General features: G+C 42.9%; 2 protein-coding genes across 5 annotated transcripts in view; both read right to left on the bottom strand.

Moving 5' to 3' along the window:
• MAML2 (mastermind like transcriptional coactivator 2) overlaps positions 1-13,949 on the bottom strand; it is a 252,317-nt gene extending 238,368 nt beyond the window's left edge. Inside the window, exons 1-2 of the mRNA XM_077484935.1 lie at positions 13,754-13,949; positions 1,049-1,607 (exon numbers count right to left, since the gene is read on the bottom strand). Of these exons, the coding sequence (XP_077341061.1) occupies positions 1,049-1,474 (426 nt within the window). The 5' untranslated portion in view covers positions 1,475-1,607; positions 13,754-13,949. The remainder of the gene's footprint in view (positions 1-1,048; positions 1,608-13,753) is intronic.
• Positions 13,950-24,082: 10,133 nt separating this feature from the next.
• CCDC82 (coiled-coil domain containing 82) lies at positions 24,083-71,027 on the bottom strand. Of its 4 annotated transcripts, XR_013276542.1 has the most exons (10): positions 70,907-71,027; positions 67,877-68,414; positions 59,456-59,627; positions 52,252-52,344; positions 44,565-44,689; positions 33,564-33,734; positions 32,222-32,401; positions 30,447-30,534; positions 27,861-27,911; positions 24,083-24,582 (listed from the first exon to the last, which is right to left on the bottom strand). XR_013276542.1 is itself a non-coding variant. In XM_077484932.1 (9 exons), the coding sequence occupies exons 2-8, from the start codon at positions 68,387-68,389 to the stop codon at positions 30,457-30,459; spliced, it is 1,332 nt and encodes a 443-aa protein (XP_077341058.1). In that variant the 5' UTR covers positions 68,390-68,414; positions 70,907-71,027; the 3' UTR covers positions 26,844-27,911; positions 30,447-30,456. The 4 variants fall into 4 exon arrangements, 2 of the variants coding, with proteins under 2 accessions (XP_077341058.1, XP_077341057.1); XR_013276541.1 differs by having other exon boundaries at positions 27,861-30,534; XM_077484932.1 differs by lacking the exon at positions 24,083-24,582 and having other exon boundaries at positions 26,844-27,911.
• Positions 71,028-72,089: the final 1,062 nt, after the last annotated feature.

Raw genomic sequence — 72,089 nt, 5'->3', positions numbered from 1 at the left:
CGATACCGACGGCTCCGGTGAGTGGCGGAGACCACCGGGAGGTACCTCTCCCTCTGCCGATAAAAGTTCCCCCGTGGCAAATCCGCCGCAGAGACCACTTTTATCTGAAAGAGGACCAGCCGCTGTTTAAAAAGATACCGGGGTTGTGGCAGCTCTCTTTACCTTTATCATGGTACAGGTTTGCTGTTTGGGCCTTATTTCCCTTTTACCTTTATTGCTTTTTTCCCCCATAGTTCCTAACTTTCTTTCAAGGTAAATCATCTCTTCATCAGAGCCCCTTGAAACGTGTTAGCCACATTGGACCTGGGTGGCTTCTTCCCATGCTGTCGATTAAGTGCTGTAGGTTTGGCCATCATGGCTTTAATATTACTCATATGCTGGTTAACCTAATCTGTATGATAATGCGAGTATAATATTTACTTATTTAATAAATGGTATATAAAGTTAATGTGCTAGGCTTGTGTGCCCTCTTTTTGTTGTTTTTGTGCAATGCATGACCTCTGTCTGTAGTCTGAGAACTGACACTTCCTGGGAAGAAATTAGATATCCCTGGGTCTCTCAGTCTAGTGTTGGTGCAAGCGAGAGCTAAATAGTAACTAGATCTGACACATACACAAGCAGGCAGAACAATTAACCGAGAACTCACCCTACTGAAAGAGATGTGTTTTCATCACTTATTAGCACTCCCACATTTGTGATGCAACACAGAGGAAATGAGAAGGTATGGACTGGACACTGTGTGACCTGGAACAACAAGTTGTCTGTCCTTTTTGGTGAATAGGGACAAGCTAGGTGAATGAATACATGGACATAGAGGGATTGATCGGCCATGACACTACAAACTGCAGTCACAACATGCAAAACCATCATTACAAGGCACAAAGGGCAAAGGAAATATAACCAAAATATAAGCACACTAATATCTAGTTATAGCAACAAAAACATTTGAAAGTCTAAAATACCTTTAAAAAAAATAAAATGGTAATTATTTAATCAATCTGGAATAAAAAAAAAAAAAAAAAAAGAGAGAGAACACGGCTCTACTTACAGCCACCAGCGCCGGGTTTCTTTGTCCCAGATTATTAGACGTTTGGTGGTGCCGGTCTCCGTTGATATGACCGCTATCATCAGCGAGCAGTTGTTGTTGTTGCTGGTGTTGGCGGTAGTCTGGTGGAGCGGCACAGGTGGTCTTGTTGTGCTTACTGTTCTTCCTGGTACCTTGGCCATGTTGCACCAAGGTCAGCAGTTGCAGCGTATTCTCCCTCTCTCTGTCCGAGCTCTCTGCCCTGCTGCGCTCATAGCGGCCCTCGCAGTTGAGGTGATGCTGGCGACACACTGCGATTCGCGCCCGTAAACGCTCCACTATGGCACTGTGAAGACGAGGGGCAGCTGATCCACCACCGAGCAGGCCGACGCCAGAGACACCAATGCCAAGGCTTCCAGCCGGGGCTTGTGGGGGAGCCGTTTCCCCCATATTTCCCACACAGTATGGAGGCACTTTTCCCGTTAGTTGATGAATTATATATCCTAGTGCCACATTAATGGAGGCTTAAAGATGATCCAGGAAACGTCAAACAAAACTGATCTATGCAGCAGAGGATCCTGTCCTGGAAGAAAAAGAATGTTAGTGCCTTGTGTTCATCAAGTATTTCATACACAGCACAGAGGGAAGGAACCTGCAGCTGGAGCACTACAAGCCCCAGAATGTACTATTGAAGGAATGGGCAGATTAGAGTACCCCTGGCATGACAAAATATCCCATGACAATATCTGTTATTTGGTGGTTATGCTGACCCCTTAGAGCAGCATCTCTCAACCAGGGGTCCTCCAGAGCTTGCAGGTCGTTCCTTGACTAATCAGTTATTTAACCGATGTAATGGACACTGAGCATACATGTAAAGGGGAAAGGAAGTTCTCTCCACTGACCACCAATGTAAAATGTTATTGTATATTTCTTCTCTAACTGTCTACCAAGAGAGAGAAGTCCTTTGAATGTAAGAAGTGCTTTTCTATTGATGTCCAATGTAAGGTAGACCCTTCTCCAATGACTTTTAATGTGCAAGGGCAATCCTCCACTGACCACCAACGTAAGGGGGTACTTTTATACTGATCACCAATGTGAGGGACCCTTCTCTACTGACCTCCAACGTAAGGGACACCTCTCCACTGACCTCCAACATAAGGGACACCTCTCCACTGACCTCCAACATAAGGGACACCTCTCCACTGACCTCCAACATAAGGGACACCTCTCCACTGACCACCAACATAAGGGACACCTCTCCACTGACCTCCAACATAAGGGACACCTCTCCACTGACCACCAACATAAGGGACACCTCTCCACTGACCACCAACATAAGGGACACCTCTCCACTGACCACCAACATAAGGGACACCTCTCCACTGACCACCAACATAAGGGACACCTCTCCACTGACCACCAACATAAGGGACACCTCTCCACTGACCACCAACATAAGGGACACCTCTCCACTGACCACCAACATAAGGGACACATCTCCACTGACCACCAACATAAGGGACACATCTCCACTGACCACCAACATAAGGGACACATCTCCACTGACCACCAACATAAGGGACACCTCTCCAATGACCACCAACATAAGGTATACTTCTCCACTGATCCCCTATGTAAGAAGGAATGTCTCCATTGACCACCATCGTAAGGAGGCATTTCTCCACTGACCACTAACGCCAGGAGGAATTTCTCCACTTACAACCAACATAAAGAGAAATTTCTCCACTGACCACCAACAAAAGCAGTAATTACTTCACTGACCACCAACGAAAGGAGGAATTTCTCCACTGACCACCAACATAAGGGACACCTCTCCACTGACCACCAACATACCCTCTCCACTGACCACCAACATAAGGGACACCTCTCCACTGACTACCAACATAAGGGACACATCTCCACTGACCACCAACATAAGGGACACCTCTCCACTGACCACCAACATAAGGGACACCTCTCCAATGACCACCAACATAAGGTATACTTCTCCACTGATCCCCTATGTAAGAAGGAATGTCTCCATTGACCACCATCGTAAGGAGGCATTTGTCCACTGACCACTAACGTCAGGAGGAATTTCTCCACTTACAACCAACATAAAGAGAAATTTCTCCACTGACCACCAACAAAAGCAGTAATTACTTCACTGACCACCAACGAAAGGAGGAATTTCTCCACTGACCACCAACGAAAGGAGGAATTTCTCCACTGACCAACGATGAAAGGAGCAATTTCTCCACTGACCACCAAAGAAAGGAGAAATTTCTCCAATGACCACCAACATAAGGTATACTTCTCCACTGATCCCCTATGTAAGAAGGAATGTCTCCATTGACCACCATCGTAAGGAGGCATTTCTCCACTGACCACTAACGCCAGGAGGAATTTCTCCACTTACAACCAACATAAAGAGAAATTTCTCCACTGACCACCAACAAAAGCAGTAATTACTTCACTGACCACCAACGAAAGGAGGAATTTCTCCACTGACCACCAACATAAGGGACACCTCTCCACTGACCACCAACATACCCTCTCCACTGACCACCAACATAAGGGACACCTCTCCACTGACCACCAACATAAGGGACACATCTCCACTGACCACCAACATAAGGGACACCTCTCCACTGACCACCAACATAAGGGACACCTCTGCAATGACCACCAACATAAGGTATACTTCTCCACTGATCCCCTATGTAAGAAGGAATGTCTCCATTGACCACCATCGTAAGGAGGCATTTGTCCACTGACCACTAACGTCAGGAGGAATTTCTCCACTTACAACCAACATAAAGAGAAATTTCTCCACTGACCACCAACAAAAGCAGTAATTACTTCACTGACCACCAACGAAAGGAGGAATTTCTCCACTGACCACCAACGAAAGGAGGAATTTCTCCACTGACCAACGATGAAAGGAGCAATTTCTCCACTGACCACCAAAGAAAGGAGAAATTTCTCCACTGACCACCAACGTAAAGAGAAATTTCTCCACTGACCACCAACGAAAGCAGTAATTACTTCACTGACCACCAATGAAAGCAGGATTTCTCCACTGACCACCAACGTAAAGAGAAATTTCTCCACTGACCACAAACGAAAGCAGTAATTACTTCACTGACCACCAACGAAAGCAGGATTTCTCCCCTGACCACCAACAAAAAGAGTAATTTCTCCACTGACCACAAGTGTAAGAGAACATAACAATTTTCACATTTTTTTTCTTCTGGTCAGTATTACATGTTTTTCTCATTATTGCGTAGAGAACCAATGTTATAATTAGATCTACAACTTACTGATGATGCTAATGTACTGTAAGAGATATATATATATATATATATAGGCAGGGGTTCCTGGACACCTTACATTTTTTTTCAAGGGTTTCACAAGTGCTGCCCTAGAGTGTTCAATGTTTTTCTTTCTTACTGACCCAGTGCTATTTACATCCTATGCTGCTTGAGGGTGCTCATAATTAAATGAAGCTTTTCTCAACCTTTTTATCCTAGACAGAAGGAAACTTTGAAATAATCTTCAGGCCTTGTGGAAACCCTGCCAAAAGCAATTAATCGGGAGTCAGTGGGAAAAATACTCCTTTCATTGGTGGTCCATTAGAAGAATTCCCTCCCTTACAGTGGTGATCGGAACGCCACCCTCACAGAGAGCTAAAAAGATCCTTGGTGTCATGTCTCTGACTCTTCCAAGTGGCATTTGCTCTGAGCCTTAGGCAGGCACCATTTGGGTCAATCAGCCACAGCTCAAGGAACCCTAGCAACCCCTTGGGGAACTCTGGTTGGAGATGGTGTATGATACTTAGCACCATCTAGTGGTCAAATGCAGCATTTTCCATTTTAAATCCATGAAAAACATTAGCACAGAAATAAGCTATACAAAAAATGGTGCGCTGTACCTTTATGAGTGAGCAGAGGAAGAAATAACGTGACAGGTATAAAAGGTGCATAAAATATATTAATATTAATATATGGATTAGTATTAATATTTATATACATATTAAGCATAAACTGCACAAAGGAGACCATAAAAAATGCTGTGTATTTTATGGTTATTGACATATTTTATGCACGATTATACTTGTTGCACTTTATTATTTATTTTTTTAATGTGTTATTCACTCCTAAAAAAGGGACAGTGCACCATGCATTTTATTATTTATATCCATTGCCCTCTAGAAGATTTACCCCCCCCCCCCATTCCTGACCAGGCCATTTTTTGCGACACGGCACTATGTTACTTTAACTGACAATTGCGCGGTCGTGTGACACTGTACCCCAAATAAAATTTTCCTTTCCATTTTTTCCCCCACAAATAGATCTTTTTTTTCTTGATATTTAATCACTGCTGTGTTTTTTTATTTTTTTGCAATATAAACAAAAAATTCAAAATAAAAAAAAAGACTGACACTTTTGAAAAAAAATATATATATATTTTTTACTTTCTGCTATAAAATGTATACAATAAAAAAAAAATTGTTAAAAAATGAATTTCTTTATTAATTTAGGGCAATATGTATTCTGCTACATATTTTTGGTAAAAACAAATCCCAATAAGTGTATATTGATTGGTTTGCACAAAGTTATAGCATCTACAAACTATGAGATATTTTTATTTATTTATTTTCTACTAATAATGGCAGCAATCAGTGATATTGCAACAGACAATCATACACTGACACTTGTTTGGAAACCAGTGACGCTAATACAGTGATCAGTGCTAAAAATATGCACTGTCACTGTACTAATGACACTGGCTGGGAAGGGGTTAAACATCAGGGGCAATCAAAGGGTTAAATGTGTGTATAGTCTGTGTGTTCTTACTGTGGGGGAGGTGCTTGTACTAGGGGATGACATGGATTCATGCTCCCGCTTTGCAGGATCACAGGATCCATGTCTTCCCTCCTGACAGAACAGCAATCTGCCTTTTTTTACATAGGCAGACAGCCATTCTGTCTGTGTACCGAGTGATCGGCGGGTGCTAGTGGACATAAAGTCCATGGGGGATGCCCATCGGCTCCCCCTGTGAAATCACAGCAGGAGTGAGCCAGCAGTAGCGAGCACTCGCGCCCGCTACCCGGAAGTGCAGGATCGCATATATACGTGATCCTGCACACAACTGTCGCCCTAAAGCAGTAAAACTGCTATAGGACGGTCGCTAATTGTTTAATATAATACAGGATTTATATAGCGTCAACAGTTTGTGCAGCACTTTACAATATAAAAACACAGTACAGTTACAATAAAATACAAGAGGGTTAAAAGGGCCCTGCTCATAAGAGCTTACAATTTAATAGGGTGGGGCAAGTGATATAAAGGTAATAATTGTAAAGCCGCGTACACGCGGGCGGACTGTATGGCCTACTTAGTCCGCCGAAACACATTTCAGCGGACAGTCCGCTCGTTTGTGGGCTTCAGCAGACTTTTTCAGCGTGCAGTCTGGCGTACTAAGTATTTCGGAAATTCCGTAATACTGTCCGTCATACTTTGGTTTCAGCGGACAATCCGCTCGTGAGTAGGCTAGTTCGACGGACTAAGAATGGCGCATGCTCAGAAAGGATTTACACGGCGAAAGGTTGCATTGCTGTGTATTGGACTTCCTATTTCTAGTCCCGTCGTACGTGCTGTACACGTCATCGCGCAAGCTTTCAACGGACTGTTTGTGCATCCGTGTGTGGTCAAGTCCGTTCATTCGAAAGTATGACGGACTGTCCGTCGGATTGTCTGACGGACTAAGTAGGCCATACAATCCGCCCGTGTGTACGCGGCTTAAGGCTTATGAGCTGATGGAAGAATTAAAAGTTCAGTTGTTAGGTGGAGGTGTAATAGGCTTCTGTGAAGGGATGAGTTTTCAGGGCTCACCTAAAAGGTAGCCAGAGTAGGAGATAGCTAGACAGATTGAGGTAGAGAGTTCCAGAGGATGGTGGAGGTTCTTGAGAAGTCCTGGAGATGGGCATATCCGAGATTAGTTCAGTATTCCGATGGTTTGTGTGCAGCTTACCTTATTAGTTATGGATTTCAGCATTAAGCATGGAGTCTTTATTAATTCTCCCCCGAAATAAGAGTTATGCCCCGTACACATGATCGGATTTGCCGACAACAAATGTTGGATGTGAGCTTGTTGGCTGAAAGTCCACCGTGTGTATGCTCCATCAAACATTTGTTGGCGGACCTTCCGCCAACAAATGTTGGCTAACAGGTTCTCAAATTTTCCACCAACAAAACTTTGTTGTCGGACTTTCCGATCGTGTGTACTCAAGTCCATTGGACAAAAGTCCACACATGCTCGGAATCAAGCAGAAGGAGCCGCACTGGCTATTGAACTTCCTTTTTCTCGGCTTGTTATATGTCTTTTACGTCACCACGTTCCCACCTTTGTAATTGTTGTCCAACATTTGTGTGACCGTGTGTATGCAAGACAAGTTGGAGTCAACAACCTTCCAACACAAATCCCAGGTTTTGTTGTCAGAATGTCCAATTGTGTGTATGGGACATAATGTCCTTTGTTTTCTGCCCCATTCACAAAGAACAAATGTACGATGCGTTTACATTTGTTACTAAATCCACCCCTAATTCCCTGTTCACATTGGCGCGATTTGACAGGTCAAAACAGAGCCTATTACCGGCAATAGGAGCGTCCCAATCGGTGCGACGCTGACTTTGCGGCGCCGCACCGATTTTCAAAAGAAGTTCCTGCACTACTTTTAGCGACTTCGGGGGAGATTTCAACTTCGGGGGGCATGAGCCCGCACAGATGTCTTTCAAGTCGCCCCCGAAGTCGGACTGAAATGCGGCTTTGAAATCACGCAAATTCAGATGAACTCGTACGATTTCAAAGCCGTGTTCAGTGTGAAGGAGGGCTCAGTGATAGAAAAGTAACTATTTATAGAAGACGAGGAGTGAGGATTTGATGACCTCCATCTGTAGTCAATTGCCATTTTGTAGAGAAGGGAAATTTGAATTTTTACTTGCTAGTTACAACAGATTATGTATGGCACAGATTAAAAAGAAAAGGTCATTCTTTAAGGAGAAATTCTAATTTTCCTGCAATGTTTACCAAAAACGCATTCATGACGTCTCTCGTGTTTTTCCACTATCCAACTTCACCATCCGGGGAAAACCCGCCCGACCTTCCCTGCTACAGATGCCGCTCGGTCCTCGGCTCTGTGATATTTACTAACACCATAAATGAGGTTGGGGGAGAAGTCTGACAATAAAAAGCTGAGCAAAATATTTATCTGTAAAGCCAAACAGACAGTTCCCCAGAAAAGCCCTCCATGTGTAACCTGCAATCTTCTGGAGAAGAGCTAAATGTAGAAAGTTATGACTATTGGTCAAATCATCATCCAGAACATTTCTTAAACATTACTTCAAGTGGTTATAAACCCTTACAAACCACTTTGACCTACAGGTAAGCCTAGATTAAGGCTTACCTGTAGGTCCAAGAAATATCTCCTAAACCTACACGGTTTGGGAGATATTTGCCGAAAGACAGGCACTGCTGTCTATGGCGCATGCGCCGTAGACAGCGGCGCGCAGGCGCACTGAGCGTGCCGCTGTCAACGGCGATATGACGTCATCACGGCTTCGTGGAATGACAGCGGCAGAGCAGCGAGACCCACCGAGAAGATGGATGCTCCGGACTACAGGGGACAGCGGTGACTTCGCTGGCTCCTGTGTCAGGTAAGTGACACATAATGGACTACTATGCGATACATAGTAGTCCATTATGCTTTACCTTTGCAGGGAATCAAAGAGGAAGTAAATTCATCAGGATTTACTTCCTCTTTAAAAGGTGACTTTCAGGCATATACAGTGCATCTGGAAAGTATTCACATCGCTTCACTTTTTCCACATTTTGTTATGTTACGGCCTTATTCCAAAATGGATTCAATTCATTCTTTTCCTCGATATTCTACAAGAAATACCCCATAATGAGACAACGTGAAAGAAGTTCGTTTGAAATCTTTGCAATTGTATTAAAAATAAAAAATAAAATGTAATAAGTACATAAGTATTCACATGCGTTGCCATGATACTCAAAATTGAGCTCAGGTGCATCCTGTTTCCACTGATCATCCTTGAGATGTTTCTACAACTTGATTGGAGTCCACCTGTGGTAAATTCAGTTGATTGGACATGATTTGGAAAGGCACACACCTGTCTATATAGGGTCCCACCATTAACAGTGCATTTCAGAGCACAAACCAAACCATGAAGACCAAGGAATTGTCTGTAGACCTCTGAGTCAGGATTGTATCGAGGCACAGATCTGGGGAAGGGTGCAGGAAAATGTCTGCAGCATTGAAGGTCCCAATGAGCACAGTGGCCTCCATCATCTCTAAATAGGACTTTGGAACCACCAGGACTCTTCCTAGAGTGTGCCGCCCGGCCAAACTAAGCAATCGGAGAAGGGCCTTAGTCGGGGAGGTGACCAAGAACCCGATGGTCACTCTAAGAGAGCTCCAGTGTTTCTCTATGGAAAGAGGAGACTCTTCTAGAAGAACAGCCATCTCTGCAGCACAACACCAATCAGGCTTGTATGGTAGAGTGGCCAGATGGAAGCCACTCTTCAGTAAAGGGCAAATGACAGCCCATCTGAAATTTGCCAAAAGGCACCTGAAGGACTCAAACAAAATTCTCCAGTCTGATGAAGCAAAGATTGAACTCTTTGGCCTGAATCGCAAGCATCATGTCTGGAGGAAACCAGGCACCACTCATCACCTGGCCAATACCATCCCTACAGTGAAGCATGGTGGTGGCAGCATCATGCTGCGGGGATGTTTTTCAGTGGCAGGAACTGGGAGACTCGTCAGGATCGAGGGAAAGATGAATGTAGCAATGTACAGAGACATCCTTGATTAAAACCTACTCCAGAGCACTCTGGACCTCAGACTGGGGCAGATGTTCATCTTCCAACAGGACAACAACCCGAAGCACACAGCCAAGATAACAAAGGAGTGGCTACAGGACAACTCTGAATGTCCTTGAGTGGCCCAGACTTGAACCTGAATGAACATCTCTGGAGAGATCTGAAAATGGCCATGCACCCACCTGATGGAGCTTGAGAGGTCCTGCAAAGAAAAATGGTGGAAACTGCCCAAAAATAGGGTTGTCAAGCTTGTAGCATCATACGCAAAAAGACTTGAGGCTGTAATTGGTGCCAAAGGAGCACCAACAAAGTACAGTAACACCTTGGATTAAGAGCATCATTTGTTCCAGAAGAATTCTTGCAATCCAAAGCACTTGTATAGCAAAGAAGTTGTGACTATTGGTCAATCCATCATCCATTTCTAACTTAAAAAGGTGACTTCCAGGCAGATACAGTACATCTGGGAAAGTATTCCTCATAGGAAATAATGGAAACTCAGATAATCCATTACACAGCAACTGCTTGTCTATGCAGTACCGCATGTGGCCAGAGGTGCGGGGGGCGCCGAAGATGCTCAGAAGCGCTCTGAGACACGCAGAAACACTAAGAAGCGCTCGGAGACCACTCAGAGACACTCAGAGTTTCCGAGTGTCTCTGAGCGTTTTTGTTTGACAACCAAACAAAAACAAAATAACAATTGTATCTAGAATTTACATCTCTAGAAGTTACACTTGGGAACAGGGTCTTTCCGAGCGTTTCTGAGTGTCTCTGAGCGTTTTTGTTTGATGACAACCAAATAAAAACAAAAGAACAATTGTATCTAAAAATTACATCTTTCGTTTTGAAATATTTAAAATCTTGTATAATTAAAATGATTTAAAAAAAAAAAAAAAAATGAGTTTTGTATACATGCTGGGTGGTACTCCCAAAAAGTTTTTCTTTTAAATCATTTTAACTATACACCGTGGCTGTGCTGTGATTGGACACAGCACAAGCCGATCAGCGGGTGTCGGCCAATTGATGTCTGCCGACACCCACTGATCGGTGAGGAGAGACACAGAACAGAGCTCTGCCTATGTAAATAAGGCAGAGCTCTGTGCTGTCAGTGAGGATGTGCTGGATTTTGTTTCCCTGCAAAGTACGCCCCTTAGTAAAAGCAGCACACACAGTACCCATAAACACTGGCTAGGCACATATTTAACCCTTTGATCACCCGTTTGACCCCTTCCCAGCCAGTGTTATTAATACAGTGACAAATTAATACATTTTATTTGGGTGCAGAGTCGCACGACCGCGCAATTGTCAGTTAAAGTAACGCAGTGCCGTATCATGGGGGGGTTAAAGCTTCCAGAGGCCAAGTGGTTAATGATGAATAAAGACGAAATGATTACTGAGCATGTTTTTGCCATAATTCGTCGTTCATTTTATTGCTCTATTGGGTTTGAAGTTTAGGTGGAGTAGCACGTTCTTCTCCAAAAAAAAATTAAAATTTCTGAAATTGGAAAATTCGAAATTTCGGAATTTCAGAGATTAAAAAAAATAAATTAAAAAAAATAAAAAAAATAAATAAATCGGAATTTCGGAAATTTGAAAATCCAAAAATAAGAATGAGAATCCGAAAATCTGAAATAGCGAACTAATAATAACTATTAAATTCTAGGTATTGGAATTTCCTTTCAAATTTGGCTGTTAGTGAATGTAACGAGTACGAATTTATCCAAAGTTATGAATTATCTAAAATAATGAATGCCTTATCTGAAAAAATGGAACGTAACGTTCTACTAATAATAAATAATAATAATAAAACCTTTTTATTATTATTAATTTGTTCCATTCCATTTGTTTAGATGCGCCATTCGTTATTTTTCGGATAATTTGTAACTTCAGATAAATTTGTATTTATGTTCACAAACAGCCAAATTTGAAACGAAATTCCAATACCTAGAATTTAACAGTTAGTTATTATTTCAAATTTTACTGATTTTCTCCTTTTTTTTTCAGATTTTCGAATTTTTCAATTCTGAATCAAATTCCAAAAATTTGCAAATTCGGAATTCGAAATTTTGGCAATTCGAAAATTCAGAAATCCACAAATTCAAAAATACGGAAATTTTAAAATCCAAAATTTTGGAAATTCGAAAAATAAGAAATTTGAAAAACCAAATTTTCGGATTTTTCAAATTTACGAAAAAAAACACGAATGAAACGAAAACGAACACATTTTTTTTCAGTGCACATGTCTAGTGTTTTTAGGCCCGGGGTCACACTGGTGCCATGCCAGACATCACATGCGATTCGCACCGCATTACTGTGGAAATCACATGTAATGCAAACTGTGTGGCTAAATTTGCATCACATTCGGACTAAACTCATGCAGGACCCTTTTTTTTTATTGTTCGCACTGGAATTGGATGGCATGAGTGTTCACACCCATGTGATGCGATTCTTGTCCGAATTCACAGTTTGCACTGCGATCTGCCAACCGATCTGGAGGGGATGTCATTAACTTTGTATTGACACCCGCAGTGCTTCGCAGAGGGAACATTCAATCAGAAACGCACCCGGAACGCAGAAATTGTGGTGTGAACCGGCCCTAATCATTTTATCATTATCCGATCAATACCGATGAGATAGCCAGAACTTCCCTCCTGATCGATTTTAGACCAGATTCCACCCCCCGGGGCAGGGAATTGTTGATCGGCAGCGCTGAGATGATTGGGCCGCCGATTGTATTTATTGATCAATCCAATTATGAAGTTGCATGGTGGAAACAGATATGATTGGATGACTTGTGAGGGTCTCCTGCAACTATTGATGAAATCCCAGTTCCCGCGTGTGCTGGATTGATCGGATGGGAATAGAAATGGAAGAAGGAATGTATGGCGGCCACAGGTGGTCACTGTGCGTTCCAAGGGAGAGAGCCCCAGAACTCACTCCCTATTCTATATGTAGAACTTGTCATTACACCATGATGTCCCGTGCTGGGACTTGTAGTCCCCCCTCCTCTTCCATGCTGGGACTTGTAATCCCCCTCCTCTTCCATACTGGGGCTTGTAATCCCCCTCCTCTTCCATACTGGGGCTTGTAGTCCCCCCTCCTCCATGTTGGGACTTGTAGTCCCCCCTCCTCTGTCCCCCCTCCTCTTCCATGTTGGGACTTGTAGTCCCCCCTCCTCTTCTATGTTGGGACTTGTAGTCCCCCCTCCTCTTCCATGTTGGGACTTGTAGTCCCCCCTCCTCTTCCATGTTGGGACTTGTAGTCCCTCCTCCTCTTCCATGTTGGGACTTGTAGTCCCTCCTCCTCTTCCATGCTGTGACTTGTAGTCCCTCCTCCATGCTGGGACTTGTAGTCCCCCTTCTCTTCCATACTGGGGCTTGTAGTCCCCCCTCCTCCTCCATTTTGGGACTTGTAGTCCTCCCCTCCTCCTCCATGTTGGGACTTGTAGTCCCTCCTCCTCTTCCATGTTGGGACTTGTAGTCCCCCTACTCTTCCATACTGGGGCTTGTAGTCCCCCCTCCATGTTGGGACTTGTAGTCCCCCTACTCTTCCATGCTGGGACTTGTAGTCCCTCCTCCTCTTCCATGCTTGGAGATGTAGTCCCCCCCTCCTCCTCCATGCTGGGACTTGTAGTCCCTCCTCTTCCATGCTTGGAGATGTACTCCCCCCTCCTCCATGCTGGGACTTGTAGTCCCTCCCCCATGCTGAAACTTGTAGTCCCCCTCCATGCTGAGATTTGTAGTCCCCCCTCCTCCTCCATGCTGGGACTTGTAGTCCTCCAGCCCCCTGTAGAAGCAATGCTGTAGAGTACGGGGTGTCACCTACCTAGTGGCAGCGATCAGAGGTGGTAGGAGGGCGGTGTATTGTAGTGCAGCGCTCCCTCCAGCACGGCTGAAGCCCGATCTCCGGCACACTCACACATCGGGCTGCGGATAGAACTTTCCTCCCTCCAGCCTGCAGACACCGCCGAGCCCCGGACCAGCCCGACCCGCGGACACTGCACAGACCCTCATTGTGTAGGCTGGGGAGCGCCGGAGGAGCACTCCTACTCCCCCTACTGCTACAACCCGGCAAGTGCAGCTCATCGCAAAACACGGCTGAGAAAAAGCTCATTGAGGTGCAGAGGAGCCCTCTGCTGGCCAATAGTGAGAAGGCAGCGCACAGAAATCTGGTCAAATTACTTTTATTAAAGTCCAAACTTTTTATTTATTTTTTTGAATAGAGTTATAGTCCCTATAAGCGTCTCTTTTTTTTTTTTTGCCATATATGTCCCATTGGGGAGATTTACCTTCACTTCCTGTCCCATAACCAAAACAGGAAGTGAGAGGAAATCTCTGCAAAGTATAACTAAATCAAAACTTTTTTTTGAAAGTTCTGGACAGAGTGAAGTGTGGGATATAAATCCTTGTCAGTTTTTATTGCTGTCTGTGCCCACATTAAACCACTTGACCTCCAAAAGATTTAACCCCCCCCCCCCCCCTCCTGACCAGGACATTTTTTGCGATACGGCACTGCGTTATTTTACCTGACAATTGTGCAGTTGTGAGGCGCTCTACCCAAATACAATTGATGTCCCTTTTTTCCTCCACAAATAGAGGTTTATCTTGGTGGTATTTGATCACCTCTGCGGTTTTATTTTTTATTTTTTGCACTTCAAACAAAAAATAAAGACAGACAATTTAAAAAAAAAATAAAAAAAAAATAAAAAAAAAATTTTTTACTTTCTGCTATAAAACATATTAAATAATAAAAAAAAAAACAACAACGATTTTCTTCATCAATATAAATTGAAACAAAACCCCCTGGTGGTAGACTTTTAAGGCAAAAAAAAAATATTATAAAGGTTATCTTACTATGAACATGAAAAATTATTTATTGAAGTATGAAAATACAAAACATATACAAAGCATATAAAACCGCATGTTACAGTGTTGTCATCCATAAGGAAATAACAAGTAATAAACTAGGATTTCTTGCACCCAACGCGTTTCGGATTGGGTATACCATTCTCCTTCTTCAGGGATGTCGTTTATATCAAGAAAGTTAGTATTCTATGATGAAAATAGAAAAATATCATAAATATGCAAATATAAGGTACTGTAACATCATACATCCACATATGAGATACCAGATATGGCTTAGTGAGAAAGTGGTAAAGGGAGAGGCACTTCTTCATTGTTGAGGCCAATATGTATTCTGCTACATATTTTTGGGATGGACATGGTCAGCAACAATACTCAGGTAGGCTGTGGCATTTAAACAAAGCTCAATTGGTACTAAGGGGCCCAAAGTGTGCCAAGAAAATATCCCCCACATCATTACATCACAACCACCAGCCTGAACTGTTGATACGGCAGGATGGATCCATGCTTTCATGTTCTCTACACCAAATTCTGACACTAACATCTGAATGTTGCAGCTGAAATTGAGACTCATCAGACCAGGCAATGTTTCTCCAATCTTCTATTGTCCAATTTTGGTGATCCTGTGTGAATTGTAGCCTCAGTCTCCTGTTCTTAGCTGACAGGAGCGGCACCCGGTGTGGTCTTCTGCTGCTGTAGCCCATCTGCTTCAAGGTTCGATGTGTTGTGTATTCAGAGATGGTATTCTGCATACCTTGGTTGTAACAAGTGCTTATTTGAGTTCCTTTTGTCTTTCTATGATCTCGAACTAGTCTGCCAATTCTCTTCTGACATCAACAAGGCCTTTTTGTCCACACAACTGCCGCTCACTGGATATTTTCTCTTTTTCAGACCATTCTTTGTAAACCCTAGAGATAGCTGTGCGTGAAAATCCCAGTAAATCAGCAGTTTTTGAAATACTCAGACCAGCCCGTCTGCCACCAACAACCATGCCACGTTCAAAGTCACTTAAATCCCCTTTCTTCTCCATTCTGATGCTCGGTTTAAAAACTTCAGCAAGTCGCCTTCACCACGTCTAGGTGCTTAAATGCATTGAGTTGCTGCCATGTGATTGGCTGATTAGCAATATGTGTTACCAAGCAATTAAACAGATGTACCTAATAAAGTGGCCGGTGAGTATATGATGAATACATAAACTGGTATGGTGATTTTTGCCCTTTATAAGGGTAGAATGATAATTTCTGACTGATGCTAAATATTATAGTTTTTAAGATATAAATATTAATCATGTGTTCATTCATATCAGTAAAGAAACTTTTTTTTAAACTATTCTCTTCTGTGCAATTTGTTGAGAGGTGACGCCTTAAAAAAAAAAAGTAAAAAAAAAAGTTTTGTTTCGTGACTTTTTTTCTTTTTTTTTTGATAAAATTATCTGATTGGATGAGGTGTGGAGGCAGGGCGGTGTTGTCACATTTTACTTTTGTTTTACCATTTTTAATTACTGCTTATTCTTCATTTACAATTGGATTCTGAAACATTTTGAGCTCTATTTATAAAAAAAATCTGCTGTACAAATGTCTCACAATCCCCGTATTTCCCCTAATAGTTTAATATCAGCTCCATCTAGTGGCTATAATTTGGTATTTCCTGAAAGGCTCCATGGCAGCATACGTGTGGGTAGCCCCGCCTCCACGATTACCCAATAGGACCCAACTCCCATAAATCTTTGCTCCCGGCTACTATCAGTTTTCCTTTTTTGTCCTCCCCAGTAGGACCAGATGGTTTCTTTCATGGAAACAAAACTTCACGACGATCGATTGGCTGATTGACTGAGAATTTTTCCTCCGATAGGCCCTGACTGTTAATGGAGTGTATTTGCAGAGTAGCGCTGAAGAAAGGATTTCCTACCTGAAGTGCGCACGGTCTGTGTCCCGTTGCTATGGGTGACCATTATCTGCTTGGAGGTGCGGCGTGTGTCCCAGTCCGTTCGGCCAGGTGATCGTTGGTGGAGTGGTGAGCCTTTTGTCTATTCATGGCAGCAATGTATTTGTGTGTATTTACTCTTTTTCTGTTTGTCTAGCGGTCCCCTCTATGCTGTTTGCGGACGCTTCGGCGTTCCAGCAAACCTCTCTCTCCTACTTCCGGGTTACGCAGGCGATGTGAAACCGAGGCTTGGTTCCCATGCATGCGCACGAGCGTCTGACGTCGGCATTGACGTCACGGGCGCCACTTTTAAAAATCTTTGGAAGTGGTCAGAACCCTGGGAATGTTTGCAGTGGTCGCAGCGACTTCCCGGGGCTGACAGTTCGGCGGTTTAAGGTAAAAGCATGTCCCTTAGGCTAGGGAAATGCTTACTTTAAAAAAAAATAAAAAAAAAATGCATTTTTATTTTCTCTTTGGTTTGCAGTATTTCTTAATCTGTTGGTTTGTTTGGAATATGGATGCCTTACTGCCTCCTAGTGGCCAGCCCGCTCATGTTAGGTAGGTTGCATTCATGTTTTTTATATAATGGAGAGAGTTTTGCATAGGTAGGATTGACTGTGTGTCTTTTTTCTCTCTGTCCGTTTTGTCTTTACAGCCCTTCTGGGTCTGATCCACAGCATAATGCCTCTAGACGCAGCGGATCATCAAGATCACACCGCCATAAATCCTCAAGATCTAGCCAGCATAGGTCAAGGTCTGAACAGCGTGAGAAGAATTATTCTCACCCCCCTGCTGCTCCCTCCAGCAGGCGGCCGGAGAAATCATGCTGGGGGTGCAGGATGCCTGTTCCATTAGACAAATCCCTATGCGATCACTGCTTCTCCAAAGCTGCAGATGAAAAGGATGGTGCAGACCAGCGTTTGGAGTCATTAGTAAGACGGGTTGTGAAGGAATCCTTGCAGGAGAGGGACGCTATACAGTTGTGTGAATCCCCGTCAGATTTATTGGCTCCTCCAACCGGAGAGAACCCATTGCAGGAGACATGGGAATCTTCTCAGCCAAGCCGCCTATCTGCTCCCATCTCAGACAGTGAATCTGACTGTGAGGATCCTGGTTTAGGATTTGACTATGGACTGGTGCCTTCATTGGTCAAAGCAGTGAGAGAAGCTCTGAAGTGGGAAGACCCTATTACTTCCCCACCAAAGCAGAGAAAATTCTTTAAACAGCTCAATAAGGAGCGACAATATTTTCCTTTCCTTTCAGAGTTGGGTGACATTATCACCAAGGAATGGAGCAAGATGGATAAAAAGGGTTCCATGCAGTCAAAGATCCTGAAGCTATACCCTTTTAAAGAAGAGGATGTGAAGCACCTGGAGTCAGCTCCACTGGTGGATGCAGCGCTCATGCGTTTGGTGAGATATGTAACCCTCCCTTTAGAAGATACGGTATCTTTTAAAGATCCTTTGGAAAGGCGGATCGACTCAGACCTAAAAAGGATCTACCTGACTTCTGGAATGGCTTGCAAACCAGTGCTTGCAATGGCAGCGGTATCTAAGGCCATAGAATCCTAGGCTGATTCCGTAGAAGAATTCCTGAGGGGTATTTCTATCGAAACAGCCAAAGACTCCCCTATTCAAGAAATCAGAATGGCGTCTGCCTTTTTGGGGGAGGCATCTATTGATGTAATTCGCCTGATATCTCGGGATATGTTAGCAGCGGTCTCAGCACGCTGTGCGTTATGGCTCCGTCCATGGCTGGCGGATCCAGCATCCAAACAGGCCTGGTGCCGTATTCCTTTTGAGGGGACATCTTTGTTTGGTAACAAGCTGGATACTGCCATATCCCGGGCTACAGGTGGAAAAATCTGGGTTTCTTCCCCAGGACAGACGTCTTCAAAAGCGTCCATTTCCTAGAAGACAGGGCCCTGATCGTGCCAGGGAGGCGCGGAGCTATAGACCTGGTCGAGAATTCTCAAGGTCATGGAGATCCAGGCAGTCTTCTTTTAAAAATACCTCAAAAAGGGGGTTCGTCCGGCAAGCAGGATTCCGCTAAATCCTTTTGAAATTGGGCCCGCTCAAACTTGTCAGGTGGGGGCTCGTCTTCTCCACTTAAGGCATGTTTGGGCGGCCTCAATTCGGGATTTTTGGACAGTAAAAACAGTTTCCTCAGGTCACAAGTGGGGTTTTATCAGCACCTCAAGGCTAAGATTCATTCCCACAAATCTTCCAGAATCAGAAGAGAAGAAACAAGTCCTATTGACCTATGTGAACTCTTTACTGGATCAAGGCGCAGCCGTACCCGTTCCAGAAGAACGTGGAGAGGGCATGTATTCCCCTCTGTTTATGGTTCAAAAGAAAAACGGCACATGGAGGCCAGTAATAGATTTGACCCATCTCAATTCCTTCATTTACAAAGAGAAGTTCAAGATGGAATCTCTGCTCACCATCCAGCAGTCAGTGCATCTGGGGGACTGGATGATATCAGTCGACTTGAAGGATGCTTACTTCCATGTACCCGTGGCAAAGGAGTTTCAACAGTACCTCCGCTTTGCGGTAGGCAATCAACATCTTCAATTTACAAGTCTTCCCTTTGGGTTAACAACGTCCCCACGGGTCTTCTCCAAAGTTCTTTTGGCAGTTGTGGCCTTTCTCAGAGTCAAAGGTGTTCATCTCCACCACTATCTCGACGACCTACTTCTGCTATCTCAGAACAGAGAGCAGCTCTTGGAGCACAAAGACCTAGTCATCTCCACTCTGCAAGAGTTCGGGTAGCTTTTGAACCTAGAAAAGAGTCACCTAGATCCAACTAAGTCTCTCGTTTTTCTAGGGGCACAGTTCAACATGGTGGAAGGTACTATCGCCCTTCCAGAAGAGAAGGTTGGAGTCATACGAGACAGGATTCATGCAGCCCTTGCGTCATCCCATCTCTCGGCTCTCCAATGTCTGAAGGTGATTGGCACAATGTCAGCCACCATTCCCATGGTAAAGTGGGCCCAGTGGCCCACTCGTCCCTTTCAGAAGGGGTTTCTACAACAGTGGGACTTATCCAGCCAGACACAGCGCATATTCCTCACTCCAGCCATGAGGACGTCTCTTCTTTGGTGGGGGAAGAACCTGCGCAACCACCATTCGATCATTCCCATCTCATGGGTCACGGCAACTTCAGATGCCAGCAACCGAGGATGGGGTGCTCACTGCCTTTCGGATGTCGCTCAGGGCAGGTGGACATTTCCATCACAAAGAGTCGTCTCCAATGTTCTGGAGTTGAGGGCGGCCTTCCAGGCGCTTCGGTCTTCCACCATCTGATAGCGAATGCCTCGGTCATGCTAAGGTTGGACAACACAACCGCGGTGGCTTACGTAAAGCAAGGGGGAACTCCCAGCTGGTCTCTGTTACAGGAGGTGGTGCAGATAATGAACTGGGCTCAGAAGAATTTGTCCAACCTTTCTGCGGTCTACATCCCAGGGGTGCAGAATGTTCAGGCGGACTTCCTATCGCGTGTTGAGTTGGACAACAACAAATGGTCCCTACACAGGGAAGTATTCGATTGGCTCCTGACCTTAGGATTGTCCCTGGAGGTCGACTTGTTCGCTTCCCCGTGCAATCGGAAGCTTCCCAAATATTACTCAAGGTTCAGGGATCCTCAGGCATATGGGATAAATGCCCTCACAGAACATTGGAAGTTTCAGACAGCTTATGCCTTCCCTCCAGTTCCGGTGATCCTGCAGTTCCTTCGGAGGCTCAGGACAGAGAAGGTGGAGATTCTCGCAGTGATTCCATTCTGGCCCAACAGGCCTTGGTTCCCTCTACTGCTGCTCCTCAGTTATCAAGAGCCGGTTCCCCTGCCTCTCAGGCCGGATTTGCTATCTCAAGGCACAAGGTTACATCCATGCCCATCATGTCTACACCTCAGGGTATGGTTTTTGAGAGGGAAAGGCTAGAAGCTCTTGGTTGTCCGGAAGAAGCTATTCCAACCCTTCTCAATTCCAGACAAGGGAGTACTAACAGGGTATATGAGCGCATATGGTCCAAGTTTTCAGCCCATATGTCCTCCAGAGAAAATTCTTGTAGTTCTCCAACAGTACAAGACATACTAAGCCTTCTCCAAACAGGCCTTGATTTACCTTTAGCTATCAGTTCATTGAGAGTCCAAGTGTCGGCTATTTCAGCCTTTATGGGTATTTCCTGGGCGAATCATGCACTGGTACGACAATTCTTCAAGGGAGCTATCAGGCTCAGACCCCAAAGAAAACCAAGGTTTCCTAAATGGGACCTCCCTTTAGTGCTGGATTTTCTTTCGAACCTTGGAAAGGATCCTACAGAGACTCTGTCCGTAAGGGATCTCACTCTCAAGACCATCTTCTTGGTAGCTATAACCTCAGCCAAGAGAGTTTCAGAGATTAGGAATCTAGGTTCAGAGGAACCTTTTCTGACTTTTTTTCCCCAGACAGGGCAGTATTGATTCCCATGTTGGGATCGAATCCCAAAGTAACCTCGGTCTTCCATGAGAATCAGGAAATTGTGCTTCCCACTTTCAAAAACTCAGAGAGGCAGGATGTTCATCCTCTGGACGTAGGACACGCACTAAAGCAATATTTGAAAGTCACAGCTCCTTTTAGGCAAACAAAATTTTTTTGTTCTTCCTCATGGCAAGAATAAAGGATTGCGAGCTTCGGCTAGATCTATCTCTACCTGGATCGTTCAGATCATTCAGAGGGCATACAGAGCAAAGGGCTTAGCTCCTCCTGAGGCACTAACGGCTTATTCAACACGGAGTATCTCAACATCGTGGGCAGCTTCTCGACATGTTGCGCCTGAAGTTATTTGCAGAGCGGCCTCTTGGTCTTCTATTAATACCTTTGTTTCTCATTATTGTGTAGAGCCAGCGGCTCTGTCTTCTGTTAATTTCGGTTTGCAAGTTTTGTCGGTTGACAATGCTAAATAAACTTTTGTTCTTTGCTCGACATTTTGCCCACCCGAGTGTGTTTGGCGAGTTATTTCCCACACGTATGCTGCCATGGAGCCTTTCAGGAAAACGGAAAATTTATATCAAATACTTACCGTAATTTTCCTTTCCTGATAGGCTCCATGGCAGCAGGAGTTCCCTCCCAAATGTCTGGAGTAGGCTAGTTACGGAACACTGATAGTAGCCAGGAGCAAAGATTTATGGGAGTTGGGTCCTATTGGGTAATCGTGGAGGCGGGGCTACCCACACTTATGCTGCCATGGAGCCTATCAGGAAAGGAAAATTACGGTAAGTATTTGATATAAATTTTCAGTTTTTCCTGAAATGCCTCAATCAGGAAAATTATGGCATTATGACCACTAGATAGAGCTGAGGAGCATAAACATATTAGGCAGCACTCAGGGATTATGTATTATGGCTGTGCAACTGCTTGAGACATTCACACAGCATTTTTTATTTATTTTTTTGTTAAATAAATAAGAGTTAAAAAAATAATAATTTAATAATAAAAAGATGGATTTCTGTACTGGACAGAGATGATCTCCCTGCTGTCTAGTGTAAGCATCCAATTGAGATAGTTTAGCACTGCTGTAATGATTCATGCTTTGCATACACAGTGTACAGGTTGGTTGGGGGTTTGCAAGTTTCTCTTTAAAACACCAACTGACCTCTGTGCTGTGCTAGAGCCCCATTTTTTATTATCAGCGGTGGCCGCCTTTGTCACACACAGGTGACAGGCACGCAGTTTTATTGTTTCACTGGTCCACCTAATTCCCCATCTTGACACAGTCCATTAAAAGCACATTTTATGAATCATCGAGAATGGATTTATGACAAGGTGACAGGTCTGGCTAGCGAGCAGAGGAGACGTTGTCAGGTCTGATCTTTTCAGTGTAATCTGACAGCCCAGCACCGGCCAGCTTGTTGGGCACTACAGTTAATCAATCACAGCGGACCTTCCTGCCTGAACCTTGCCAATCACGCTCTGTGCCAGCTGCGGGGGCACACTTCCATTACTCAGCATACTGAGAGGTCTGAGCACATCGAAATATTTCTGCAGCATTACAAACTGCCTTTGTGCATTTTTTAGAAGTGTTAAAACACTAAAAGCAGCACATCCCAGCTACACGTTACATAGAAGGCAAGCTCAAAAAAAAGACACAAGTCCAACCTATGTGGGTGATTATATGTCAGTATTACATTGTATATCCCTGTATGTTGCGGGTGTTCAGGTGCTTATCTAATAGTTTCTTGAAACTATCGATGCCCCTCGCTGAGACCACCGCCTGTGGAAGGGAATTTCACATCCTTGCTGCTCTTACAGTAAAGAACCCTCTGGTTTGGGCTCCAGAGTATGGAGACTTTAAAGAGCTCTGGGAGAGCTGAAGCCTCTAACCCAGTGCCCAGGTCTTGCTGGAGACTGGCAGGGTGTATTTGCACATAACCTTTAGAGTGATAGGCTTGGGCATAGATCAGGGCTCATGTTAGTAGACAAGTGTGATCTGCTCAGGAAACCCTACTTTATGCTGGAGTGAGGAGGCTCTGTCTAGAAGACTGAAAGGGTCAAAACAACGGAGCCAGTCAAGCGAACTAAGAGAGTAGAGATGGCTGACCAGGGGGACTGAGAGAACCTATAGGTCTTGGAGAAAGAACCAAGAAAGCTGAGAGAGGGGCACATGAACACAGAGGTGCTGTGTATGAAGGTCTGAAGGACCAGCCAAAAGCCAAGAGTTTGCTACCTAAGCAGTGGAAGCCAGAAGGCTAAAGTGGTTTCATTTTATAGGTAGACCCATGCAAGGGCAACTGTTTTGTAACTTTACTTTTATTTTTAACCACTTGCCTACTGGGTCAATCTGACATTTCTCGCCTACATGTAAGAATCAGCATTTTTTGCTAGAAAATTAACCTTCAAGTATTTATTTTTTTTTTTTTTAAGTAGAGGCCCTAGAGAATAAAATGATGGGTGTGGAAAAAAAAAAAAAAAAATACACTTTAACCGCTTCAGCCCCGGAAAATTTTACCCCCTTTCTGACCAGAGCACTTTTTGCAATTCTGCACTGCTTTAACGGACAATTGTGCGGTCGTGCGACGTTGCACCCAAACAAAATTGGCGCCCTTTTTTTTCCCACAGCTGGGTGCCCACAGTTAAATGCCGGCGCACCAGAGCGAAGGGGGAGACGAGCGGGGCTTCAATCCCCCGCATTGCTGGACCCTGCGACAGATAAGTGTCCAATTATTAAAGGTCAGCAGCTGCAGTATTTGTAGCTGCTGACTTTTTTTTTTTTTTACCGGAACACCACTTTAATCTATCCAAAATGAAAAAAAAGTTTTGCCCACAGTTCTAATTTTAAGTTAAAAAAAATAAAAAATAAAATAAATATAATAATAATAATAACAAACTACATTTGACATCAGATTTTTTATTTTTTTACAGGTTTAATATTTTTTTTACAGGTTTATATATATATAAAAAAAAAAAAACTAAAAAGACCGTTCATTTCCTTTCATCTGTGGAAAATATACACAATTCAAGAAATGTTGATTCCTGAATTTTATAACTCTAAGCAGACTGGAGATATATACACGCACACAATCTGGAAGATCAATATATTGAAAATTTACAACATTTGCAAACAGATCTACTCACACGATGTACTTTTTTTTTTATAAACACTTTAGTAAGTTGTATGGTTTGATTTTAAACATTATTGCAGCAGACATTTATCTCATCTTAAAGTGCAAATCCATTCAAAAGCTGAACTTTGTTTTCCTCCTTTATCAGTATTTTCTATATATTCCCATTGGGAATATAATCAATGGGAATGTCACCAGCAACAGCATGGTGGTATGGGTGACACCAAGACAGGAAGTTATTGGAAATCTTTTCATTAAGGACACTGCAAGCTATAGACAGATAAAAATGATAACCTTTTTTACACTTTATCCAAAAGGAAAATAAATACATTTCTGCTTAAAAATATGTATATATAAATATGGTGGCCCCTGTGTGCATTTATAACTACAAACTTTACAAAGCAACAACACTTTAAAAGCTATATATGCTGTTAATTAAGATTATGTATATTAAAAAGGTCATTTAATTCATATGCATTTATTAAAATGAAACAAACTGGAACCCGAAAAAAAAAAAAGGGGGGGGGGAGCGCCTTTTGCTGCAATAATTTCCTTCAATCTGGAGTTGTTACTTTAACCCTTTAACATTCCTCGAGTGACACAATGTGCGCTACCAAATGGTGGAGCAGAACGTTAAAGGGTTAAGTAATTATTTTCTGCCATTAGATGCTGCCGGATTTCTGGGTCGAATGATGACCAGCGTCATTCTTCCCACTTTCTCTGAGCCCAGTCGGTCATGGAACTGTTCCCTGTGAATGTACGTCATTGCACTGGCTTTTGCGCAGAGTCTTACTATGCTAAGTGCTCCTCACATACACTATATTGTTGAAAGTATTGGGACGCCTGCCTTTACATGCACATGAACTTTAATGGCATTCCAGTCTCAGTCCGTATGGTTCAACATTGTGTGGGCCCACCCTTTGCAGCTATAACAGCTTCAACTCTTCTGGGAAGGCTGTTCACAAGGTTTAGGAGAGTGTCTATGGGAATGTCTGACCATTCTTCCAGAAGTGTATTTGTGAGGTCAGGCACCAATGTTGGACGAGAAGGCCTGGCTCGCAGTCTCCGCTGGAATTCATCCCAAAGGTGTTCTATCAGGTTGAGGTCAGGACTCTGTGCAGACCAGTCAGGTTCCTTTACCCTAAACTCGCTCATCCTCATATTTATGGACCCTTCTTTGTGCACTGGTCCAGATCATTTGGTGGAGGGGGGATTATGGTGTGGGGTTGTTTTTCAGGGGTTGGACTTGGCACCTTAGTTCCAGTGAAGGGAACTCTTAAGGCGTCAGCATACCAAGACATTTTGGACAATTTCATGCTCCCAACTCTGTGGGAACAGTTTGAGGATGGCCCCTTCCTGTTCCAACATTACTTGCACAGTACCAGTACACAAAGCAAAGTACATAAAGACATGGATGAGTGAGTTTGGGGTGGAGGAACTTCACTGGCCTAACAGAGTCCTGACCTCAACCCAACAGAACACTTTTGTGAGGAATTAGAGTGGAGACTGCAAGCCAGGCCTTCTCATCCAACATCAGTGCCTGACCTCACAAATGCGCTTCTAGAAGAAGAATGGTCAAACATTCCCATAGACGCACTCCTAAACCTTGTGGACAGTCTTCACAGGAGAGTTGAAGTTGTTATAGCTGCAAAAGGTAGGCCAACTAAATATTGAACCCTACAGACTAAGACGCCATTAAAGTTAATGTGCTTGTAAAGGTAGGTGTCCCAATACTTTTGACAATATAGTGCATCATTACATGAGCCATGCTCAATCCAATAAAAATTTCTAAATATAGTCTGCAGGTTGTCACTTTCGGTACTTATATTTGTAAACATATGCAACAAATGTCTTTGTTTTTAACGCAAATTGTTAAGAGTTTTTTTAGCAAGTGTGCTAGGGAATTTTTTTTTTTATATTATTATTATATTGTTCTGTAAATTAGCCTGCCCATGGTGCATCTTATCTACGCTAGATATAAATTAACCTGGGCCCTTGCTATTTAAAACGTTGCAAGAATTTAGATTGACACACCAAAGATCATAAACTACCATTTGAGCTGTGCTGGGATTTTGATGTGCTCCTTTAACCCCTTCAATACCGGGCACTTTCACCCCCCTTCCTGGCCAGGCCACTTTAAGATTTCAGCGCTGTGACCCATTGGGGGTTATTTACGAAAGGCAAATCCGCTTTCCACTTTAAGTGCACTTGGAAGTGCAGTCGCCCTAAATCTAAGGGGTAGATCTGAAATGAGGGGAAGCTCTGCTGATTTTATCCTCCAATCATGAGCAAGCTAAAAGGTTGTTTATTTTTCTCGCATGTGCCCCTCAGATCTACAGCGACTTTACTTCCAAGTGCACTTTCAGTGCAAAGTGGATTTTCCTTTAGTAAATAACCCCCTTTGAATAATTGCTCAGTTATGCAACACTGTACCCAAATTATAATATATATTTTTTTCACATAAATTAGAGCTTTCTTTTGGTGGTATAATAATCACTGGGTTTTGTATTTTTTGCTAAATAAAAAAAACAAAAAAAAAAAAATGAAAAACTTTGGGGGGAGGGAGGGAAACACAAACACGTGTTTCTTTGTTTCTGTTATAAAATTTTGCAAATAATCTTTCTTCATAAATTCAGGCCATAATGTATACTTCTACATTTCTTTGGTAAAAATAACCCAAATCTGTGTATATTATTTATTCTTTAGGAAAGAGATATGGAGATGTATAGCTCTCTCTCTATCCATCTATCTATATATATTCCTGATGTATTGTCCTGATCTCATGTCCCGAAAATTACAGGACAGTACAAATATCACCCAAATGACCCCTTTTTGGAAAGTAGACAGTCCAAGGTATTTAGCAAGAGGCATGGTGAGTTTTTTTATGTTGTCATATTTTGTCACAAATTGTTGTAAAATTAAGAAATTAATTTTTTTTTTACCTACAGTCGCCAATGCAGTACAGTGTCATCATTTAACAGGGGTGGCCGGTAACCAGAATATTGACTGGTGAAAGTATGTGGAAAAAAAAAAAAAAAATATATAAAACCCCCCTTTTTTTTTTTACATACTGTAATCAGTAACACTGTTCCACTCTGATGAGGTGATCAGGATTTTTAGTTTTCAACACACTATGATATGATGATCACTGTTATAAGCAACCATTTTTTTAATGAATGAAATCCATTCATTCAATGTGTACTATTGTGATTAGCCACAGCTAATCACATGGTACAAATGGGCTGTGATTTTTTTTTCTTGCTGACTAGCACACCTGTCATATGAAAATGCCCTTACTCACCATGCAAGTTGCCTGCTTGCTAGGCTCAACCTTCTTGGATCTAGTATTTTATGTAGCCAAGCTTAAAAAAAAAAAAAAAAAAAAAAAAGGGAGGACAATCCCATCAAGTTTAAGCAAACAGAGACCTGTATCAACAGAACCCTCAACTCGCAATTTATCCATAAAAAGGCAAAAAATAACCTTTTCACATAGTCCAATGTTGTCCATTAGGGAAACAATTGCTTCTTTTTTATGTCAAAATACTTACTGGAAATGAATGTCCTGAGTGTCTAGGAATTCTTACGATCAGTGTGAGAATCTGTACACGGTAGATGTACTGATGGCAGAAGATTAGATTTTGTCAAAATTCATTACATTAAGCAGAACCAGGAGCAGATAATGAAAAAGGCTTCTCAAGAGTACTAGTCCATTAAAGAAGGAAATAGAAAATTGGAAGGTGCAGTACATCAACCACTGATACACATGGAGTCTAGAGACAAAGATGGATCAGAGAAAAATGATTGCACAATAGGAAGACGATGGAACAACCATTTAGATATCGGCATACAAAATATCTATGTATTATAGATAAGCGGACTGATTTTGCCTTCATTTAAAAATTACCAAAATTGTCCTCGAATTTGGTTGAAACAAAAAGGCCTTGTTTTGTGATCCTCATGTTTGTTATAGACAAAACTAGCCTAATGCTAACCCCAATTCTTTGTTGATAAACAAACCACGTGATCACCGTATATGTGCCCACATGGCAATCATATATACAGAACAAATATAAGGGCACCACACTAGTGGCAATAGAGTCCAGAAAGATCTTTTATTGGATGACTAGCAATGTAAAAAAATCCAACAGGTTTCTGGGTCACACTCCCCTTTCTTCAGGGCTCAAGTCAAATATGATTTCAGTGATGGCCAGACTCAAAGACAGATCAAGAAAAGTTCAGTTATCCTGGGACCAAGATGGTTACCCAAATGGTGCCTGGTCTCAGAAGAAGCCTCAGGACATCATCCCTTTCCAAAACAACGGGAAGACAACCTCTCAATTGTACTCTGTGGAGAAGAGTAAGCATGGTCCTGCTAGCCATCTATAACTAAGTGTAAAAGCTCTGATCCAAGATAAATATTTAACTGCCTTTCAGTCCAGGCATTGCTGAGGTCATATTTGGCTCGAGCCCTGGAGAGGTGGGGGGAGGTGTCAAGCCCCCGAAAATGCATTTTACACTAACAGTCACCCAATAAACTTTTTTTTTGGACTGTTACCACTGGTGTGGTGCCTTACTGTTTTCTGTGTATCTGGATCTTTCCCAAGATCCCCTGCAGATGCCCTTGGTTGCATGAAGGCAGCCTTACCAAAACAATCCAGCTTATTAATAAAAAAAGACAGCCACTCACAGGTATAGCATTGTGATAGGAGATATAGTGCCTGTTATGCATGGCAATCATATGACTGTTTATCAACAAAGGGTTAGCAAAAACAGCAGAAAGAGGGCGCCTGGGTCAGTGCGATTTGCACACACCATCACCGGCAGCTCCTCAGCAGGAAATGGGAGTTCCTTCAGACAAACAAAAGTAGTTGCACACACAGTCACCGGCAGCTCCTCAGCAGGAAATGTATGGACTAATTCTTATTAATTCATTTTGGGTATATCTCGTTTCCCCCCCTCCCTGTTATTGATCCACCTTATAGCTGCCAGTGAGTGCTGACCTGACAGTTCTGTGTGATATATTGCTTGAACAAAGGGTTAGGGTTAGCATTTTTTGGCACAAGAACAAGTCCAGGATAGTTGGAAGGAGCTTCCCTTACCAAAGCATTTCTCAACCTATTTACCCCAGAGGAACCCTTGAAATAATTTTTAAGTCTCAGGGAATCCCTGCTAAAATCAATTCATTGGGCGCAGTGGGAGAAATGTCCCTTATGTCGGTGGTTAGTTGGAAGAATGTCCCCCTTACAGAGGGGGTCACAAAGATCATTGGTGTGAGGCCTGCCAAGTGACACCGATGATGGAACTATCCAGGCACCATAAAGATGGAAGGTCAATCAACCACAGCTCATGAAACTCCTAGCAACTCCTGGAGGAACCCTAGGGTTCCACTGAACCCTAGTTGGAAATGGTTGCCTTACCCCAAGAAGCCAATAAAAAAACATTGCTTCCATAAAGACCACCTTACTTTTGCCATCTTCTTTGACTCCAATGAATTTCACCAACATTTCTGTGAAGTGTCCTTACATATACATAGTGGCCAAAGGGCCATGAGATGTATTGAATGGGCTAACAATTTGGTTAATGCAGATGTTTTTTATCATAAAACCTTTGCCGCAAGATTAATCCTTACAATTGTTATGCCTGGGGTACCTCGGTAAAATGACACAAGATACAAGCCTTTGTAAACACCAAGAACATCATACTTGGGAACCCAAGAAGGTCTAAGAGCCACCACTGCCTTGTGTTGAAGACAGATGTATTCTCCAAAGGTACACTGATTTAGCATAATTTTAAGAGACTTTTCAAATGTGAGCTCAAACCTGGAATTACCTTCCTTCAATCAACAAAACCAAAGCAATTTTTTTTGTTCGATCCAACAAACGAAACCACACCATTTGGAGCCATCTGTCTCAGAGAAGGTGCAAACAGAACAATTTCAGCCTATTTGATTCTCATCAGCCCAGGACAGGAAGCACTGGTCAGTATGTGAAATGACCATGGAAAGAGTACAAGGTACAGCTATGGAGACCTCAGGCAAATGTTCCATTTTAAAGAGACTGATTTGAATGTGTTCAGTCGGGCATAGTCAAATTAATTAAAATTCATCAAAATTATTTACAGAAAAGAGGAATTACACTCTTCAGTTTAAGAAATTAATGACTCCTCTGTTTCATCCTGAAAAGTTTCTGCTGCATCCACATACATTTGAAGACGATCCAATTCCTGCATAAAAAAAAAAAAAAAGAAAAAAAAAAGTCAAGGGGTTAACCGTGTTCCCTGTGTATTTCTAACTGTAGGGGGAGGGGACTGACCTAGAGGAAATAACATATTGTGGTTCCTAGCTATTAGGAACTCACTGTCACTCTTCACAGAACAGGGATTTGTGCGTACACACACACACACACACACACACACACACACACACGTCCCTGTTCTGCCTCTTGTGCACGTGATCACTTGTGGCCGGCTGTCATCGCGACTGTTGGCCACAAACATCGGCATCCCCAATGTGCAGCGGGTGTTCGCTTGCTATCCCGATAGCCGACATATAGTTACAATGGCTCACGGGATCGTGCCGACCTGCCACAGTAAAATGACGGTGGCTGGTCGGCAAGCGGTTAATGGCATAGTTCACACCAGTGCTTGCAGTTTCAGTGTGTTCCAGAAAAAAAACAAGTATAGAACATGGTTCATTTTTCCTGCACTGGACTATACTGGAATGCTGTAAAAAGCATCAAAAACGCATTGGAATACACATGTCCTTATTTAAGTTGAAGAAAAAAAAAAAAAAACGCATAAAAAATGCACTGGAAAACATCAAAAACATGCATGCAGAAAAGCATTTGGACTGTATTTCTATGGTGAGAACTGTCCCTTAAAGTGATTGCAAAATCTATTTTTTTTCCCATAAAAATAACAAACATGTTATACTTACCTCCTCTGTGGTAGTTTTGCACAAGATCCTCCTCTTCTCGGGTCCCTCTTCGGTGCTCCTGGCCCCTCCCTCCTGTTGGGTGCTACCCACAGCAAGCAGCTTGCTATGGGGGCACCCGAGCCGAGTCACAGCTCTGTGTATCCATTCAGACACAGAACCCTCTCTCTCCTCATTGGCTAACTAACTTTGATTGACAGCAGCGGGAGCCAATGGCACCGTTTCTGTGTCTCAGCCAAATTTAGGAGGGACAGTCCCGAATGGCCGGAGGCACTCATGGACATCGCTGGATCGAGAGGGGGCTCAGGTAAATATTAGGGGGCTGGGGAAGCTGCTGCACACAGAAGGCTTTTTAACTTAATGCATAGAACGTAAATTCAGAAGATTTTTTTTCATCTTAATACAATCACTTTAAAATTGTGTGAAATGGCAAAAAAAACTATGGTGTCTATAGACAATGCTTGCATCATCAGTTAACATGAATAACAGGCCTAGAATTATTGTGTGACGCAATCGCCGTTTATCTACATATGCACACCCTACAAATGAACATAGGGTGACATAGTTGCTTTTAAAAATATGCATTTTTTTTCTCATTACCTTTATTGCAATCACAAGGGATCTAACAAGCCCCCTATGCGATAGCATTTGTGGAGACATCAGGGTTCTACAAGTCCTCTAATGTCTCCCGACCTCCACTGCAGCAGGTCAAGCAAAGGACATTTCAGATGGGACTTTGACAACTCTGAAGCCAGAAATGTTCGGATCTGAGGAAAGGAAGAGTGCGCACATTTGCAGTAGGCGATAAGTGATGGGGCAGCTCCACACCCCCCAAATCATTTTTACATGGAAAAAATTATCCCTCTGCAGCCGCAGGCTTTCTGAAAGCGCTTAAACGCCATGCCGTTTATATACGAAGTACACACACACACACACACGTCCCTGTACAAAAGGTTTGTGAGTGTTTAAATACCTTACCTCATGAATGAATTGTTGCTCTTCCATTTTCGATAGAGCCATTTCCACCGTTTCATTGACAGAATGTTCCTCAGAGGTCTGTACAAATGGAATGCAGCGTTTGTACAGGTGGAATTTATAATGCTTGACCCGGTGATACACTTCAGTACGATGGCCACATGTGGTGCCAACCACCAAATACTGGAACCAAACAGAGGAGATTACAGTGTCTTAGGTAAAGTTTTGGGGAGGAATCTACCCTCTCCTGCAACCGTAATAATTCATATTCAGTCAAACCTTCGTAAAGTATAGGACAGCAAATTTACATTGTTATACAAGCTGTACACTCACTACTTTACATTGTAGCAAAGTGTCATTTCTTTAGTGTTGCCACATGAAAAGATATAATAAAATATTTACAAAAATGTCAGGGGTGTACTCACTTTTGTGAGATACTGTATTGTAGCACAGATTTTGATGGGTAGCTGGTATGAGTGCTAGGAAATTGTTGTTTTTATTTTTTCTCTCAACTGCCCTTTCCATGTGTACCTTGCTTTAAAAAGCTAACTATACAGTAAATGGATTGTAGCAGTTGCCATTTCTGGTATGCTTACTGGATTTGGTCGGAGACATATTGGAGGTCTTCAGCTGCCATTGAGCTGTGCCGGACTTCTGCTGTGACTCTGCACCTTAATGGTCTACCTTTAGACATACCTGTCCTCACTTTATTCATTGCTATATACTGATGGGGCATTATTCCACCCGGGAACACCAATGATGGTGGGGCATTATTCCACCCGGGAACACCAATGATGGTGGGGCATTATTCCACCCGGGAACACCAATGATGGTGGGGCATTATTCCACCCGGGAACACCAATGATGGTGGGGCATTATTCCACCCGGGAACACCAATGATGGTGGGGCATTATTCCACCCGGGAACACCAATGATGGTGGGGCATTATTCCACCCGGGAACACCAATGATGGGGGGGCATTATTCCACCCGGGAACACCAATGATGGGGTACTATTCCACCCGGAGGAGAGGCGTGGACGTACCTGGTCACAAACGGTGCAGCCTTGTACACAGGAGGATTCTAACGGACTGGCAGGGGGAAGGTGTGGACCAACTAATCGATAATGAAAATCGTTGACAACGATTTTCATTAACGATTATTTTCGATAATATCGATTAATCACTTCTGCCCTACTCCAATCCAATCCAAGGTATAGAAGTTCTACCTTTTCAGGTCTTCAGTAAATAGCACTTCGTATGCTATGGTTAAAATTAAAATTTATAGGAAAGAAAAGTGGGGTGTGTTGCACATATAATAGTACAATGTAACGTCGTCCTCCTTACCTGTTTATCTTCAGGAAGAAAGTTATCATTTTCTAAGGTTTCATTGTCGTAGGCTTGTCCGGAGAGGGTCACCACGTATTTGCAGTAGCGGAACAATTCACAGGCATCGCAGGATTGCTCTTCAGCCTTTATCACCCTTAGGTGAAGTTTTGGGTAAGAATTTACCCTCTCCTGCAACCGTAATAATTCATATTCAGTTAAATCTTTCTGAAGTGTTTTAAAGAAAAAAAAAATGCCTTTACAGATAGAGCGGGGAATGAATGGTTGGAGACTCTATAGAGTTTTTATTGCAGTCTGTGTCTCCCCTGAGGAGATTCCTCTTTTCTATTTGTCTTGCTGACCACTGTCACCAGGACAGACAGCGATGGGAAACCCAAAATTTTAGTGATGGGGAATCCCTCCCGTCAAGCTATTATATTCTCCCAGCGGGGGAAGCGGTCACCTCCAGGAGAAGACAGCGATTATTGCTAGCGGCCATACCAGCCGCTAGGGATAATCGCATGTAGGCTGGTTGTACCCAAGTTGATCGATCAACTTGGTACATTCAGCCTGCCCGTACATGGTTCAAGAAGGAAGATTGGAACCATCTATGGCTGGCTTTACAATCATTTTCAGGCGCTTTCCTCTCTTTCCTTTTGTGCCTCTAGTGTAGCAAGTCAAGAGAAATCTCCCCAGCAAGACACTGACAGAAAAAGAAAAAATAAATAGACGGTTTAACACTTCACAATTCTATCCAAGAAAAAAAAAAAAAAGGGTTAGGCTAAACACACACTTTGGCAACTTATAGTTGTGTTCAAAATAATAGCAGTCCAACATCACTAATCAGATCAATCACCGATTTTTGGTATAAATGATATTTCTACACAGCAAATCATTTACTAGTAGGTGTAGCAGAGTAATAGAAAACCAACAGACCCAACCGCCATGGCATGCATGCTGCTGATTCTGTGTAATTGAATCATTTAAAAATAATTGCAGTGTGGAGTTCAATTAGTGAGGTCATTCACACACGTGTCCCTTATTTAAGGACAAAGGTAGCGAATGTTGTACATGCTAGTGCATTTCTCTCTGAAAATCGGAGTAAAAGTGGGTCATTCCAGACATTGGGGTCAATTCACTAAGCTTTACCGTAAATAAAGTCCAATTAAAAAAAAAAAAAGTGCGATATTTAACATCACCCTTTTAGTAGTGGTAACAAGTGCGGTTCCAGAAAGAGGGGCCTATTCAAACCTTTATGCCGCGTACACACAAACTGAATTATCGTCGGAATAAGCTCTGATGGTTTTCCTGACGGAATTCGGCTCAAGCTGTCTTGTCTACACACGGTCACACCAAATTCCCATTGTTTATGACGCGGTAACGTACAACACCTACGATTGGACTAGAAAAAGGAAGTTCAATAGCCAGTAGCCAATAGCTTCTGTCTCGTAGTTGAATGAGCATGCGTGATTTTTGGCGTGTCGGAATTGCATACACACGATCGGAATTTCCGATAGAAACATTTTTCCCATCGGTAAAATTGAGAACATGCTATAAATTTTTGGTTGGGGGAAATTCGGACAGTTAAATTCCGATGGAGCATACACATGGTGGCATTTTCCGACGAAAAGCTCTCATCGGTCTTTTTCTGGCCGGAACTCTGATCGTGTGTACGCGGCATTAGAAATGGGCTTTCAAACGCACTGAGAGCCCAATTCTACCCACGGAAAGGGGCCCAATTTTACCCACAGAAAGGGGCCCAATACTACCCTCAGAGAGGGGGCTAATTCCACCCACAGAGGACCCACAGAAAGTTGACACTATTTCACCATCAGTGGACACACAAAAATGTGGCATTATATATCCCGAATACACAGTATTTTATTTTTTATTAAGAAATCAAAAAAGGCAGGACGTGCAGTGTAAATTAAATGCCAACATTGGCTGAAATTCAACATCAAGAACTTTAAAAAAAACAAAAAAACCCTAGTTAGACTTACTGGTAATGGTATTTCTACAAGTCTTTCAGGACAGCAGCTGGAGAGAGCGCAGCTCCACCCACTTTTCCCAGGAAACACTGCAGTTTACTTTAAAGACCGATCACTTCCACCATGGCCTCAGTTGTTCATAAAGTACCTCCAGCCATGCTGAAATTAGATAAGCAGAACATACCAATAACACCACATTTTTCAAATACAATTAGGGCGGCTCATTGGCGCTGTCCTGAAAGACTCGTAGAAATACCATGACCGGTAAGTCCAACTTGGGTTTTCTCCCTTAGTCTTTCAGGACAGCACCTGGAGATAAGAGAGCCGAACGATTGATCCAACCTGTAGTGACGGGTGAAGGTGGAGAAACTTGTCCACGTAGCCGCTGTACAGATCTGACTCGGAGAGGCCCCTGCTCTTTCCGCCCAGGACGTTGCTACTGCACGAGTGGAATGGGCGACTACCCCTGTGGGAGGCTCTACTCCAGATGCTCTATAGGCTTCACTAATAGCCATTCGCCACCACCTAGCTATAGTGTTTTTGGAAGCACTATAGCCCTTACGTGGTCCTGAGAACAGGACGAAGAGAGAGTTCAACTTCCTGAATTCTCTCGTGATCTCTAGCTAGTGTAATAAACATTTTCTCACATCTAGGCTATGGAAAGACCTTTCTTTAGAGCTGGATGGTGAAGGACAAAGGGTAGGGAGAATTATTTCCTGTGTCCTATGAAAGGCTGTTGAGACTTTTGGCAGAAAACCCGGGTCAGTTTTTAGCACTACCTGGTCTGGAACTATGTTAGACCCCTTTCACACCACACCGCCCATAGCGTGGGCGGTAAAACGCCATTTTTAGCGGCGTTTTACCGCCGGATTTGCAGTGCATTTCGGCTGCTAGCGGTGCGCTTTTACCCCCGCTAGTGGCCGAGAAAGGATTAAAACCACCGGTTGATTTCAATGGGGAGCAGCGGTGGAGGAGCTGTGAACACACCACTCCTTCACCGCCCCAAAGAAGCTGCTGGCAGGACTATTCCCCGACGTCCTGCCAGCGCACCACTGTAGTGTGAAAGCCCTCAAGCTTTTTTAGGGTGGATTGCAGGCGCTATTTCTAACGCTATAGCGCTATAGCGCCTGCAAAACGCCCTGGTGTGGAAAGGGGTCTAACAGAAAGATAGTGCTTGCAACTTGCTTACCCGTCTAGCTGATGTAACTGCCACTAAAAGAATTCGCTTAAGCGACCATAACTTGATCGTTACTTCCTCTGGGGGTTCAAAAGGTTTTTGGGTCAATGCTTGTAAAACCCGTGATGAGTCCCATTTTGGGAAAAACTTAAAAGGGGTTGTAAAGTCATTTTTAAAATTTTCTTAAAATAACAAACATGTTATAGTTACCTCCACCGTGCAGCTCGTTTTGCACAGAGTGGCCCCGAACCTGCTCTTCTGGGGTCCCTCGGCGGCTGTCTCTGCTTCCTCCCTTAAGTACTTCTCACGTTAATGCGACCTCCTTCGCATGGTGAGAAGCACTTGCAGGTGCGCTCCCGTGATACAGCCGGCGGGTAGCGCCGCTCGCTGTATCGCTCGGGCCCCGGACCCCAGCGTGCGCATCATTGGATGTGATTGACAGCAGCGTGAGCCAATGGCTGCGCTGCTTTCAATCCATCCACTCCAGCCAATCAGCGGCCAGGCTGAGCGGCGAAAAGGACGTCGGGGGAGAGCGCGGGACTTTCGAGGGGTAAGTAAAAACGGGGAACTGGGAGGGGGGGGGGGCCGGCACTGTGAGATGTTTTTTCACCTTAATGCACAGAATGCATTAAGGTGAAAAAATATTTACCTTTACAACCCCTTTAAAAAAGGTATTGGCCTGGCTCTGGTCAATGCCTTAAAAAAAAAAAAAAAAAATAAAAAAAAAAAATCTAATAAGCGGCTCCTGAGATCTCTGTCTCTCAAGAAAAAAACACTAAAGCGCCCACCTGGACCTTCAGTGTACTGGCCGCCAACCCCAGCTCCATACCCTCATGGAGAAATTCTAGAACCAAAAGTATTTCCTGGGGAGGGAATTCTTTCGATAATCACCAGGAGTTAAAACGTTTCCACGTTTTAAAATAAATTGCTCTAGTAGTCTTTTTTCGACTACCTAAAAGGGTTGAGACCAGCTTGTCGGATAAACCCTTTCTTTTTAGGACCTGCCCCTCAGTAACCAGCCTGTCAGATTGAGGTGCTCGATATTTGGATGCTGAAGAGGTCCCTGGGTTAGGAAAGCAGAAGAACCCAGTGGGATCCCAACGCCATCCTCTGTACGGTTGCAAACCACGCCCTTTTGTCTGCCTCAATATGGGCTTTTAACTGTTGTAGCCAGTGTTCCAGATTTCTGGATAAAACTGTTGATGCCATAGCTGGCTTTAAGTTTGCCAAAGTTGAATCCCAAGCCTTCCTTAGGAGGAGTCAGCCCTCTTGTCCATGGCATCCTTTAGGATACCCATGTCCTCAAACGCTAGATCCGTATTTCTTGAAACCTGAGAAAAAGCTGCGTCAAGTTAAAGCTTTTTGTTCCATACCTGAGAGCTACCCTTTCCAAAAGTAAACCTGCGTTTGAGGGATCTGGAAAAGAAAGGAGCCCTCTCTGGGTCCTTCCATTCCCTTTTAATTGTTTCGGATAGAAATGTATGCACTGGGAACACTCCGTCTCATCTCGCCCATACCTTGAAACATCTTACCATGGAACGACAGTTGGGCTTTATCCTCTGAGGTTCAGAGTAGTGTGGATAGTCTTCAGAAGATCATCCACCTCTTCTAGGGGTAATTTGTACCGGGATGAAGAAGCGGAAGTTTCCTTTACTTCGTCTGCTTCCTCCTCAGAAACGGAGGACCCGTTACGCCCCTCATCCTCTGAGTCACTGTCCCCTGAAGAATGAGAATGGGGTGCTGTGCTGCTACCTGCAGCTGGACGTCTATCTAAATAGGACCGGAAAGTTTCAAAAGTATCTGACAATTCTTTCCGAAAAGAACTTAGCAACTCTCCTTGCTGAGACACAGGAGTAGTGGAAGCGGTTTCTTCTTTAACCAAATCGTTTATGCAGGACCTGCACAAAACCTTGGTCCAGGATTCTCCAAGTATGTTTTTACATGACGGACATTTCCTTTTGCTAGGAGGGGAGGAATTTTTGGCCTTTTCTTTCACCTTCTGAAATACACCAAAAAACCCATTCCTCAGCTTAAAACATGAAACCAACCAGAAGAGATAACATGCTGCCAAATAGAAAGAAAGACTAAGACTTCAATTTCCATTTGCCCTTCAGCCAGTGAATCCCACCACAGACTCACTAAACAGACTACAAAAAGCATTATTCCTAAAACTGTGCAGATAGGAAAAAAATGCTGCAGCCTCCCAATCTGACTTCAGATACAAGGAAGAGAAGACATATCATGGCCCATAGAGTAATGACAGAGACCACTGTCCCTGCTTACCTGAGCCTGGCTGACCACAGTGGCTCCTGCTCCTGCCACCGCCAATTGATCCTCCTCCATCATCAGCGAGGATGCAATGGCGCTGAGTGCTTTTAAAAATTAGATTTCCACGGTCTTTCGCCGCTTCCGGAAGCGATGTCAGCCGGATGAGACCGCCCCCTCTTCCTGCTTTCCGGGTCATCGGAAGTCCCGCCCCCAGCCGGAATGACGCGCTCGCCATCCAAACCCGGAAGGCATGAGGCTGTGTAAACTGTGCGAAATATATACACAGAAACGCTTTAGCTGGTCTAGCGAAGGACGGGGACTCCCAACAGCCTAACCCCCCTGGGTATGAAGGAGAGAGGACGCCGGAGCAACCCCCACACGTGAGGGAGGAAGCTGGGCTAGGTCTGTACAAAAACAGCACCCTCTGGTTCCCTGCAGTGCTTCCACCATGGCCGGAGGAAACACTACAACTGAGGCCCTGGTGGAAGCGATCTTTAAAGTAAACTGCAGTGTTTCCTGGGAAAAGTGGGTGGAGCTGCGCTTTCTCCCTGAAAGACTAAGGGAGAAAAATTTATAATATTTTACACATACATATACACACACACACACACACACACACTTTTTTTTTGTAACCACCTCCATACTGGGGACTTTCACCCCCTTCTTTCCTAGACCAATTTTTAGCACTCTTGCATTTTGCGTGGTCATGCTACACTGTACCCTAATAACATTTTTATCATTTTGTAACACAAATAGAGCTTTCTTTTGGTGCTATTTACTACTTGTTTTTTTCTACTTTCTTTTAACCACTTAACAACCGCCCATTGCCGATTAACGGCTTCAGGGCGGTTGTTTAACTCTGAGAGGCCGTTAATTAACGGCCTCCCAGAATTCTGCTCTCGCGCGCCCCCTGGGGCACGCACACGAGATCATCCCTGACCGCCGGGTCCAGTGGACCCGGCGCATCACGGATCACGGTAAACGGCCGCTCGTCGCGGACATTTACCACGTGATCGCTCCGTTAAATGACGGAGTGATCACTTGTAAACAAACCGGCGTCATAACATGACGCCGGTTCCTCCCTCCCCCTCTCTGTACCGATCGGTACAGCAAAGGGGGACGAGATCGGTGTCAGCAGCGATGTGGGCTGCATCTGCAGTGCCCACATCGCTGCTCACCAATATTTAACCCCTCAATTCCCTGCCAATACTCTGCAGTACCCCGCCATTACTCTGCAGTACCCCGCCATTACTCTGCCCCCTAATACTCTGCAGTACCCCCCAATACTCTGCAGTACCCCGCCAATACCCCGCAATACCCTGCCATAAATTGCCATACCCAGCCATACTCGGTGATACCCTGCAATACCCAGCCATAGACGCCCCCCACCCCTCACCACCCTCCGGTGCTTCTACCAACTCGCCAGTAGGATCAAAGCCAGAATCTTTTTTTTTTTTTATTTCAGGCTTCCCAGCCTAGAGATGAGATGTGGGGTCATACTGACCCCCAGATTTCACTGTAAAGAGGACCTGTCACCCCATATTCCTATTACAAGGGATGTTTACATTCCTTGTAATAGGAATAAAAGTGATCAAAAACGTATTTTTGGGGAAAAAAATGTCAAACTAAAATAAATAAAGTAAAATGAATAAAAAAAAAAAAAAAAAAAAAAAAAAAAATTTAAAGCGCCCCTGTCCCCATGTGCTCGCATGCAGAAGCGAACGCATACGTAAGCCCTGCCCACATATGAAAACAGTGTTCAAACCACACATGTGAGGTATCGCCGCGAACATTAGAGCGAGAGCAATAATTCTAGCCCTAGACCTCCTCTGCAACTCAAAACATGTAACCAGTAAAAAAAATTTAAAGCGTCGCCTATGGGGATTTTTTAAGTAGCGACGTTTGGCGCCATTCCACGGGCATGTGCAATTTTGAAGAGTGACATGTTTGATATCTATTTACTCAGCATAACTTCATCTTTCACTTTATGCAAAAATTGGGCTAACTTTACTGTTTTTTTTGTTTTTTTTAAGCACAAAACTGTTTTTTCCCCCAAAAAAAACGCGTTCGAAAAATTGCTGCGCAAATACCGTGCGAGATAAAAAGTTGCAACGACCACCATTGTATTCTCCAGGGTCTTTGCTAAAAAATATATATATATATATATATATATATAATGTTTTGGGGTTCTCTGTAATTTTCTAGCAAATAAATGATGATTTTTACATGTAGGAGAGAAATGTCAGAATTGTCCTGGGTGCTCCAGAACGCCTGATGGCGCTCCCTGCATGTTGGGCCTCTGTATGTGGCCGCACTGTGTAAAAGTCTCACACATGTGGTATCGCCGTACACGGGAGTAATAGCAGAATGTGTTTTGGGGTGTAATTTGTGGTATGCATATGCTGTGTGTGAGAAATAACCTGATAATATGACAATTTTGTGGAAAAAAAAAAAAAAGGAAAAAAAAATCTTGATTTTGCAAAGAATTGTGGGAAAAAATGACAACTTCAAAAAACTCATCATGCCTCTTACTAAATACATTGGAATGTCTTCTTTCCAAAAAGGGGTCATTTGGGGGGTATTTGTACTTTTCTGGCATGTTAGGGTCTCAAGAATTGAAATAGGCCGTCAGTCCTTCAGGTGTGATCAATTTTCAGATATTGGCACCATAGCTTGTGGACTCTATAACTTTCACAAAGACCAAATAATATCCACCAATTTGTACTTATTTTTACCAAAGATATGTAGTAGTATACATTTTGGCCAAAATTTATGAAGAAAAAATTACTAATCTGCTAAATTTTATAACCGAAACGAAGAAAAATTCATTTTTTCGCAGAATTTTCGGTCTTTTTTCTTTTATAGCACAAAAAATAAAAAACCCAGAGGCGATTAAATACCACCAAAAGAAAGCTCCATTTGTGTGAAAAAAAGGACAAAAATTTCATATAGGTCCAGTGTTGCATGACTGAGTAATTGTCATTCAAAATGTGAGAGCACCAAAAGCTGAAAATTGGTCTGGTTATTAAGGGTGTTTAAGTGCCCAGTGGTCAAGTGGTTAAAAAGAAATACAATCAAAATTAGGCTAAAATGTATTCCGTTACAGGTCTTTGGTAAAAAAAAAAAAAAAAAAAAAAAAATCCTGATAAGTGTATAACAGGTTTGTGTGATCACGGACAGATATGCGCAGATGATCATGGATTGATGTGCGCAGATGATCACTGGGACAGATAATTTTACTGGGACAGATGTGTGAAGTGTTTTTTACTGTGTGGCGACACAGCTCATACTCACTGATTACCAGCCGACTGCAAAGATCCGCTCTCCTTCTCCTCACTGACAACTTCCGTGTGAGAAGGAGAGCCAATCACCTAGCCACATGCTCTCTATTTACATCACATGATGGCTGTGATTGGACACAACCATCATGTGATCAGGAGGGCCAATCACAGAGCCCTCCTGCCAATCCAAGATACGCCGTGTCCAGCATGTAAAGGAACATCCACTCAGAAGGAGAAAGTGCCCACCCGGCCGTTTATGTGCAGTGGCCAGATGGGAAGTGGTTAAACCTTTACAAAAAAGTGCCATAATGGAGTAGGTCAAGCATGATAATTACTCCAGCTAGAAGTGACCTCTTGAAGGGCTCACTGTAATAGTTTTGGCAAATACACCATTACAAGTTAAACTTGGATAGGATTTTTGTAACCTGTGTTCCTTTTTAAATACATAGGGGCCGAGGGCCCAGTAAAACATGTTTTTTGTCTATAGCTAATCTAAAGCTGGCCACTGACTTTGGGACAAGCAAGAGTGCTTCATACACTTAAAGTAGCGCTATATGCAAATTAATTTTTTTCCACTTTGGATAGAGCAAGGGAAGGTTATAACCCCTTATTTTTGCCATCTTTGTCCCATTGCAGAGATTTCTCTTCACTTCCTGTCCCATAGCCAAACAGGACGTGAGCAAAACTTCCTGCAAATATAGGGAATCCCTTTGGGACCCCCAGTGTTAAGGAATCTAATGTCCATAATGATAATCAGAAAATGTCCATTTGCTTATGTGTATACATGTTTCTATGCTCCTTACTTATTATGTAGTATACAGACTGGCTCTCTGTTCGGAGTTTAAAATGGCGCCTGTACCCTACATCCTACGCGTTAGAAGAATGCATTTGAAAGAACAGAAACAGCTTCAACCAAACTTCAAGCATCAAGTTTCTCCATTTCTCTCGTATTTTAACCAATAAGATGTACCAATTAGACTGACATAGCAATGACGTATCTTTCTGTATAAAATATCAACACCGCCCACGAATAAATCCGAAGTTAGAAGTAGCCGAGCTGAACATGTCTCAGAGAGGGTTTACTTCTAATGTGCATGCACATTTATACTTTTTAATTGGAAATAGCAGCAGATAACCTCAAACTAGTTTGTAGTTCTTATCCATTTCACCAGAACTAGTGTTCTATTGGAAGATTTCCCCTCTATTACTTTTCTGGGGACGGAATTTGTGATTTTCTTTTACTTTCACTGATAATGGTAAGCAGGGTGAATAGAGAATGAGAATCCCCCCAATGGGGGCACAGACGGCAAAAACAAAACTGACAAGCGTTACAATTCCTCTCCACTCCATCCAAAAAAAAAAAAAAAAAAAAAAAAAAGGTTTTGCCTTTAGCTATACTTTAAATGCTTGGTAACAGTGAAGGAGAGGAGCAGGAAGAAGATAATGGATTCCAGTTTATAGGGGCAAGCAACAATGATCAAGAGTGGCAGTCTAAATGAGCCTTTACAACACTTCAAGGTAAGGGCCAAGGCCAATCAAGGCCTCTTTAGGCGATTCACTCTCACTTCCTGTTGGACAGCCGTTATTAGAAAAGGAGGTAGAGGAAACTTTGCTAGCAAGTAAGGTTGTTCCGATACAGATACTAGCCATATAGCATTGCAAAATCCTTCCTTTCCTCTCATCATTCATGTCATTTATAATGCAATTGCCAGTCAGTGCCAGCCACCTACCAGTGTCCATCAGTCGGTGTCATCTATCAGTGCCCAGTCAGTGGCCATCAGTCAGTGCCAGCCACCTGCCAGTGCCACCAATTAATGCCATCAGTACCATCAGTCAGTGCCAGCCATCAGTGCCCGTCAGTCAGTGCCAGCCACCCATCAGTGCCCATAAGTGCCACCTATCAGTGCTAGCCATCAGTTAGCGCCCATAAGTGCCCCCTATCAGTGCTAGCCATCAGTTAGGGCCCATAAGTGCCAGCCATCAGTGCCCATCAGTCAAATTGTCACATGACATTAAAAAAAAAGAAAAAAAAAAAAGAAAGAAGAAGTATCGGTAATTGGTATCGGCGAGCACTTGGAAAAAAAAAAAAAGTATCGGTACTCAGTCTTAAAAAAGTGCTATCAGGACAACCCTACCAGCATGGACACATGTTCCACTAACAGTGACAAAAGTATGAAAATCGCCAGAACAGAAAGTGAGGGGAAAGCCTCCTGAAAAGGGAAAAAGACAGCAACATGGCAGAGGTCCTAAAGCCTTACCTACTTTATGCAAAATAAGTTTCATTTGGAATATTGAATCAAAGCGTTACCTTGTACCGAGGTTTCCAACGACAGCTTGTGGTGAGCTTTTCAAGACGAGGAGATAGGACACGATCATCCAAATAATTCAGAGACTTCAGCATCTCTTTTGCATACCTCTTCTTTCTTTTTCCTTCTGCGCCACAAAATAACACAAATGCAACGTATGGTTAAGGCCCTGTTCACACCTGAGCGATTTTCTGCTTGAAGTCTAAAAAACGCTCAACAAGCCAAAACCCATTCATTTCAATGGCCCCTGTTCACATTTGAGCATTCTGTTGCCTGAAGCAAAACGCCTGTTGCTCAAAAAAGTACATAGTGGTGGGTAGTGATGTCAGGCAGTTAAAATAAATAAAATAAAAAAAGTACATGAGCTTTTTTTTTGGCAGATTACAAGCATTTTAGGCCTCATAGACTTGAACGTTTTTAGGAGCATTTTCTGCTCAATTAGCAGCTCTCCACCCCAAATTTCTTCTCCCTCGCCTAGTGCTTTCTATTGGTTAAACAAAAAAGCCTGAAGCTGTAAAACACTTGTAATACGATTCTAAAATGCTTGTAAAAAGCTGTAAAAGTGCTTTAAGAACAAAACAAAAAAAAAAAAAAAGCCTGAAAAATACTAGTAAATAGTGACATTCAGCTGCGAATGGAGCCTAAAGCATGACTATCACCAATTGGTTCCACCAAAACATTTGCACCAAAATCGTACCATTCTGCCTTACCATTTCCCATTCATCTAAATAAAAAAAAAAAAATAAAAAAAATAAAAAAAAAGTAGTATCTGGCCCTTGGGGGGGGGTGCTATTTTATTCACTGACATCAACGGTGGGGCACAATTCCTCCCAATGACACCAATGATGGGGCACAATTCCTCCTGTTGTGAATTCATGAAGAAATACATTTAAAATTCACTGGCAGAGATGAGAGATTTCAGTAGGCCTAAAAAAAGGTGGATGAACTATAATGTTGATATTATTGAACTGTGACCTCTTGGAGAACTTTAACCACCTCCCGCCCGCCCTATAGCCGAATGACGGCCGTAGAGCAGGCGGGTTTCTTCGCCTGGCCGTCCCTGGACGTCCTTGTGTTTACTTCCGCAATGCGCGCCGCCGGGGGCGCGCATCGCGGAAGTTTTGTATTCGTCGTGTCTCCCGGAGACAGGCAAACATAGATCGCCATGAACGGCCAATCAAAGCGGCCGTTCACAGCGCGATCGCAGCTGCCAATGGGAGATGATCTCAAATGTAAACATATGAGATCACCTCCCATTGCCGTGTCTCTCCCTCCTCACACAGAGACAGCATGTGAGGAGGGAGAGGATCTGTGAGTGACATATTTTTACCTTGACTAAAATCTGTCAGCCCCAGTGCCATCTGTCAGCCCCAGTGCCATCTGCCAGTAGTGCCATTTGCCAGTAGTGCCAGCGCCACCTGCCAGCCCCAGTGCCACCTGCCAGCCCCAGTGCCACCTGCCAGCCCCAGTGCCGTCAGCCAGTGCCACCTGCCAGCCCCATTTGCCAGAGCAATTAGCAAGAGCAAATAGCCAGCACCATCTGCCAGTGTGCCTCTGTATGTGGCCAGGCTGTGTAAAAGTCTCACACATTTGGTATCGTTATACTCAGGAGGAGTAGTAGAACGTATTTTGGGGTGTCATTTTTGCTATGTACATGCTATGTGTTGGAAATAGCTTATAAATGGACAACTTTGCGTAAAAAAAAATGCGTTTCCATTTTTTTTTCCACATTTTCCCAAAACTTCTGGGAAAAAAATGAACCATTCAAACGACTCAATATTCCTCATAGATTATACGTTGGGGTGTTAGCTTTCCAAAATGGGGTCACTTTGTGGGCATTTACATTGTCCTGGTGCTCCAGGGCCTTCAAAAATGTAATAGGTGGTTGAGAAATGAAATGTGTAATTTATGCTCCTAGAACGCCTGATGGTGCTATTTCAATATTGGGCCTCTGTATGTGGCCAGGCTGTGTAAAAGTCTCACACATTTGGTATCGTAATACTCAGGAGTAGCAAAACGTATTTTGGGGGTGTCATTTGTGGTATACACATGCCATGTGAGAGAAATAACCTATTACATTGAAAATTTTGTGAGAAAAAAAAAATCTTCATTTTGCAAAGAATTGTGGGAAAAAGATGACAACATCAAAAACCTCACCATGCATCTTAGTAAATACCTTGGAATGTCTAATTTCAAAAAAAGGGGTCATTTGGGGGGTATTTGTACTTTCCTGACTTGTTCGGGTCGCAAGAAATGAGATAGGCCACCAGTACACCAGATGTGATCAATTTTTTATGATTCGCACCACAGCTTGTAGACTCTCTAACTTTCACAAAGACCAAATAATATCCACGAATTTGGGTTATTTTTACCAAAAAGATATGTAACAGTATAAATTGTGGCCAAAATTTATGAAAAAAAAATTATAATTTGCAAAATTTTATCACAGAAACAAAGAAATATGTGTTTTTTTTTCAAAATTTTCGGTCTTTTTTCATTTATAGCGCAAAAAATAAAGACCCCAGAGGTGATCAAATACCACCAAAAGAAAGCTCTATTTGTGAGAAAAAAAGGACACAAAATTCATTTGGGTACAGTGTTGCATGACTGAGTAATTGTCATTCAAAGTGTGAGAGCACCAAAAGATGAAAATTGGTCTGGGCAGGAAGGGTGTTTAAGTGCCCAGTAAGCAAGTGGTTAAAAAGCAAAGTACAAGATCTCACAGGTTTTTCCAAATGTTAAAGGGATTAGCCATCTTTTAAAGTTCTACAAGTCTGTATTGAGAAATGTGTTGCCTGAACAAAAGGGATGTTTGGTCACAAACACCAGAAAAAAATCTTATCTAGCTCCTTGAATGGACAAGGAAGGCCAGGCAAATATATATGGCCAACAGTCATTAAACCTGAATGGCCAGAACAAATATCCCATTGTCTCAGAAAGTGAGAGATCAATAAGCCAAGTAGTCAGTATTGTCCTAGCTTCTCATGAGACAATGGCAGGAGAGATTTACACGCTAGGATGATAACAGTTATAAAAACCGAGAGTCGAATGACAGGTGCATGTATCTGGGGTGTTGTGTCACAATGTTGGAGTAAGATTCATATACCAGTATCATCCATATTTTTCTAAGCCATTCAAATTATATATAGGTCACAACAGAGTTTATAATTTTAGTATCTAATGATCTAAAGAAATTTGTCATAAAGAAATTATATATGAAAGTGTGATCATAAATAGAAGTGTTTTAGCAACGAATTAGTATTATGAAAAACATATAATCATGATTATAACTGTATAAGAATTGAACCTATGTTTAGATAAACAAATATTGATTGGATACTCGAATTATACATGTATCCATATAGATAATAATTGTATGTGATATTGTTTGATATATATCTAACCTGTGTCCTTTCTAAATGGACTAAAAATGAATAGATATACATTGATATGCATATATATCACCATTTTATGCAAGTGATTAATCAATAATTATGTTAAGCGTATTTTATATTATACTTTCATTCCTGAACACTCGAGATATATTTGTTAGAACATATATAAACAACGAACGCATATTATAAAAATAAAAATATTAACTTAAAGAGATAAAACACCAAACACATGTGAGACACCTGGTGGTTGAAGGTGCTATTACCTTAAAATCACGAGACTACTGGGAAAGGTGATCATTAAGTCTGCCTGCCAATAGGAAAGGGACACATACCCTCTGGGCAGAACTTAGTATAATTTTATGATCTTTTTGTTTAAGAGGATATTTAAGAAACTAGAAAGATGGCCATAGAGGAGAGCTGGGGGAAAGAGCTCAGGGGGAAGCTTAGGGACCCCCCCTGAGAAGGGACACCTGAAGACTCCCAGACAACTGACACTCATGCACCATGCATGAATACACATTTTTACATTCATGAAGATCCCTGCTCCTTGGAACTCGGAGGTCACACAAAGTAATTCCTCTGTAAGAGAATCTAGGTTGAAAGCCACGGCAGCCATCTTAAAATTCCTGGTAACCAACAATCCACACTAGTAGCCAATCGGAATGGGTAAATATACCATATTGACAAGTATACGTTTATCATCTCTTCTATGTTTTCTTAAATATTGATTTTTTGAATATTCTATTATTGAAAATATTTCTCCCGAATCAATAACCGCCTTTTAGATTTTTCTCTAAATTTAATTTTCATTATAAATTTCTTTTTGCATAGACGCCAATTTTATTGACAAACTAATGTCTAATTTATTTCACATTGTTAACCACTTACTTACCTGCAGTATAGTAACGGTTGGACGTGTGAAATACAGACATTCTGTTTAATTGTCAATTATCAAAAGGTTATTGATTCTACCGAGAAGTGATAATGGTGATAATTGTGTCCAAGGTACTACTACGCCCAGTTTGAGGGTATTTCCATTAATTGTCAAATGATCAAGTAATGCAATCTGTATTTTAATATTTCATCTAAATATTTGTCTTTTGTCAACCAATAAATGTAACTATTTTGTATGATCACTCGTCTCCGTGAATAAGTTTCACATGTATAGACTGTGTCATATAGATTGATTCTGTATCTTAAAAAGATCTTCGTTAAAAATTACTTAACCACTTCCCGACCGCCGCACGACGATGTACGTCGACAGCATGGCACGGGCAGGCATATGGGCGTACCTGTACGTCCCTGCCTTCCCGCGGGTCGGGGGCCCGATCGGGCCCCCGCCCGGTGCCTGCGGCGGTCGGTATTCGTGCGGGAGCGATCCCGGACGAGGGGGCGGCCATTCGTTCATGGCCACCCCCTCGCGATCGCTCCCGACGAATAGGAATCGTTTGTGACATCACTTCCTCTCCTGTAATGTAAACACAGGAGAGGAAGTGATGTATTCTCTCCTCCGTGTCAGTATTTTTCGTTCCGACACCGAGGAGAGAGGATCGGTGAGTTGCACCAACACGTCACTACACAGTAGAACATGCCAGGCACACTCACACCCCCCCGATCACCCCCCCAATTACCCCTGCCCCCCAGTCACAGTGACACCAATGTCATTTTTTTTTTTTTTTTTGCATTGGTGTCATTTGTGACTGTAATAACTGTTAGGGCAGTTAGGGTTAGCCCCCTTTAGTTCTAATGTACCCCCCTAACCCCCCCAATAAAGGTTTAACCCCGTGATCACCCCCCGTCACCAGTGTCACTAAGGCTGGGTTCACATTGCAGCGGTTTATGAGAACGAATGTGATTCGCACCGCACTGCAGTGCAAATCACATCCGATCTCTGTGCGATTCGAGTTCAGCCATTCGCCGCACCCGCCGCAAATTCGCACGGGACCCTTTTTTTGGCCCGCAGCAGAATCGGATCGCATGGGTGTTCACACCATGCGATCCGAGTTTGCAGATCGCACTGCGATATGCGAACTGATCTGGGGGTGTCATTAACATTTCACTGACACTCCCAGCAGTTCGCATAGGGCAGTGTGAACTGCCGCCGGGAGGCATGCGATGCGGGAACCCGCCGCGGATTCGTGGCGTTCCCGCATCGCTCCAGTGTGAACCCAGCCTAATAAGCAATCGTTTTTCTGATCGCTGTATTAGTGTCACAGGTGACGCTAGTTAGGCAGGTAGGTATTTAGGTTCGCCGCAGCTTTTTATAGCGCCAGGGACCCCCATATACTACCGCATAAAGCCCCCTGATTGCCCCCTAGTTAACCCTTTCACCAGTGACCACCATATAACGGTTACAGGTGACGCTGGTTGGTTAGTTATTTTTTTATAGTTTCAGGGCACCCGCCATTTATTACCTAGTCTCACTAGTGTACCCCTAAATTTAGGGGTGTCTACTTTCCAAAATGGGGTCATTTGGGGGGGTTTGTGCCATCTTGGCATTTTATGGCCTTCAAAACTGTAACGCCCTTAGAAAGCCTGAAGGCGGTGCTTGGTTTTCGGGGCCCCGTACGCGGCTAGGCTCCCAAAAAGTCCCACATATGTGGTATCCCTGTACTCAGGAGAAGCAGCAGAATTTATTTTGGGGTGTCATTTCACATATGCCCATGGCATGCGTGAGCAATATATCATTTAGTGACAACTTTGTGAAAAAAAAAAAAAAAAAAAAAAGTTTGTAATTTTCCCGCAACTTGTGGCAAAATATAAAATATTCCATGGACTCAACATGCCTCTCAGCAAATAGCTTGGGGTGTCTACTTTCTAAAATGGGGTCATTTGTGGGGGTTTTGTGCCATCTTGGCATTTTATGGCCTTCAAAACTGTAATAGGTAGTGAGAAGTGAACTCAAAAATTTACGCCCTTAGAAAGCCTGAAGGCGGTGCTTGGATTTCGGGGCCCCGTACGTGGCTAGGCTCCCAAAAAGTCCCACATATGTGGTATCCCCGTACTCAGGAGAAGCAGCAGAATTTATTTTGAGGTGTCATTTCACATATGCCCATAGCATGTGTGAGCAATATATCATTTAGTGACAACTTTGTGTAAAAAAAAAAAAAAATATATATATTTTTTTGTCATTATTCAATCGCTTGAGGCAAAAAAATAAAATATTCAATGGGCTCAACATGCCTCTTATCAATTTCCTTAGGGGGTCTACTTTCCAAAATGGGGTCATTTGGGGGGGTTTTGTACTGCCCTGCCATTTTAGCACCTCAAGAAATGAGATAGGCAGTCGTAAACTAAAAGCTGCGTAAATTCCAGAAAACGTACCTTAGTTTGTAGATGTGACAACTTTTGCGCAAACCAATAAATATACCATTATTGACTTTTTTTTTACCAAAGACATGTGGCTGAATACATTTTGGCCTAAATGTATGACTAAAATTGAGTTTATTGGATTTTTCTAATAACAAAAAGTAGAAAATATCATTTTTTTTCAAAATTTGCGGTCTTTTTACGTTTATATCGCAAAAAATAAAAATCGCAGAGGCAATCAAATACCATCAAAAGAAAGCTCTATTTGTGGGAAGAAAAGGACGCAAATTTTGTTTGGGTACAACATTGCATGACCGCGCAATTACCAGTTAAAGCAGCGCAGTGCCAAAGTGTAAAAAGACCTCTGGTCATTTACCAGCAAAATGGTCCGGTCTGAAAGTGGTTAATAAATATTGTGCGGGAAAATGTCCTCAAAAAGCACAACACTCCCAATGGCAGCAATGATGGGGCACAATTCTTCCCGATGACACCAACGATGGGGCACAATTCCTCCCAATGGCACCAATGAGGGGGCACAATTCCTCCCAATGGCACCAACGATGAGGCACAATTCCTCCCAATGACACCAACGATGGGGCACAATTCCTCCCAATGACACCAACGATGGGGCACAATTCCTCCCAATGACACCAACGATGGGGCACAATTCCTCCCAATGGCACCAACGATGGGGCACAATTCCTCCCAATGGCACCAACGATGGGGCACAATTCCTCCCAATGACACCAACGATGGGGCACAATTCCTCCCAATGACACCAACGATGGGGCACAATTCCTCCCAATGACACCAACGATGGGGCACAATTCCTCCCAATGACACCAACGATGGGGCACAATTCCTCCCAATGACACCAACGATGGGGCACAATTCCTCCCAATGACACCAACGATGGGGCACAATTCCTATAGGATGCACTGCAATAATACATTTTGCTATGTAAGCAAAATATCATCTGACTTACCATACAAAGTTGTTAGAAATTTGTCATCAGCAATATTAATTAGGAAAGCCCTGATCACCTTCTCGAGATGTGTATGAAGGTCATTAGAAGCAACTGAAAAACAATAATAATAATAAAAAACATGGTTATAAAATGGGGTTATTTACGAAAGGCAAAACCACTTTGCACTACAAGTGCAAAGTGCACTTGAAATTGCACTGAAAGTGCACTCGGAAGTGCAGTCGCTTTAGATCTAAGGGGTAGATATTAAATGAGTGGAAGCTCTGCTGATCTTCTCATCCAATCACGTGCAAGCTAAAATGCTGTTTTTTATTTTCCTTGCATGTCCCCTCGGATCTACAGCGACTGCACTTCCAAGTGCACTTGTAGGTCCCTTTCACACTGGGGCGTTTTTCAGGGGCTACAGAGCTAAAAATAGTGCCTGAAAAAAACAGCCCCTTTCATTCCAGTGTGAAAGCCCGAGGGGCTTTCACACTGGAGCGGTGCGCTAGCAGGACAGTGAAAAAACTCCTGCTAGCCACATCTTTGGAGTGGTGAAAGGAGCGGTGTATTCACCGCTCCTACCCATTGAAATCAATGGGACAGCGCGGCTATACCGCCGGCAAAGCACCGCCACAGCGGCGCTTTGCGGGCAGTTTTAACCCCTTTTCGGCCGCTAGCAGGGGTTAAAAACACCCGCTAGCGGCCGCAGACCGCCGCTAAAACGACGGTAAAGCGCCGCTTTACCGCCGACGGCTGCACCGCCCCAGTGTGAAAGGGGCCTTATTGCAAAGGGGATTTGCCTTTAGTAAATGACCCCCATAGTTTTTATTTTATTTTTTATGGCAAAACAATGAAAAACACATTCCATCAAACTCTGTGATAATTTTGTTATGTTAATTTTGTTGAGAACCCTTTTGCAATGAGCGGTTTAGTGCTGGCCATTGCATATTTAAAGAATATATAAACCCGACACTTCATGTTCCTAAAATAGGCATCCTTTGTGTGAAATCCTTGGTGTTCCTGTTATTTACTCTGCTTCCCTATAGAAAAAAAAAATCACCACGCTAAGCATGAGATCACAGAGTGGTCAGAATTCGGCTTCTTATACAAGTAAAGCCGCGCCTATGGAATAGGTCTTGATCAGCAGGAATATGTATAGGTATTAATTTATACCTGTGACCTTGTGTTCTATATAGTTTTTTATTGGTTACAATTCTTCTATCTAATTTTTGTCTTATTAAAAAATTAAGTATAAGCTTTCTTTATTTTATGAGGTTGCTGCCACCCTAATATGCGAAGGCTGCACTAAACAACCTGCATTAATGGAATGATTCTTGATTAAAGGTTATTGGCGCTACCTCCACCCAGTGAATTCCAATATCACTCTTTGCTTACTCAAACCTTTTATGTCTATCTATCACCTTAACGTGTCCCCAGGGACTATGTGCATTAAACCCGTATTTTATCTCAACAACACCCCATATATCCAACACCTAAAACTCAAGGCAAAAACTGATTGCACCCCACTTTATATCACCTAAGTGAAATAGTGCCACTATAGTTTCATTAAGAATCTCCAATCAAAAAGATATACATACAAGAAAATAAAATAAAATAAAATAAAAAGTGATTGGTAGAGGCCTCTGCCGTGAAAAGGCCTAACTTCAAACAAAAAGCCAAAAAATACAGAAAGAAAGCCAAAAAATACAGAAAAAAACACAGGAGAAAAGGGGGAGAAAAGAACCCCCAACAGTTTTAGTGTTTACCAGTGCCAAACCTCTTCCTAATTGGGGAAGAAAACTATCATATACATTCTTTGTGCTAGTTATTACATATTAAATACACCAGATCTCCTTATATTAATAAGTGTAAAAGGAGGAAGCACAAGGTTTCCTCATGCAAAAATATCCCAAAAAAATTTTTTATACAGTAAACAAAAAATCAAAAAAGACACAATATGCGAAAAGTCCAGTTATATCCGGTGGTCTATACACCAATCCACGAGCATGTGAGAGTGTGAAAGGGTCAAGTGAGCCCAATATATGTCAAAAATAAGCAGTATAAATATCAGTCCACATTGAATCTTCTATAACCGTATCAATGCAATTACGCCTCTTCAGAATACAGGAAAGGTGACTTTCGTGAGATTGCCTGCGCTTTATTAGTGACTTTCGTGCTCGTTCCCCCTCAAGGATCCCCACTCACCAGATCCATTCACCCCCTAGGGGGTTAAACGCCTGTAATCTGTATCCTGTTTGTCCGAAGATTCCACCATCCAGTTATATCTCCAATAGGTCCTTCTCAAGGTCTTTTAAAGAGATGCAGGTAAGTCCTTATATCCAATAGTGATTTCCTCAAATAGAAGAGAATACCCTCATGGTGTAGTATTTTTGATTATAATTGGGAAAGAAGGGAGAACAATCTGATATTCTTCTTTAAAAAGCAGGTATTTTTAGTTATGTAGAAATTTTAGGAGGCTAATTTCCACTTAAAAATATTTTATTACAAAAAATATTTTATTGCAAAAAACCTTTATACAACACTCTGTGCAGAAAAAAGGGGTTTTTTTTATGCAAGATGCAGTCTAACAGTCCATGCATCAGCATACACCGTATATAACTTGTGTTATACGGCTCAAAAAGATGTAATGTAACAACCCTTTTTCAGCAAAAAAAGAGACAATATAAAATATAAAAAATAAATAAAAAGTAAAAAGAACAGATGCAATATAAAGCACTGATTCCGGAATGCAAAAAAGGATTTTCTTTATATATGTACCAAAAGTTCACCAATTATGAAAAAAATAAATAAATAAAAGTCAAAAATGAAAAAACAGAATCTCCTACGGTCCTTTACATAAGTCTGCAGAGTATCTGCACTTAATCCCAAAGAGCCCTATTCCCCCAGTGCTACAGTCCCCTTACTACAGTGGGGTTAAATGATGGTCTCCTCTGGGGGCCGTTTATCAGGCTTAGTTTGGGTTAGGAATGGAGCTCCGTAGGTTAAAAAACCAAAAAGGAAAAACGTTAATGTTAAAAGAAATTTTCAGAAAGTTTATCGGGCTTGTTCCCACTAACTTCAGCCCAAATATTCAACTCGCCGGTCCGTCGTAGAGACAATTCCCCTGAACGCGCGGCGTGCGTTCCAGGCTGCGTTCCAGCGGATCCAGGCGCACCGGAAGTCACTTCCGGTGCGCCTGGATCCGCTGGAACGCACGCCGCGCGTTCAGGGGAATTGTCTCTACGACGGACCGGCGAGTTGAATATTTGGGCTGAAGTTAGTGGGAACAAGCCCGATAAACTTTCTGAAAATTTCTTTTAACATTAACGTTTTTCCTTTTTGGTTTTTTAACCTACGGAGCTCCATTCCTAACCCAAACTAAGCCTGATAAACGGCCCCCAGAGGAGACCATCATTTAACCCCACTGTAGTTAGGGGACTGTAGCACTGGGGGAATAGGGCTCTTTGGGATTAAGTGCAGATACTCTGCAGACTTATGTAAAGGACCGTAGGAGATTCTGTTTTTTCATTTTTGACTTTTATTTATTTATTTTTTTCATAATTGGTGAACTTTTGGTACATATATAAAGAAAATCCTTTTTTGCATTCCGGAATCAGTGCTTTATATTGCATCTGTTCTTTTTACTTTTTATTTATTTTTTATATTTTATATTGTCTCTTTTTTTGCTGAAAAAGGGTTGTTACATTACATCTTTTTGAGCCGTATAACACAAGTTATATACGGTGTATGCTGATGCATGGACTGTTAGACTGCATCTTGCATAAAAAAAACCCCTTTTTTCTGCACAGAGTGTTGTATAAAGGTTTTTTTGCAATAAAATATTTTTTGTAATAAAATATTTTTAAGTGGAAATTAGCCTCCTAAAATTTCTACATAACTAAAAATACCTGCTTTTTAAAGAAGAATATCAGATTGTTCTCCCTTCTTTCCCAATTATAATCAAAAATACTACACCATGAGGGTATTCTCTTCTATTTGAGGAAATCACTATTGGATATAAGGACTTACCTGCATCTCTTTAAAAGACCTTGAGAAGGACCTATTGGAGATATAACTGGATGGTGGAATCTTCGGACAAACAGGATACAGATTACAGGCGTTTAACCCCCTAGGGGGTGAATGGATCTGGTGAGTGGGGATCCTTGAGGGGGAACGAGCACGAAAGTCACTAATAAAGCGCAGGCAATCTCACGAAAGTCACCTTTCCTGTATTCTGAAGAGGCGTAATTGCATTGATACGGTTATAGAAGACTCAATGTGGACTGATATTTATACTGCTTATTTTTGACATATATTGGGCTCACTTGACCCTTTCACACTCTCACATGCTCGTGGATTGGTGTATAGACCACCGGATATAACTGGACTTTTCGCATATTGTGTCTTTTTTGATTTTTTGTTTACTGTATAAAAAAATTTTTTTGGATATTTTTGCATGAGGAAACCTTGTGCTTCCTCCTTTTACACTTATTAATATAAGGAGATCTGGTGTATTTAACCACTTCAATACAGGGCACTTTCACCCCCTTCCTTCCCAGCCCAATTTTCAGCTTTCAGCGCTCTAGCGCTTTCAGTGACAATTGCGCGGTCATGCTACACTGTACCCAAATGAAATTGTTATCATTTTGTTCGCACAAATAGAGCTTTATTTTGGTGTTATTTATTCACGACTCCGTTTTTTTTTTTTTGCGATATAAGCGCAAAAAAAGCGGAAATTTGGGAAAAAAACAATATTTTCTTTTTTCTATTTGAAAAGAAATCCAATAAAATCAAATTTTGTCATAAATTTAAGCCAAAATGTATTCTGCTACATGTTTTTGGTAAAAAAAATTCCGTTAAGTGTATAATAATTGGTTTGTGTGATCACGGACATATGTACGCAAATGATCATGTACATATGTGTGCAGGTGATCACGTACATATGTGTGCAGATAATCATTGGGACATGTGATTTTAGTGGGACATATGTGGGGGACATGTTTTTATTATTAGGGACATGTGTTTTTATTATTTGGGGACATGTATGTTTTGGGGACATGTGTGTTTTGGGGACATATGTGGGGACTGTGTTTTCACTGTGTGGTGTGTTGTGTGTTTACACTACACTGATGATCAGTGAGTAAAAAGCTGTGAAAAGCAGCCCATACTCACTGATCATCAGCCGGCTGCAGCGTTCTGCTCTCCTCTTCTCAGCGGTGACTTCCGTGTGAGGAGAGGAGAGCCGATTGCCTAGCAACCGGCTGTTTGTTTACATCACATGACGGCCGTGATTGGACACGGCCGTCATGTGATCAGGAGGGCCAATCACAGAGCCCTCCTGCCGATCTGAGATGTGCCGTGTCCGGGTGACACGAGCACATCGGGATCGCGCCGCTGCGCGGGCGCGCGCGATCCCGCTGCTCCTGAATGACGTTCCTGAACGTCCTATCAGGAGCAGGCGGCTCCCACCCGCCGTATATATACATTGGCCGGGTGGGAAGTGGTTAATATGTAATAACTAGCACAAAGAATGTATATGATAGTTTTCTTCCCCAATTAGGAAGAGGTTTGGCACTGGTAAACACTAAAACTGTTGGGGGTTCTTTTCTCCCCCTTTTCTCCTGTGTTTTTTTCTGTATTTTTTGGCTTTCTTTCTGTATTTTTTGGCTTTTTGTTTGAAGTTAGGCCTTTTCACGGCAGAGGCCTCTACCAATCACTTTTTATTTTATTTTGATTTCTTGTATGTATATCTTTTTGATTGGAGATTCTTAATGAAACTATAGTGGCACTATTTCACTTAGGTGATATAAAGTGGGGTGCAATCAGTTTTTGCCTTGAGTTTTAGGTGTTGGATATATGGGGTGTTGTTGAGATAAAATACGGAATACGGGTTTAATGCACATAGTCCCTGGGGACACGTTAAGGTGATAGATAGACATAAAAGGTTTGAGTAAGCAAAGAGTGATATTGGAATTCACTGGGTGGAGGTAGCGCCAATAACCTTTAATCAAGAAGAATTCGGCTTCTGCTCTACTCTAATGATCAGACTTATCCTGACACATCCATCCCTCTGTACACCCATTTACTGGGACCATTTCCTGCTGCTTCTCCTCCCCCAGCTAACTAAGTTCATTATGCAGCTGAGAACACAGGGTATGTGATCACCCATAAAGAAGGGGGGGGGGGGGTAGTTAAAAAGTTAGATTATATATATATCTATCACACATATACACACACACATATATATATACACACACACACACACACACACACACACACACACACACACACACACACACACGCGTTTTGCCTTTCATGTCCATTTTAAACTGAATGGGTCATTTTGAAGGTGGGGGGGGGTTTATAACTACCTTGAATCCTCCGCATTGTATAAAAAGGCTGTTTGATCCTGTCTTCTCTGATCTGCCCCTTCTTTTACTGTCCCCAATCCATATGATAGTACCGAGCTTTGGGGGCACTCTGCACATGCTCAGTTTGCTGTACATTGCTAGAATGTTTTTTATTTTTTGGGGGGGGGGAATATGATCAGCACAGGGCCAAATAGCACTGTCGAGACAGAGGGCCGGGGGTCATGCAGCCTCATAGGACAGTCACAGGAGGAGAATGAAACCTCCCCCTATAAGCTTTAACCAGTGCTCAGCTGGACACTGATAGAAGTCACTGCTATATAATCCTGATGAGAAAAGGTATTTATCAGTTTATATTTACTATAATAATTGCATTTCCACGTTCTGTGTGCTGTGGGAGACCAGATATAGTGAATGCAGGCTCCTGGGTTTACTAACACTTTAAGGACAGTGGTGCATGGCAGCGTGACAGGTAAGTATTTATTCTTTGCAGGCCAAACATATATTTTTTCCAAACACTAGATAGCCACAACACACGTTATTCCATCTAACCTTCCCCTGTATTATATCAGCACACAGCGCTCTAAATGCAAACTGTATACCAATTCAAAACCAGTGCAGGCCTTGCTGCAGCTCTTAAAACAAGTGCACAGAACCCCATTCTACGAGGGACTAACGTGGCTTTAATTCTGCAATAACCAGTCGGCTCCGATCATTCCTGCACTGTGCTGCATAGTCAGACCGAAAAGCCAGAGAGTATAATGTGACCGACCATGCATAGTTCCTATTATAGTGGTCAGAAGATCCTGACTACCATCAGACCACACGATTCATCATCTAATGGTGGGACGTACACTGAGGAAGTCTGTGCCTCAAGAACAACTCCCGATATCTCATTGATCGATTTCCGTCTTCATCCACCTCGTCCTCCTCGTCTTGTTCTATAAAGTCGTCCATCTCCTGACTGTCCTCCTCTTCACCCATCGTTTCTGGAGTCAGGGGAATGTACTCACTGCTGGAACTTGCCTACACAACAAACCAGACATATAGAAGCAATATTTACTTATGCAAAGGTCACTTACAGTAAGAAAATTACCCAAACCCAGTCAAACCCAAACATCAATTAATCGGTTCTGTTAGCTGCCGTATACAAGTGGCACAAAGCTCACATAGTATATAGAAAAATGTTATATCACAGCGTTACCTGGTTATTCATACAGGTCCTGTTCCTGATAAAGCCAAGTGGAATTTTGTTTAATTTGTTCATAAATGACCTGGAGGATGGGCTAAACAGCTCAATCTCTGTACTTGCGGATGGACTAAGCTAAGCAGGGCAATAACTTCTCCGCAGGATGTGGAAACCTTGCAAAAAGATCTGAACAAACGAATGGGGTGGGCAACTACATGGCAAATGAGGTTCAACGTAGAAAAATGTAGAATAATGCATTTGGGTGGCAAAAATATGAATGCAATCTATACACTGGGGGTCCTAGTAGAGTATAGGCTCAACAATGGCATGCAATGCAAAGCTGCTGCTAACAAAGTAAACAGAATATTGGCGTGCATTAAAAAAAGGGATCAACACCAGAGATAAAAGGATAATTCTCCTGCTCTACAAGACTCTGGTCCGGCCGCACCTGGAGTATGTTGTCCAGTTCTGGGCTCCAGTCCTCAGGAAGGATGTGCTGGAAATGGGGCGACTACAAAGAAGGGCAACAAAGCTAATAAAGGTTCTGGAGGATATTAGTTATGAGGAAAGGTTGCGAGCACTGAACTTATTCTCTCTGGAGAAGAGACGCTTGAGAGGGGATATGATTTCAATATACAAATACCGTACTGGTGACCCCACAATAGGGATAAAACTTTTTCACAGAAGGGAGTTTAACCACTTCAATACAGGGCACTTTCACCCCCTTCCTTCCCAGCCCAATTTTCAGCTTTCAGCGCTCTAGCGCTTTCAGTGACAATTGCGCGGTCATGCTACACTGTACCCAAATGAAATTGTTATCATTTTGTTCGCACAAATAGAGCTTTATTTTGGTGGTATTTATTCACGACTCCGTTTTTTTTTTTTTGCGATATAAGCGCAAAAAAAGCGGAAATTTGGGAAAAAAACAATATTTTCTTTTTTCTATTTGAAAAGAAATCCAATAAAATCAAATTTTGTCATAAATTTAAGCCAAAATGTATTCTGCTACATGTTTTTGGTAAAAAAAATTCCGTTAAGTGTATAATAATTGGTTTGTGTGATCACGGACATATGTACGCAAATGATCATGTACATATGTGTGCAGGTGATCACGTACATATGTGTGCAGATAATCATTGGGACATGTGATTTTAGTGGGACATATGTGGGGGACATGTTTTTATTATTAGGGACATGTGTTTTTATTATTTGGGGACATGTATGTTTTGGGACATGTGTGTTTTGGGGACATATGTGGGGACTGTGTTTGTACTGTGTGGTGTGTTGTGTGTTGACACTACACTGATGATCAGTGAGTAAAAAGCTGTGAAAAGCAGCCCATACTCACTGATCATCAGCCGGCTGCAGCGATCCGCTCTCCTCTCCTCTGCGATGACTTCCGTGTGAGGAGAGGAGAGCCGATTGCCTAGCAACCGGCTGTTTGTTTACATCACATGACGGCCGTGATTGGACACGGCCGTCATGTGATCAGGAGGGCCAATCACAGAGCCCTCCTGCCGATCTGAGATGTGCCGTGTCCGGGTGACACGAGCACATCGGGATCGCGCCGCTGCGCGGGCGCGCGCGCGCGATCCCGCTACTCCTGAAGGACGTTCCTGAACGTCCTATCAGGAGCAGGCGGCTCCCACCCGGCCGTATATATACATTGGCCGGGTGGGAAGTGGTTAACAAGACACGTGGCCACTCATTAAATTAAGAAAAGAGGTTTAACTTTAAACTACATAGAGGGTTCTTTACTGTAAGAGTGACAAGAATGTGGAATTCCCTTCCACAGGCAGTGGTTTCAGCTGGAAGCATTGATAGTTTCAAGAAACTATTAGATAAGCACCTGAACGACCACAACATACAGGGATATACAATGTAATACTGACATATAATCACACATATAGGTTGGACTTGATGGACTTGTGTCTTTTTTCAACCTCACTTACTATGCGACTATGTAACTATGAATTGGCGAAACACATTGGGCAGGGTTTCTGGGGAAGTAATTTCCCGGCCAGTGGAGCGCACATCAAGGAGGCACCTGTGGGTTTTATATGCGATGTACTGCAATATGTATTCAAAAGTCTTTTTAAAATAAATATTACTACACTATGGTAGCTTTTCTTCCCTGTTTCTCCTTAATAACTGAATGTTGAACAACAACTGCACTTTTCTCAAAGTAAAGAAAAGGGCCAGGATAGTAGCAGTAAGGAGCACAGGAGTGTGGAGAAGATCCTGCGAGGGAGATCATCCAAAAGTGTGGTTGACTCTTATGCTGATAGCAGGGGGTTCTTAAAATCTCTGATGGGGGGGGGGGGGGGGGATGGGGTTCACAAATTGTGCATGAAGAATATAGGCACTTTATGGATGAATATTTTTTTCCTGCACACTTTTATATTAAGCGCTATAAATTTCACTAAAAAGGACCAGCTATGCACTAAAGAACTCTTGTAACTAAACACAGAGACATTTACCGGGTTTCCTTGAAAATAAGACCACAAAAAAACAAAAACAAACACACTAGGGCTTATTTTCAGGTGATGTCTTAGTTATTTACAGTAGTTGTGTGTATATAAATTCTTTAAAGCATGAGAGACAGCACAGTGCTTGTGCTCTGTCATTTACCCCATGTTCTAAAAAAAAAACCTGGAACAAAACAATGTTTTTAAAAAAGTTCCTGTGTCCCGTCTTCTCGCCTCCTCCCTGTCAGCTCAGAAGTCAGTATTATTTTGTACCCAAAATTACATTTTTATAATCTCTCCCCCCCACAAATAGAGCTTTCTTTTGGTGGTATTTGATCACCACTGATTTTTTATTTTTTTTGTTCATAGTGCAAAAAATAAAAAAAATAAAAAAAGTGTCAATTTTGAAAAAAACAAACAATATTTATTACTTTTTCTATAATAAATATCCCATTTATAAAAATAAAAAAATAAATAAATAAATTCCCTCAGTTTAGGTCGATATGTATTCATCTACAAATTTTTGGTAAAAAAAAAAATCCCAATAAGCTTATATTGATTGGATTGCGCAAATGTTATAGCGTCTACAAAATGGGGGATAGATTTATGGCATTTTTTATTTTTACTACTACTAATGGCGGTGATCTGCGATTTTTATCGTGACTGACATTTTGGGACCATTCACATTTATAAAATGATCGGTGCTATAAAAAAAAAAAAAAAAAAAGGCACAGATTACGTTATAAAATGTGACTGGCAGGGAAGGGGTTAACACTAGGGGGTGCTGCAGGGGTGAAATCTGTGTCCTAGGGAGTGAATCTAACTGTAGGGGGAGGGGACTGATGAGGGGAGGAGACCGATCGGTGTTTCTCTTTACAAGAAACATCCGATCAGTTCTCCTTTCCACGTCCCTGCTCTGTTACTGGGCAATCGGGGGTGCCCGGTGGACAATGCGGCCGCCGGGCGTACACACTGGGTCCCCAGCGATGCGGCGAGCAGTCTCCACAATGTCGGGAAGCAGAGCACATCATATGACGCCCGTCCGGCGGGAGAAACAGTTCCTGCTGTCGTCATTTTACAATACAGCGGTAGGGAACTGGTTGTGTTGGACCTTTAGGCCAGGTTCACACTATAGCACACTGCGGATGGCATAGGAGCGCTGTGCGTCCATGTTCCTCATTTCAGGGATGAAGCAGGGATGATTCTTTGCCTGAATTCGGCCCTGAAACGGAGCCAAAGACGCACAGCGTTTTTTGTGCAGTGCGCTCCGCAGCCGCCCCGGAGATATGTGAACCAGCTCCATAGGGAGCCAGCCACATTCTCCTGCTATGCGAATTAGATGCGGGGAAGTGCACATCTAATTCGCATTAGGTGTGAACGGGGGCTCAGTCATTTTTTTCAACTTTCCATCTATTAAATATTCTGCCATTGTTGTTTTAACTTGGTATAGTTCATTTATTTTTATTTTTTTCTGCCAGTAAACACCTTATACAGCCCGCTTCCCGTTTCTTGTCTGGTCATTAGCCTAGGTCAGTGATGGTGAACTTTGGCACCCCAGATGTTTTGTAACTACATTTCCCATGATGCTCAACTACACTGCAGCGTGCCTGAGCATCATGGGAAATGTAGTTCCAAAACATCTGGAGTGCTAAGGTTCGCCATCACTGGCCTAGGCTTATGACATCATGCAGAGCTCTCTCTCACTCTCGTGAGATTTTGCTAGATAGGGAGGGGGGATGAGTCATAAGAGGGCCAATGAGCGCTGCAGAGCTGGAGGTGTGCCTCTGTATCAGTGTAAATCCAGGAAGTGAACAGGCAGCAGCATCAGCTGCCCACAGTTAAAATGGATGCAGCCCGACTTAGTGGAGGGAGATTTCTGTAACATATTTGGCAAGTACAGAATCACAGTATATATAAAATATGTAAAGTGGTTGGAGGGAAGCTTCAGAATGGCAAAAGATAATGTATTACAAATTATGTGAGAAGACCGCAGTTCCTCTTTAATCCCTGTGCCAACAGCTCCTCCTTGGCAGAATACATGATGCATTCTTTGAATTAGAGAGATGACTTCCTGAAAATTCAATTAGACTTTTCTCTTCAATGGTAAGGAATTTCACATATGTAATAACTGTTTAGTGTAAGGGGGGGGGGGTACTAATGGGGACTTTTCTCTGCCGACCCCGGAGTTCTGCTTTAAGATCCATCAACTCCAGGAAGATTGTGCAATAAATAGCATTTCCAAAGGCTGCGTGACTGCCTGTTGGATGCCTTTATCTCTTCAGGAATGCAGAGTTAAGACACCACCAGACTTCACTTTTCTAGCGAATGACGATGGTACACCCTTTATATTGTAAAATGTATCTACTAGCTGTGACTGAGCAACACAATCCTTAATACCTTGTGGAAGTAAGTGGAGGTACAATTTAATATACAGAAATAAGGAGATGAGATTGAAGAACTGTAATGCTGCATACACATGATCGCACATTCCGACAACAAAATCCATGGGATTTTTTCCCCAACGGATGTTGGCTCAAACTTGTCTTGTCTTACATACACACGGTCACACAATGTTGTTGGAAATTGTGAACAGCAAGAACGAGGTGACGTAAGACGAGCAGAGAAAATTGAAGTTCAATAGCCAGTGCGGCTCTTCTGCTTGATTCCGAATGCGTGGAACTTTGTGCGTTGGAATTGTGTCAACAGATTTTGTTGTCGGAAAATTTAAGATCCAGATCTCAAATTTTGTGTGTTGGAAATTCCAATGGAAAATGTCCGATGGAGCCTACACGCGGTCAGAATTTCAGACAAAAAGCTCCCATCGAACATTTTCCGTCTGCGTGTACGTGGCATTAGACACCACTGGTTGGTTCCAGTTACTGGTGTTGGCCAACAGAAACAGGACCGCCTTACGCCGATATACGTTGGCGGAATGGCATGGCTGGGCACAATCACGTACCTGTACGTGGCTCTTTAAGTGTCCAGACGTGGGTCGCTCCTGGCGTGCTCCCGACCCGGTCCTGAGCTCCGTGACCATGGCCGCATGACCAGCGGACCCGATCGCCGCTGGTGTCCCGCGATCAGGTCAGAGCTGAAGAACGAGGAGAGGTCTGTGTAAACAAACCTCTCCCCGTGCTTCCTACTGTGGCTGTCACCGATCATCTGTTCCCTTTTATAGGGAAAGACGATTAGTGACGTCACATGCCAAGCCACGCCCCCTAAAAAATAAATAAATAAAAAAAACACATAACGTCACACATAACCCCTACACTGCCCCCTAGTGGTTAACTCCTTCACTGCCAGTGTCATTTACACAGGAATCCTGCATTTAAATAGCACTGATTGCTGTATAAATGGCAGTGGTTCCAAAAATGTGTCAAAAATGTCCGATGTGTCCTCCATAATGCCGCAGTCACAATAAAAAAAAAAAAAAAAAAAAAAAAAAAAAAAAAAAAAAAAAAATCGCTGATCACCACCATTACTAGTAAAAAAAAAAAAAAAATAATAAAAATGCTATAAAACTATCCCCTATTTTGTAAACGCTATAACTTTTGTGCAAACCAATCGCTAATTGCGATTTTTTTTTTTACCAAAAATATGTAGAAGAATAAGTATCGGCCTAAACTGAGTAAAAAACGTTTTTTTATATATCTTTTTTGGGGATATTTATTATAGCAAAAAGTAAAAAAATTACTGCATTTTTTTCAAAATTGTCGCTCTATTTTTGTTTATAGCGCAAAAAATAAAAACCACAGAGGTGATCAAATACCACCAAAAGAAAGCTCTATTTGTGGGGAAAAAAGAGACGCCAATTTTGTTTGGGAGCCATGTCGCACGACCGCGCAATTGTCAGTTAAAGCAACGCAGTGCCGAATCACAAAAAGGGGCTTGGTCCTTTGGCTGTAAATTGGTCCGGGGCTTAAGTGGTTAATGTATAAACAGAAATGTCCACAACACATAACATTCCTATAAAACACGTTTAATGGTGTCTCCCCGCTTTGGATACCCACACTTGCAGAGATTTCTCTGTTGACATGCGTGGTTTCCTCTCTTCCCTAGCATGTTACAGCTGAGCAGGTCCAGACCAGATGAAAAATCTCAAGCTCTAAAACTGTCGGTAAACAGGATGGTGTAATGGAAAGGGTTAGAATAGGGGGCAAGTCAAAAATATCAAATAAAAGGCTGCCCATACACAGTCCAATTTTTCTGAGGATTTGAAAATAATTCTACAAATGAAATATTCAGCTCAAGCAACTGACAAAAATAAATGTACTCACCTCTAAATACCTGTTGCTAGGGGGTCCCTCGTAGTCTGCCTTCTTCCTTGCCCGGGCTGGTGACATTACTTCCCCTTGCGCCGCACAGTCACCTGGGACCTGTCACATGTCCCAGATGACTGTGGGGCATATCACAGCGCCCTGCGCCGCTCACGCAGTGGGTGCCCGGCTTATTAAAAGTCAGCAGCTGCAGCATTTTTTTTTTTTTTTAGGGGGCACCCCACTTTAAGGTTATATAAAGTACATAAGCATGGCTTTACCTTCCTACCAAAGAAATGTTATTGGTAATTGATGATCAAGTCCTTGAGGGGTCATAATGCAATGGGAGTTGGCTTGGGGTTGGTTTATTTCCTATACCAGTGATGGCGAAGCTTGGCATACCAGATGTTTTGGAACTACATTTCCCATGATGCTCATGCACTCTGCAGTGTAGTGGAGCATCATGGAAAATGTAGTTCCAAAACATCTGGGGTGCCAAGGTTCACCATCACTGCCCTATACCCAAGTCTAAATACCATAGCCCAAACTGGAAAAAGTTTGTCTCACCCAGAACTGCCATAAGGCAAGTTTCTGGACCCGATACCTGGCGCCGTGCCATATAATAGTGGACCAATGGAGGAAACAGCTTATTTAGTTAAAGTGTAAGTAAACTCCCCTATCGTTTTCAGTCAAGGAAGCTGCCAACTTTGCCTCCGTTTAATCTACAACTGCCATGATGCTGCACCTGTGATCAGTTATGACACCAACCATTGGAGGTTTTGACAGTTTGGTAGAGAGCACAACCAATGGAAGCGTTACATTTCCGGCATTTAACTGTTTTATGGATGGGTTTACTTCCGCTTTAAGTATTCTGGTCATATTTTCTTTATCTTTATCTGTCATTACTTATAAGACCCCTTTCACATCGAGGGCGTTTTGCAGGCGTTATAGCGTTAATAGCGCCTGCAATCTGCCCTCAAACAGCTGCTCCATTGTGAAAGTCCGAGGGCTTTCACACTGGATCGGTGCGCTGGCAGGGTGTCAGGAAAAGTCCTGCCAGCAGCTTCTTTGGAACGCTGTGTTTACCGCTCCTCCACCGCTGGTATACCGCCGGCAAAAAGCCGCTATTGCGGCACGTTGCAGGCAGTTTTAACCCTTTCTCAGCCACTAGTGGGGGGCCCCCGCTAGCGGCCAAAATGCGATGCAAATGCGACAGTAAAATGACGCAAAAATAGCGGTTTACCGCCAACGCCACGGTGTGAAATGGGTCTAAATGTTATTAAACCCTAAAAGAACTTAAATTATTATGTGACCGTGATAAAACAATTCTGAAAAAATCGGCTCATGCATGTCCAAATTTACCTCATTGGATTCCCAGCTGGCTCTTGGGTTTCGGGATCGTTTTTTCTCAACAAGCTGTTTCAGACTCTCTTTCCTTTTTTGCTTCTTGATTTGAGCCTTGGCTTCTTCTGAAACTTCCCCGTCATTGGCTTTATTCAAAGAGTCATCATCTTCATCTATAGTACGACGGCGTCTGACAAGGGCTCTCAAACCTGGCCCATCGCTGTCGGAGCTACTATCGCTGCTTTCTATTGTCATGGATCTGTTCTTGTGTCTGGGTTTCTTGATGGTGTCTTCCCCATCATCTGCAGTACACTTAGGTGCTTCCAACTGCTCTTCATTCTCTACACTGGATATGCTGCTGCTATCAACTTCCTCCTCCTCTTCTTCGGATGCGGAAGTCGACTCATCAGAGTCAACAATGTGGGATATAGTATCTATTTTTGTACGTTTCCAGTCCACCCTGGACTTCTGAATGGGCTCATTGGACTTTCTTTTCTGTCTTGTTTGATACGTTCTTGAAGTACTTTCCATGTTTGCATGATATTACACACCATCACTGAAAAAAACAAAGGAGAAAAAAAAACTACAGAATTTTAGCAGTACACAAAGACGGATGGCCCAAATCATACAAGATGTTTAGCAAATGTCATATTCTTCTGAGAATATCATTCATGACAAAAGGGACCCTTTAAACTAGACTCTCTCAACCTTTTTACCCCAGAGAAACGATTATTTTCTGGTACTTAAAAGGACAATTCATCTCCCCACCCCGTTCTACCTCAAGGGGAAAAGAGTTAGCCCTTGTACACGCGGTCAGACATTCCGACGGAAAATGTCCGATCGGACCGCGTTGTCGGATAATCCGACCGTGTGTGGGCTTCATCTGACTTTTTCCATCGGAATGTCTGATCAACAAAGTTTGAGAGCTGGATATAAAAATTTTCCGACAAGATGATCCGATTGGACTTTGTCCGGTCGTTTGTAGAGAATTCCGATCGGACAAAGTGCCACGCATGCTCAGATCAAATTCCTAGACCAAAGCTATTGGCTACTAGCCTGAATGTAGTCCCGTCGTAATGAACGAACGTCATCATGTTACGAACGATCGGATTTTCCGACAACTTTGTCCAAAGGTGTGTATGCAACACCAGTGTCGGACAAAATCCGTTGGATTTTGTTGTTGGAATGTCCGACCGTGTGTACAAGGGCATAGAGAGGGTGGGAGGATGAATTGTAGGGTTTCTGATTGGAACCATCTTCAAGATGGCCCATGTGGAGTGAAATCCCTATAGGAGTGCTCAGTCTGTGGCTGATCTCTCAAGCTATAGGTCTAGCAATCCCTCAAGAACAACCAATAGGATGTTGAAAAGGTAAAAATCTACCCAATAGTACCATGTTTTGCAGAACTGTTCTTCAATTTAGATCTCAGCAGCCCATGAGTTTCTTCTTTTATCGATTTTATTTTGCTAACCTTCGAAAAACACAGGCAACTGTTAGCTTAACAATTACTCGAGATCTGTACCGAAAGTAATGCAAACGTGACCAAAACTTTTTTTAAATTAACCTACATGGGTGGCCCAAATTTTACATGTTGGTAGAGTAAATTTTACATGTTGGTATGGTACATGTTGGTAGAGTAAATCTTCCTCTAACAGGGGTCTCCAAACTTTAAAAAATTAGAATGGTGCTATCCACATAATTCTAAGGCTATAGAATCATAAATGACATCTATAAACCACCTATCATTCAAATCAAAGAATCCTGTGTACATCATAACAGTAGTGAAAAATTATAATACGGTAAGGATCAAAAATTGATATAAATCCACAATTAAACTAATTGAGATCTAAAAAATGATGTCCACGAATTATAAAATGAAAATAAAGATTCGTGACAACTAAGATAAAAAAAATATATATATATATTATAAAAATATATTATATACAGTCCATAAAGTGGGGAGGGGTAAAAACGCAGCTCTGAATTGGTGAGATTCCCCACCCCGGGCAAAACAACAAGCAGTCAACTCTTCCAGTGCAAAGGGAAATCCACTTCAAGGTAATGTCCGTTCTTCCCTGAAGTTGAGTTTTACACGGCTTTCACACTGAGCCTCGGGGGGCGTCGGCGGTAAAACACCGCTATTTTTGGTGGTGTTTTACCGTTGGATTTGCAGCACATTTTGGGCGCTAGCGGGGCACTTTTAACCCCCCCCCCGCGCTAGCGGTCGAAAAAGGGTTAAAACCGCCCGAAATGGCAGTGTTTTGCCGACGGTATAGCTGCACTGCCCCACTGATTTCAATGGGGAGCAGCAGTGGAGGGGCGGTAAACACACCGCTCCAAAGAAGCTGCCGGCAGGACTTTTCCTGGCGCCCTACCAGCGCACCGCTCCAGTGTGTGAATGATGGAGCAGCTGTTTGAGGGCGGATTGCAGGCACTATTTTTTTTAACGCTTTATCGCCTGCAAAACGCCCTCAGTGTGAAAGGGGTATTAAGGTATAACTGAAGGCAAAACTTTTTTCATTTTGGATGAATTGCAGAGGGATTAAAACACTCGGCAGTTTTTATTGCCGTGTCAAGATTCGTCCTCTCTAATTTGTCTTCATTACCATTATCATTGAAAGTGAATGTGTAAAAAAAAAAAAAAAAGAAAAAAGTCACTACCTTTAGAGGGTGTCACCAGTACAGGAGTAGCATGGAAATCTTACAATGGGGACACTAGTTCTGAGGACCTCCTACTTCCTGTTTGGTTATGGGACAGGAAGTGAAGGGAAATCTCCCTAATGAGACACAGATGTTGAAAAACAGAGAAAAAGGCCTGGCAGAGGTTCTCTCCCTCCATTACTCCGTCTACAATGAAATAAATAGGATTTATTATCTTCAGTTGTACGTTAAATATAACCCAATGTCCTCTTCACCCGATCACCCAGCTTCCTTATAACAGACACGTGACTGTGATGACCTTCCATCCCAGGGTCCCCTAGGAGCGGCTGTGAAGGATTTCTCCATGTGTCCCCCGCCCGGCCACCATCACAACAACCCGCCACTTACCTCCATCTCCATCACCTTCCCGGACACGCCCCCTCCCCCGCTCTGCTTTCGGTTTCCTGATAAAGGAGGCGTGTCCAGTCGGCTGTACGGAGAAGATGGGCGTGTTGCAACTACCAATCGAAATGGCGAGTCCTAAATCTGAAGGCTGAATCAGAGCCGCCGACGTAGGTTGTGTCCTACAGTCAGTTAAGTGCTATTGGAGGAAGCGCTCCGGAGGGCGTGTCCTAACGTTGCAGCTGACTAAGCGTGTCTTACAGCCCGAACGGTGCAATTAGGTGCAGAGCTCGGGAGGAGGGGGGTTTCCTGCCTGTAAAGCTGACGGGGGGCGTGTCCTAGTTTTATAAAAATAACAATGCCAGTTGTGAAGACAGGAGCACGTGCTGGGAATGGAATGGAGCTGATTGGTGTTTATGTGATCAGCGCTCAGCATGGAGGGGAAACCTGGAAATAAATGTGAGCGCTGGAAGCGTTCCTGCTTAGGCTGGATTCACACCTATGTATTCTTAGTACTTGTTGCATTTTATAGATTTGCACTACAGAACGTGTTCCATAGGGAACCATGGTAAATGGACTGTAGTGCAAATCTGCAAAAAGCACTAAAAATACACAGGTGTGAATTAGAGTTACCACCTAATTAACATGTGTTCGGGTTTAAAGGGATGAGGTGTTAACCATAGTGTGAATCCAGCTTTATTAACCACTTCCTGCCCAGCCTATAGCAAAATGACAGCTGAGCGGTGGTTCAGTTATCCTGACAGGTTGTCATATAATGTCCAGCGGGATAACAGCCGACATGTGCCCATGGGGGCATGCATCATGGAGATCGGGGGTGTGGTGAGCCAGTCTGACACAACGCTACACTGATCTTGCTAAAGAGCCTCTGATGGCTCTTTACCATGTGATCAGCCATGGACAATCACGGCTGATCACCATGTCAACAGGAAAAGGCCTTTCCTCACTCGCGTCTAACAGACGGGAGTAGAGGAGAGCTGATCGGCGGGTCTCCTGACGGGAGGGGGGGGCTGCGCTAATTATCAGCGCAGCCCCCCCCCTCGGATGCCCACACTAGACCACCAGGGAAGCCACCAGGGAAGGGGTTAATATCTGGATGGCCAGGTATGTACCCCATGGCCATCCCCGTGCAAATTAAGCCCAATCAGTGCCCACAAATGGGCACTGACTG

The sequence above is a fragment of the Lithobates pipiens genome, unplaced genomic scaffold, assembly GCF_037356315.1.
Source record: "Lithobates pipiens isolate NorthernLeopardFrog02 unplaced genomic scaffold, aLitPip1_a1.2 Scaffold_17, whole genome shotgun sequence".
NCBI classification, from domain to species: domain Eukaryota; kingdom Metazoa; phylum Chordata; class Amphibia; order Anura; family Ranidae; genus Lithobates; species Lithobates pipiens.
The sequence above is the reverse complement of the archived record's forward strand: the minus strand, read 5'-3'. Positions and strand labels throughout refer to the sequence as shown.

Excerpts from the sequence above, each read along its gene's own strand:
- CCDC82 (XM_077484931.1), bottom strand. The coding sequence starts at position 68,389 with ATGGAAAGTACTTCAAGAACGTATCAAACAAGACAGAAAAGAAAGTCC. Across the intron at positions 59,628-67,876 it reads CCAGCTGGGAATCCAATGAG|GCAAGTTCCAGCAGTGAGTA; the intron begins GTAAATTTGGAC and ends TTTGTTGTGTAG. Across the intron at positions 52,345-59,455 it reads GAGGCACAGACTTCCTCAGT|TTGCTTCTAATGACCTTCAT; the intron begins GTACGTCCCACC and ends ATTGTTTTTCAG.